This window comes from Erinaceus europaeus, chromosome 5 (genome assembly GCF_950295315.1).
Source record: "Erinaceus europaeus chromosome 5, mEriEur2.1, whole genome shotgun sequence".
In the NCBI taxonomy this organism is placed as follows: domain Eukaryota; kingdom Metazoa; phylum Chordata; class Mammalia; order Eulipotyphla; family Erinaceidae; genus Erinaceus; species Erinaceus europaeus.
Genome location: NC_080166.1, coordinates 10567436 through 10639524, shown reverse-complemented (window position 1 = coordinate 10639524; position 72089 = coordinate 10567436). Strand labels below are relative to the sequence as shown.

General features: G+C 43.4%; 2 protein-coding genes across 4 annotated transcripts in view; one reads left to right on the top strand and one right to left on the bottom strand.

Moving 5' to 3' along the window:
* IL6ST (interleukin 6 cytokine family signal transducer) overlaps positions 1 to 7844 on the top strand; it is a 49959-nt gene extending 42115 nt beyond the window's left edge. For all 3 annotated transcript variants that reach the window (XM_060191057.1, XM_060191056.1, XM_060191058.1), the window contains 3 exons: positions 223 to 319; positions 1269 to 1350; positions 3027 to 7844. In XM_060191057.1, coding sequence (XP_060047040.1) covers positions 223 to 319; positions 1269 to 1350; positions 3027 to 3770 — 923 coding nt within the window. In that variant the 3' untranslated portion in view covers positions 3771 to 7844. The remainder of the gene's footprint in view (positions 1 to 222; positions 320 to 1268; positions 1351 to 3026) is intronic.
* Positions 7845 to 28150: 20306 nt separating this feature from the next.
* Positions 28151 to 70888, bottom strand: IL31RA (interleukin 31 receptor A). Its single transcript, XM_007518909.2, has 16 exons — positions 70665 to 70888; positions 68312 to 68464; positions 65332 to 65410; positions 62339 to 62456; positions 61016 to 61191; positions 60220 to 60368; positions 56455 to 56623; positions 47796 to 47875; positions 46014 to 46227; positions 44326 to 44508; positions 42470 to 42571; positions 40695 to 40841; positions 38586 to 38726; positions 35502 to 35595; positions 32169 to 32250; positions 28151 to 30022 (listed from the first exon to the last, which is right to left on the bottom strand). Exons 2-16 carry the CDS (start codon positions 68330 to 68332, stop codon positions 29558 to 29560), a joined length of 2220 nt encoding a protein of 739 aa, XP_007518971.2. The 5' UTR covers positions 68333 to 68464; positions 70665 to 70888; the 3' UTR covers positions 28151 to 29557.
* Positions 70889 to 72089: the final 1201 nt, after the last annotated feature.

The following is a 72089-nucleotide window of genomic DNA, read 5'->3' as shown; positions in this document are numbered from 1 at the left end:
AGTTTGTTACTCCGACCAGCATGTATTCTGTGCTTGTGTGGGGGTGGGCATAGGTGGGGTGCAACTTAACTACAATAAGAGGGAGGCAGAAACACCTTTCAGTGTGAAAAGGCAGTAAAAAGTTAGGGTTCCTGTCCAGCAATAAAGTGCTTGGGAAATTGCATTGTTTCTCTTTAGTGTACATATTAGCAACTGCTTTCTCTTTACGCTTTCACTTTACAGCTCAAGGAGAAATTGAAGCCATAGTCGTGCCTGTTTGCTTAGCATTCTTACTCATAACACTCTTGGGAGTGCTGTTCTGCTTTAATAAGCGAGACCTGTAAGTACCTTGATATTTTTGCACTTTCTCCTAGCTTTCTCAGGCTATTTAAAGGGTTTATTTATTTATTTTTTTATTGGGGGATTAATAGTTTACAGTAAATGCAATTGTTGGTGCATGAGTAAAATTTGTTTTCTGCAAAACACCCCCAGCCTAGGTCCTCCTCCACCGTCAGGCACCAGGATCTAAAAGCCCCCCTCCCCCAAGGCTTTTTTTAAGTGGCTATACCATCACACTGCCCTTCCAGCAATGTGAGAATTCTAGCTGCTCCCTGTCAGCAAAACTTGGTTGTGGGTGTGGGTGGGGGCGAGGATGGCAATTCTACTCCTTTCTCCTGCGTCTGTAATGGTCTCTCATTGTGGTTTGAATTTCTGTATCCCAGATACCTTGGGGGTCTTATAAGTGTGCCATTTATTATCTCCGTGATGTATGTATTGAAACATAATCAATTGGGTTCTTGATCATAAGGCTATCCTGAATGGATTGCATTTTTAATTGTAATTGTTAAACTTCCTTTATTAAAAAAGCCAGAAATGTGTATTTGGCAACAATGTGAAAATTATTGGGTTGTCAAAAAAAAAAGTCATGATATATTTTTATGGAGAATTGCTTCATGGCTTTGTTAAAAACCCAATAGTTACCTGGATGGTTTTATTATGGAAGGGATGTGGCCAAAATTTATGTGACTTATTGCAGGATTTGCTGGCAGAGGTTTTGTTAATTTAGTAGTAGTTATGACTAGATCAAAAACGCTCACACGACTTGACTTTTTTGTGCTGATTGCAAGAGAACATTTCAAAATAAAAAAATATATATAACATTTCATTTCCTTTGAAGTACAGCCATCTTTGATTGGTCAGAGTCTTAAGATAATTGAATGGCAGTATTTAGAAAAAGACCATTCATGTGTTTCTATTGATACATATGCTAAGATTTTCTTTTTCTCCAGAATTAAAAAGCACATCTGGCCGAACGTTCCAGATCCTTCAAAGAGTCACATTGCCCAGTGGTCACCACACACCCCCCCAAGGGTAAGATGCAATGCTTGTGCTCTTATCATACACAGACATGCCAGTATGCCCTTATAGAGTTCAGCCAACATGAGTATTCAAGTTGAAATTAATTAAGAGTACAAAAGAAATTGATAATCATAATTTTAAATACCTATTCTAGGACTTTATTATCCTGGGATATCTGTCTTAAACCCTGCTAATATTTCTTAGTCAGTAAACATTTCAGCTACTTTTATTAAACTCTAGACTTGGTCTTTCTGTGAAGCGAGCATTTAGGACTGAATATTTAATCAGCTTCAGTTGTCAGCCTTTAATTTCTTTTTAAAATTTATTTGGATACATAAATCAGCAGGGGAGATAGAGAGACACCTGGCAGTTCTGTTTCATGGCGTGTGAGGCTCCCCTACAGGTGGGGGTTGAAGGTTTGAACCCAGATCCTCATGTACTGTGATGTGTATACTCAACCAGGTGCACCACTGTGCAGCCCGTTACTATTTTTACATTGATAAGCTGATTTCTAGAAACCTAAATTCTTTGAGTTTCCCCAAAGGGGACATTATTAGTATTTTTAATTCTCTAATCCTTGAATTTCAAATTAAATTAAAGTTAACAAATTAAAGTGGGTTGTGTATTTTATTGTATGAAGCCTCAATCATCTTGAGTCTATTTTTCTTAATGTCTTAGTTTTTTTTAAGTCTTTTTATTTTTATTTATTTATTTATTTATTTATTAGAGACAGAGAAAAATTACGAGGGGGAGAGGAGACCAAGGGAGAGAGACACCGCAACGTTTCTTCACCACTTGTGAAGGTTTCCCTTTGCAGTTGGGGCTCAGAGGCTTGGCCTGGGTCTTTACAGACTGTAATGGGAACACTTAACCAGGCGCACCACAGCCTGGCTTCCAGTGTCGTAGTCGCTGTGCCGAAACACTCCTAGGCGGCTACTCCGGGCATGCAATAAGAAAAGCTATTTGCTAAGCCCCCAGCCCTCACCTGCAGGGGGAGGGGTCATGATTCATGACGCATGGGCAGGTGTTTCTTTTCCCCTTTCCCTCTCAATTTCTCTATTGCTTAAAAAAAAAAAAAAAAAAAAAGCCGGGCTGGGGTAGATAGCATAATGGTCATGCAAAGAAACTCTCATGCCTGAAGCTTCAGAGTCCCAGGATCAATCCCCTGCACCACCATAAGCCAGAGCTGAGCAGTGCTCTGGTGTTTATCACTGTGTCTTTCTCTCTCTGCATCTCTCTCAAAAATATAAATTAATTAATTAAATTTAAAAAATAATAAGAGCCACTGGGAGCAGTAGATCCCTCCTCAGGCACAGAACCCCAGAAATAACCCTGATGGCAATTAGAAAAAAAAAAAAAAAAAAAGGAAGGGAGTCGGGCGGTAGTGCAGCGGGTTAGGCTCACATGGCGCAAAGCTCAAGGACTGGCAGAAGGATATCGGTTCGAGCCCCTGGCTCCCCACCTGCAGGTGAAACAAGCATTGAAACAGGTCTGCAGGTGTCTGTCTTTCTCTCCTCCTCTCTGTCTTCCCCTCCTCTCTCCATTTCTCTCTGTCCTATCCAACAACAATAAAATAATAAGGGCAACAAAAGGGGATAAATAAATAAATATAAATATAATTTTAAAAAAGGGAAAAAGAGAGAGATGAAAACATGCCATATGTAATAATCCATTTCCCTCTTTCTTAGCATAATTTTAATCCAAAAGAGCAGATGTACCCAGATGGCAATTTCACTGATGTAAGTGTTGTGGAAATAGAGCCAAATGACAAGAAACCTTTTCCAGAAGATCTAAAATCACTGGACCTGTTCAAGAAGGAAAAAATAAGTACCGAAGGCCACAGCAGTGGCATCGGAGGGTCTTCCTGCATGTCCTCTTCCAGGCCAAGCATTTCTAGCAGTGATGAAAATGAATCGGCACAAAACACTGCCAGCACCGTCCAGTACTCCACGGTGGTACACAGTGGCTACAGACACCAGGTCCCATCTGTCCAAGTCTTCTCAAGATCTGAGTCCACCCAGCCCTTGCTAGATTCTGAGGAACGGCCAGAAGATCTGCAATTAGTAGATAATGTTGATGGCAGTGACAGCGTTTTGCCTAGGCAACAGTATTTCAAACAAAACTGCAATCAACTTGAAACCAGTCCAGACATGTCGCAGTTTGAAAGGTCAAAGCAAGTTTCATCCGTCAGTGAGGAAGATTTTGTTAGACTTCAGCAACAGCAGATTTCAGATCCTATTCCACAGTCCTGTGGATCTGGGCAAATGAAAATGTTTCCAGAAGTTTCTTCAGCAGATGCTTTTACTGGTCCAGTTACTGAGGGACAAGTAGAGAATTTTGAAGCAGTTGGCATAGAAGCTATGGTTGACGAAGGAATGCCTAAAAGCTACTTACCACAGACTGTGAGACGAGGTGGTTACATACCTCAGTAAGATTAGTTCCTGTCACAACTTCAGCAGTGTTTTATCTAATTTCAGATAAAAGCAGTCTTCACTAACTGAAGATGGTCATTTGCCCTGAAGGACAAAATTGTACTCAACTCTCACATGGGCTGTTTCCAGATGCTCTGGAATCTTCTCTTAAGCACTACATAAACTGATATCATCCTCTGAATATTTTGTGCTGATTCAGGATGTTTGCACTGAAGAAAAGAAAGAAAAAAAGCTTGCCTGAAATTTATAATGTAAATTTTTTTATTCTGCCACCTATAAAAATAGGATTTAAAAAAAAATGTGCTAAATTTGGTGAGCACAGCTCACCAGTTTTCATGAGAATGGTCATCCAGGTGGCTTAGTTGAGTTAATAGAAAATGTGAGGAAGCACTGTCTAGACCTTCTGAGTAGAGGTCCCAATGGCACAGTTATATGAGTCCAGCTCTTACTATCGGACAAAAATATAAAATGGGGCTCATTTGTAATCATATCAACCTATAAAATATTACTTCTGTTCCCATGATAATGATGCTACCAGTTACTGGAGCAAAGGGATTAAAGCTATTCACTTTTTTTCCCCCATACTATATAATTATCAGTAATCTCACTAAATGTTTGAAAACTTGCTTTTTATCTTTATTGACGACCTTTTTGAAAACCCAGTTCAAAAACTCAGCAGAGTTCCCAGTTAAGAGCCAGGAGAATGTTAAACTACAAACATTTAAAAAAATGTTTTCCACATATAAAGACTTAAATTGTTAATTTATATACTGTAAGCACATATTTAAGCTCATTGACCCTTCCTGGTAAGACTTCAGAGTATTTCTTTGGTAAAGCACTTTATACAATATGCCTTTAGCTTCAAATGGTTTAATTGCATGCTTTGTTTTTTTTCTTCAGGCAGCCCAAGATTGGACTTTGCCTTCTCCTGTTAGGTGTTTGAAGTAAATTAAGAGAACTTGGGAGTATTCACCAAAATACTCCACAGTACGATCCCAGAAATATATGTGTTGACCATGGCATATATCACAGTTAGCAAACATTCTTATTACGGAGGCACTTAATGGAGGAGAGTTATTTTCATGTCTGCCATTTTCGACCGCAGGTGGAACTTAGTTTTACATTGTGATGTAGTAATACTTTAAACCTCCCCTTATTGCCCTGTCCTTTAGGGGAGAAGTGAGCCAAGCTCCCAGAGTTGACTGCTAAACCCGTCTTTGCGTCCTTGCTATCTTAGGTACCGGTGCTCAAAATAGACGCTGATTATGTAAGAAGAATCGCCATAACTCTTAGTAGTTACTGCTGCTGTCTAATGAGTTGGAGTAAAATAGGTTCTGTTGGGCCTAAAGTGCATGAGACTTGCATGCCCGAGGCACTAGCCATCCGAGTCCATCCCCAGAAGCCAGAACTGCGCATGCTCCGGCGAAAGGGAAGAAGGGTGGGGTTGCTTTTCCATCATGTTGCAGTTACAGAAACCTAGTCAAATTCACATAGTTCGTAGAAGTTCCTAGAGAATCAAAGGCCACAGATAAATGATATACATTTGTAGGTGAAATATAATTTAACTTTTTTACTCTTCGAATACTATCCACAGTATACTTCCTGTTACGCTTTATCCTTAGTGAGTGTGGTTGCGTTTATGTAATGGCGTGTATTTCTTAGGGTTCTTTCACATATATAGTCTTCTGCTTGAGACAAAGCAAATGCTTTATTCTGGTATTACTAGCTATACTTTATGTAGAACAAACATAAGATTGATAAGCAGAATTAGATGAGAAAAACTAGAGAAGGCAAGTAGAGACAGACAGACCACACTACAAGGTAATAACTGTCGCCACTGTCAACTTGGTTATCAAAGACTGGTCTAAGACAGGACAAGATTTTTCCGACTAAACGCCTGTCAAAAAAATTTTTTTTTTAATTTGGTTATGTTTTTCATGTCCTCAGAATAGTCATGTTACTACTCGTGTCTAGCTTTAATCTCACTGAAGCAAATAACAGTGTTGTAAAAAAGATTCTAGTATGGAGTTTGCACAGGTCAGAGGAGCAGTTATATAAAATGTGAAGTCATGAGCTAAGAGAAAGAGGATGAGGCCATTTGTAGAGGACAGTATGCGCCTAGACGACTTGTGTGTGAGACTGATAGGCCTTGGTGTAGTATGTGAATGTCCTCAGACACAAGAGCACATATTAAGTGGGATACGGATACGGATACTGTGTAAAACTCCATTTGGAATCTGTAATGTACATCTCTACCCCAAAGAGAAAAGCAACCACAAAACTTCAAAGTTCCAAGTGCATGTAAATTGCTTAGTAATAGAGAAGCACATCTAATTATTTGTGTGAAAAATAGTCTGTATAAATCAGAAGACTTACTTTCATTGAGTCTTTCATATGCAAAGAATTAAGTTAAAGCATATCAATAAAACACCCTCTATGTGGACAAAATTCACTATATTTGAAAGCTACCTCCTTAGATAGGATTTGAGAAAAGTCAAACATATCTCATATATTGACCACTTTATGTATTTTAATAGGTACTGGTAGTTTTGATGGCTTATCCTCCTAAAGGCGTAATGCTGAATAACGGTAAATCTATCAAACTTCAAACCATTCAAGTAAAAATGAAATCTCTGCTTTCCGTGTGGACCAGTCAGCACTTGAGTCAAGCAGGGGAGAGCAAAGTCATTCACATCTGTCCTCTGTCTCACCTGCTCATTTTATTTACACCCTTAGTCATCCAGTGATCCTATCTTACTATATAGAAAGTTAAAGGTTAATAAAATTAAGGTGCAATTTTAAAACAATAAAGCTCATACTTAAGGCAGTATTTTGAAAGTAACCTTAGAGGCAGAAATCAGAATGTGCAGATGTCTTTCTAACCCCAAAGCTAGAATCATTATATAAACATAGAAGCAGAACACTTGTAGAGTTCTCCAGAATACTTGCTTCCTGGCTTGTGTTGACAAAGTGAGTCAAGCAGGCAAGCTCACCCTCTATTCTGTTCCATGCCACAGCATGGTCTGCTGACTGGGTTTAAGAAAAGCTCAACTACATAGTTCTGCTTCAGTAATATTTGTTGAAGTGGGTAGACAAAATAAGCTATCTGAAACATTTTTGATACTGCGATAGCTTTATAATGCAGACACATTAGATTCCGCCCTCACAATGAGATCACTTTAAAATTGGACTTTCCTGTAAATTGAGAGGCTGAAGCTATAAATTAGCAGGACGCCTAGGTTTAGTCAAAAGTCGGGGCATTACCGTAGATCTTGGAGAAGAACTAACCTCTCCTGAATTCCTCGGGCTGTTCCTACTAGCAGTTCCTGTTCAGATCATTTATAAGCAGAAGTCAGAGATAGGGCAGATCAGGCCTCCAGAGCCCGTTTCCTATCTCCGGGATTGATCTGGTTCTCTCCATTGTTTGTGTTGTGAGTGTCCGGTAGTAGCGCGATACTTTCATCCGTACTGCATTAAGAATAAGTCAGCTCTTCCGTTCTCAACATGTCTAAAGTTGTAAGGGCTTTCTGTAGTCGGTTCCTCCGGACTCCACTGTGCAGTTCTTTGATGGGCCCCGATGAAGAATGTATTTAAGGCCAGTCGTGGTAGATGTTTCAGACCTCTGGATCCTTCAAACATAAGTTTTTTCCTGAATGCTAAGTACATTTCAGATGCTGTTACATTAATAGCAAAATGTGATGTGTGTTGGAGGCGTTTTAAAGGTGGATATCAGAAAACTTATTTACTATCCTTATATGTGTATTTTGAATAATATACTCTAAGAATAAGTGTGCAATTTGCTAGTGCAAGACAGTGATTAGCATTAGGTATGTTCCTTGTTTATTAAGTACGTCCCATTTACTTGTATGTGCAATCCTTTCATGTTTCTCTTGCCTTTTTAATCCCACCAGCCTACTTTACAGAGGGCTTGTCTAAAGTAAAGTATTTTTACCTTTGCAGTGAATTGCATGTGCTATTTGTAACCACAGCTGCTGTTCTTTATGTTGACAAAACTAAATGTTCTCATATATCAACTCAGTCCTTTAAATTTAATAAAGCCTTGTTCAAATGTTGTGTGTCGTCACTACTCACTGATATCATCAGTTTCGAGGGGGCCATGTTCATCTTTACTGATGTTGGGTCTTAGTAAACGAGATGCCTAATGAGCGTTTGGTGACTCATAAGAGGTTCGTTACAGCACCATGAAATCGAGCCCAGGAGGCATTAGAAGGGGGAGAGCTTGAGGCTGCTCATGCTGAACCTTCTCAGGTCCTTGTCTTCTCCCAGGAATCCATGCTGTGGACACCGAATGCTAAAGAATGGACTTGCAGGGGGTTGGGCGGTAGTGCAGCGGGTTAAGCGCAGGTGGCACAAAGCCCAAGGACTGAGATAAGGATCCTGGTTCCAGCCCCTGGCTCCCCACCTGCAAGGGGGGTCACTTCACAGGCGGTGAAGCAGGTCTGCAGGTGTCTATCTTTCTCTCCCCTTCTCTGTCGTCCCCTCCTCTCTCCATTTGTCTCTTTCCTACCCAACAACGAACGACATCAACAACAATAATAACCACAACAAGGGCAACAAAAGGGGAAAAAATGGTCTCCAGGAGCAGTGGATTCATGGTGCAGGCACAGCCCCAGCAATAACCCTGGAGGCAAAAAAAAAAAAAAGAAGAATGGACTTGTGGCCCAAAGTCACTCATGGTGTGTTAGCAGCCTGGGTTCTTAAGCCTCTTCCCCTTCTCTCTGTGCTATTGTCATGGTTTTTAAGAACCTAATAAACCTGCCAATTTTCTAAAAAAAAAAAAAAAAAAAAAAAACCCTGAAAGGCTTTTAAAATGTTTTTCTTTATTTATTGGCTAGAGACCGTCAGAAAGGGAGAGGGGAGGGGGAAATAGGGAGAGAGAGATGACACCTGGACCACGGCTTCACCACTTGGGAAGCTTACCCACTGCACGCAGGGACCGGACCGGGAACTCGAACCGGGGTCCTTGTGCACACTGTACCAGCTGCACCACCACCGGGCCCCCTTAAATTTTCTACTAGATTGCTATACGCACAACCATGACCCCTGCCCCACGGTTACTAGTGTATGAAACTTAACAGGCAACAATTCTATCAGGAAGAAAATCGGAACGATTAGATTTGTATGTCTTCACATTGTAAGTTTTCCTAAAATATACAATGGGGAACAGGAACTATCCACAAGCCAAACAAACTTCTTATATATGTAGGTTTTTTTTTAAATATTTTATGTACTTATTCATGAAGAAGATAGGAGGAGAGCAAAAAAAGAACCAGACATCACTCTAGTTCATCTGCTTTTGGGAATGAACTCAGGACCTCATGCTTGTGAGTCCAGTGCTTTATCCGCTGCGCCACCTCCTGGACCACGCCAGACAAGAAACTAAACTTCACTGCTCCATAGATTATAGAAATCATCAATTTGGGATCATGTGATTCTTTGTTTAAAATTTTATATTTGGCTATAGTTTTGCCAGGCTCAACCTGATTTTTTTTTCCTTTTTTTTAATTGGTAGGTTAGAGAGCAACTGAGGGGAGGAGGACAGAGAAGAGAGAGCAACTGAGGGAGGAGGATAGAGAAGAGAGCAACTGAGGGAGGAGGATAGAGGAGAGCAACTTCTTCTAGCGTTTGCCCTTCTTCCGTAGCCAGTCAACAGCGTCAGGTTGAGCCTGATGTAAAGTTTCGAGACCTCCTTTGAATCTGGAGAGGTGGCAGTCGTTGACTGTGTGGGTCATAGTCTGTCTGGAGCCGCAGGGGCAGTTCGGGTCGTCTCTGGCTCCCCAGCGATGGAACATAGCGGTGCACCGGCCATGGCCTGTTCGATAGCGATTGAGGTGGGCCCAATCATAACGTGCTAGGTCAAAGCCGGGTGGACACTTGCAGGGGTCTGTGATGAGGTGTTTGTTCTTGACCTCAGCTGACTGCCAGCTCTGTTTCCAAGAGACTGGAACAGAGAAGTTCAGTGTAGGCATAGGGGACCAGATTGGGTGACGAGACGTCAAGCGTTGGACAAGATGGGCGAAGATATCCGCGTAGATTGGCAGGTCCGGTCGAGCGTAGACGTGGGAAATGAATTTAGATGATGCCGCATCCCGACGAATATCTGGTGGGGCGATGTTGCTGAGAACTGGCAGCCATGGAACCGGGGTGGAACGGATGGTTCCAGAAATGATCCTCATGGAGGAATATAATTTGGAATCGACCAAGTGGACATGGGGGCTACGGAACCATCCTGGGGCACAGTATTCTGCAGTGGAATAGCATAATGCCAGAGATGATCATCATAGTGTGGAAGCGCTCGCGCCCCATGAGGAGCTGGCCAGTCTTGCAATGATGTGATTCCTCGCGCCCACCTTTGCTGCAGTTTTTATGAGATGTTCGTGAAATGACAGGGTGCGATCGAAAGTAACGCCAAGATAGACTGGCTGGGCTTCATGCCGGATTCTCGCATCGTCAAGCTGCACATTAAGCTCATGCGAGGCCGAGGCATAGTGTAGATGGAAAACAGAGGATACCGTTTTTGCAGTGCTAGGGATTAGTCGCCATTTTTTACAGTAATCAGATATCAGAGACATGTCTTTCGTGAGTGTTTCCTCGAGGATGTCAAACTTGGATGCCTGAGTTGCACAGCAGATGTCATTGGTGTAGATGAACTTCCTTGAAGAAGTTTCTGGAAGGTCACTGATGTAAATATTAAATAGCGTAGGAGCCAGAACAGAGTCCTGGGGGAGGCCACTTGAGACAAGTCTCCATCTGCTAGACTTGTCACCCAGATGCACCCGGAATCTTCTGTTTTGGAGAAGAAACGATATAGTGTTGGCCACCCATGGAGGCAGGCATCTTGAGATCTTGACTAGGAGACCACGGTGCCAGACCGTGTCATAGGCTGCTATGAGATCAACAAAGACAGCACCCGTCTTTAAATTCTTCTGGAATCCATTTTCAATGTAAGTTGAGAGGGCCAGGACTTGTTCGCAGGTAGATCTTCCTGGGCGGAAACCAGCGTGGGCGGGTGATAGGAATTTCTCTGTAAGATGAGAAATATGTGACAGAAGCAGCCTCTCAAGGAGTTTGTAACACACGGAGAGCAGAGAAATTGGTCTATAGCTGGTGGCCAGTGTTGGGTCTTTCTTTGGTTTCAAAACTGCTATTATCTTCGCACAACACCAAACTTTGGGCATAGACTCAGATTCCAAGATGTGGGACAGGAATGTAGTGAGCCACTTCTTTGCCGCGGGGCCCAAGTTAAGAATGAGTTCTGGGGTGATATTATCATAGCCAGCAGCTGTTCCCAGTTTAACCCTCTTCAGAGCATCTTCCAGTTCAGACAGTGTAAAGGGAGAGAGTTTTGGAGATGGACAAGATAAACGGAAGTGGGATGACCATTCATGGGAAATTTCTCTTTTCCAGACTGGGTCAATCTTAGCACGTCCAACTTGAGCTTGGTGACTGGCCACTGAGTTTGCAGATACGGGAGGATGGGAGACGGGAAGGGGTTGGCTACCAGCACCCAGTCTGTGAAGAAGCTTCCAGGCCTTCCTACTTGAGTGGGTGAAGTTCAGACTTTCCATGAGTTGTTGCCAGTGGGCTTGGCGTGCTGCATCCAGGGAGGCAATGAGATGGTCAGCCACATCTGGGTCGCCCGACTCATCATGCTGCTTTAGTAGTTGCTCGCATTCAGCATCAAGACAAGGCGTATAGTTAGCACATCTCCCATGAGGAATAGCGTGGAAGCTGCTTTGAAGATGGCTTGGCGGAAGCACCTGAAGGAATCTTCAGAGAGGATAGAGTTAATTGGAATTGCAGGAATAGATTTGTTGGTAAGATCACTGAACAGACGCCAGTTTGCTTTCTGAAAGTTCCATCTTAGTTTCTCCGAGCACAGAATCAGTGGGAGCTGGAGACCAATGTGGATGATAGCTGGGCGGTGATGACTGTGCGGGAAGATCTTGAGAACTTGTCTCGTAGCGGGAAAGGCTTGGCCGTTGACTGTTCTACTCCAGCACAGGTCGGGTGACGAGTCTTTATTCCATCTAGCACTGTGAAAAGAGCCTGGCTGTTTGGGATCGTATAATAGGGAGAGGTCATTCACTGAAGCCCAGTCGGCTAAGATAGAGCCGTCAGCACGAGTGGAGGAATATTCCCAGTCTTGGTGATGACTATTAAAGAGAGCAACTGAGGGAGGGGGACAGAGAAGAGAGAGCAACTGAGGGAGGAGGACAGAGAAGAGAGAGCAACCGAGGGAGGACAGAGAAGAGAGAGCAACCGAGGGAGGAGGACAGAGAAGAGAGAGCAACTGAGGGAGGAGGACAGAGAAGAGAGAGCAACCGAGGGAGGACAGAGAAGAGAGAGCAACCGAGGGAGGAGGACAGAGAAGAGAGAGCAACTGAGGGAGGAGGACAGAGAAGAGAGAGCAACTGAGGGAGGAGGACAGAGAAGAGAGAGCAACTGAGGGAGGAGGACAGAGAAGAGAGAGCAACTGAGGGAGGAGGATAGAGAAGAGAGAGAACCCGCAGCAGTGCCTCACCTCTTATGAAGCTTTCCTCCTGCAGGTAGGGGATCGGGGCTTGAACCTAGAACCTTGTGCTTGATAACGTGCACTTAACTGGGTGCACCACCACCCAGCTCCCTCCCTCAACCTGCCTTCTCCTGTCGTCATGTTCTACCCACTTTATACTAGGGATTCAGTGCATCCTGTCCAAAAACATTGTCAAATTCCCCTCAAAGTATTGTTTCTCAGTCCTGATAGCCCAGAGACAGAGAACTGATTTTAAATTTTGACTTAAGCATTTTTCTTTATGAAAATATAAAATATTCCTTCTGCACTTTAGAGATTTAAAAAAGAAAAATCCTTAGTACCACACAATCTCTGTTAAGGGAGAGCATTCTGTCAAAATTAAGGGAGTCGGGCGCTAGTGCAGCAGGTGAAACGCACATAGTACCAAGCACAAGGACTGACGTAAGGATCCCAGTTTGAGCCCCTGGCTCCCCACCTGCAGGGCAGTCACTTCACAAGTGGTGAAGCAGATCTGCAGGTGTCTCTTTTTCTCCCCGTCTGTCTTCCCCTCCTCTCTCCATTTCTCTCTGTCCTATCTAACAATGATGACATCAATAACAATAACTACAACAACAATAATAACTACAACAATAAAAACAACCAGGGCAACAAAAGGGAAAATAAATAAATACAAAATTCAAACAACCAACATTCATTTTTAAATTATAGCTGTTTCCCTGTTTGCTAAGTACTCTGCAGATATTCAAAGGAGTTTCACTCCTTGTAACTAGAGTTGTTTTTATGTCAGGAAAGTAGAATTTGCCATTTGCTGCTCTTGAAACCTGTAGTGAGTTCAGCCTACTTAAATGGCTGTATTTGTATATACACATAGGTGCACAAAATGGAAATTTTACTCAGACCTACAGGGATGCAGAGGTCACATAGTCTCCTAAGCTGAATATGGATCCCAGATCAGATCCATGGGCTTTACAGTCAACAATATTTATACACCTTTTCCACATTTGGGAGCTACTCTCTTCCCTGATCCAGCTTTCTGGCCCTTTTTCCAGCCATAACATCTTCCCAGACAGTAACTTGGGTCCACCTGCATATCAGATGTCAGGCTCAGGGAAAAACTAATATAGTCATGGCCCTTTGGAATATAACTAAAATAGGCCTACTAACTATCTACAAAACAGAGACCCCACATATCTTCATCTGCCCTATTCCAGCCTTTAGGTACATGATTAGTCAACAATTTGTTTGGCTCTATATGTCAACTCTTTTTTCAGCCACCAGTTTCCAGATGTTACCAAGATGCCAACTGGACTTCACTGGACAGACAACCCCACCAGTGTGTCCTGGAGCTCCACTTTCCCAGAGCCCTGCCCCGCCAGGGAAAGAGAGAGGCAGGCTGGGAGTATAGATTGACCTGCCAACGCCCATGTTCAGCGGGGAAGCAGTTACAGAAGCCAGACCTTCCACCTTCTGCATCCCATCATGACCCTGGGTCCATACTCCCAGAGGGATAGAGACTAGGAAAGCTGTCAGGGGAGGGGTGGGATATGGAGGTCTGGGGGTGGGGACTGTGCAAAATTCTGCCCCTCTTATCCTATGGTTTTCGTCAGTGTTTCCTTTTTATAAATAAAAATTTATAAAAAAAAGTTTCTAGTAAAAGCATACTTTTTAAAAGTTGATTCTGATCAGACAAAATATATCAGCTGGATAGTCAGCCTTTTTTTACCCCGTGTACACCCCAGGCCTCACTGCACTGGATGAAGTTTCGTTGTTCTAGCACTTGCCCCCTCTCCCTCTGTCTCTATCTGGAAAAGTTGAAAATTGAGGTAGTAAAGCCCCTGGAACATCAACAACAAAAACCTAAAGTTACAATCTCTTGAGTTCTAGTGACATTGTGTTAACTTCATTGAGTGCAGCTGCACGTTGTCTGGCTGGGGGTCTCCTGCGTGACCTTGTCCCTTCACGCTGCCCTGCTTGCCAGGCTACCTTCCTGGCCTCTCAGACCATTGGTATCACCGACTCCTTGTTCCCACCTGAACATCTCTGGTCATTGTTGATGCAAATCATCTGATCAGTTAAACAGAACGTGGCACCTACCCTGTTCTGTCTCTAATGTTTTTTAAAGATTGACTCAGGGGGCTGGGTGGCAGTGCACTCGATTAAGTGCAGCTAGTACAATGTGCAAGAACCTATGTTCAAGCCCTGGCTCCCCACCTGCAGTGGGAATGCTTTGCTAGCAGTGAAGCAAGTCTGCAGGTGTCTTCCCCCAACCCCTGCCCAATTTCTCTCTGTCTTATCTGGCACTGAGCCCCATCGACTGGAGGCAAAAAAAAAAAAAAAAAAAAAAAAAAAAACCTTAAAAATTATACTTACTGAATGAGAGACCAAATCCAGATCTTATATACAAGTTGATGGATCTAACTCATCTTACATCAGTGACTTTTTGTAAGTGGGTTGTTTCCACAATCATGCTTTTATTTAATACTCATGCACGTTGCTGAGCCTTGCTCAGACATGATCTCTCTGCTCCTCGCTAACTTCAGAGACACCACAGCACTGAGTATGCTGTCAGTCTTCCCACTGTGGTGCTGGGAGCTCGAACCTATGTTACAGGCATGCATGGCATTGCAGGCACCCTACTGGGCGAGCTGTCTCCATGGTCCCAGGATCTTCTTAAATGAGTGAAATGAAAGAACATATTTAAGGGGGCCGAGCAGTAGCGCAGTGGGTTAAGCACACACAGCACCAAATGCAAGGGCCGTAAGGAGAGTCGCTTCACAAGCGGTAAAGCAGGTCTACAGGTGTCTATCTTTCTCTCCCCCTCTCTATCTTCCTTCCCTTCTCAACTTCTCTCTGGCCTATCAAAAAACAAACAAACAAACAAACAAAAATGGCCTCCAGGAGCAGTCAATTCATAGTGCAGGCACTGAGCCCCAGCGATAACCTTGGAGGCAAAAAAAAGAAAATATTTAACTCAAGGGCATTGGAACACTGACAACAGGAAACAATTCTGCTTAAACATTCAAAGAATGATAAAGAGCCACTGTTCACCAAAGACAACTCTTTTTTTTTTTTTGCCTCCAGGGTTATTGCTGGGGCTCGATGTCTGCACCAGAATCCACTGCTCCTGGAGGCCACTTCCCCCCCTTTTGTTGCCCTTGTTGTTTCATCGTTGCTGTGGTTACCATTGTCGTTATTGATGCCATCGTTGTTAGATAGGACAGAGAGAAATGGAGAGAGGAGGGGGAGACAGAGAGGGGGAGAGAAAGACAGACACCTGCAGACCTGCTTCACCGCCTGTGAAGCGACGCCCCTGCAGGTGGGGAGCCCTACTCCAGTCTTTGTGCTTCGCACCATGCTTAAGCCACTGTGCTATCGCTCGGCCCTCACACTAAAGACAGTTCTACCAATCACATCTGAACTACTGCACCAGCATTGGTGCCTCAGGAAGGACCACCAAGAAGATATAAGTTCCATGTTAAAAGTGTGACAAGAGGCGTCCGGGAGGTGGTGCACCCAGTTAAGTGCACACGTTACCACGCACAATGACCTGGGTTCAATCCCCCACTCTCCCTCTGCAGGGGGGATGCTTCACCACTGGTTTACAAATGTCTGTCTCTCTCCCTCTCTATCTGCTCTCCCCTCTCAATTTCTTTATGCTCTTGATGGATTTTTTTCTGCTTTTGTTGAATAGAACGGAGAGAAATTGAGAGGGGAGGAAGAGATGAGGAGGGAGAAAAAGACATCTGTAGACCTGCTTCATCGCTTGTGAAGTGCCCCCAGCCCTACCCCCTACCCCCCACCCCCGAGCGCAAGTGGGGAGCCCGGGAGCTCAAACCCGGATCTTCGTGTGGGTCCTTGCACTTAGTACTACTATATTCACTTAACCAAGTGTGCCCCCTAATTTCTCTCTCCTATCCAATAAGATAGACAGGAAAAAAAATTAAAAAGGGAAAAACGTCTGCTGGGAGTGGTGGCTTTGTAATGTGGGCACTGAGGCCCACTGATAACCCTGATAGCAAAAATAAATAATAATAATAATAGAAAGTAAAAATAAAAAATCAAACCCCAATATATGACTAGAATAACGGACTACTCGTGTTACTGGTGCAATATGCAGCTATGTCCTGCATGACCTTCCCTAGGTGATGTTTCTGGTCCTGCTGTGGGGACCCAGGGCTGGCACAGGATGAACAGCGAGCAGCACAAACACAGCACACATGGAGCGCTTACCCCGGAAACTCTCATGGGACCGTTATCAGAAACACCTTCAGACTCACAGGCTGACAGGTAGAAGGACTCACTCAGTGCTGTCTGACTCCAGTGCTGACTTCAAAGCCCACGGCCATTGTTGTGGGTACCAACTGCTCCCAGGTCGCAGCAAAAACCCTAATGATAAGCCGGTCCCAGGCCCGCTCACACAGCACCACACTTGGCTCTTCTCTCTGAGTGTCTTTCTCCCCTCTCCCCGCTTGGTTCCCTATTGTCATCTGATGCCCTCAAGCTTTGCCCAGCTGTCCACGTCAAGGCACCCCAGGTGAGCCCTGACCCCAGAGCAGTGCTTAATAATCGGCATCCTGGGAGTCGGGCGGTAGCGCAGCAGGTTAAGCTCAAGGACCAGAGGAAGGATGTCGGTTCGAGCCCCCGGCTCCCCACCTGCCTGGCCTGGCTCTGAAGGCTGCTCCTGCCCCACCCAGCACGTGCACCTGTACCGACCACAGACAAGCAAACACTCATTCCTGAGGAAGATGCATCTGAACACAATCTGCAGTCTCGTTAGTTCAGCGAAGGTCCCAACAGTGAAATCCGTTGTAACCAGTGGCAAAAGTACCTTGAGGCAGGGCACCTTTCTCTCAGCGCTCAGATCCCAGGTGGTCCTGCCAGGCTCCACCTCAGGCTTCTCCCTCCTGCGACTTCTGGCAGGTCCAGTCATCTCCGATGAAACCACTAGGGGGCAGCATTGGCAGCGCGAAGGGCCGGCCGCAGCCCGGCTGCTTTGTCATTTGCATTTCCACCTGTAGAGAGAGACTAAAGTCTCCCTCTGACAGTGTTGTAAACCAGTGGTGAATTGACAAAGAAAAAAAAAAAAACGCTCTCTTCTGAATCTAAAGTGAAAGCATCTTCTGATTCCTGGCCAGCCCACCTCCTCCAAAGAAAAAGCTTGTATAAAGTAAAAATACACTCTGAGAGAAAAAGAAAACACACACACACACACACACACACACACACACACCTCGTCCCAGAGCAAAAGTGAAGTTTGCCTGAATTAAAGGTCTCAACATTTCTCACAAGGAGCTAAAGCCATGAACCTCCTAAAATAAATTTACATAAACTGCTGATCCAAAAATAGTGAGAGGTCCTTCATACTTTAAGGGCACAACCTTCTCAGTCAGCTCTGGGTTCCATAGAAACCTTTGTCCCATCACTTTCAAGTGTTAAGTCTTTGGATGATACTATTTGCTTGTTTGTTTTATTCATTTAGAGCACTGCTTAGCTGTGTCTTGTGGTGGGACCAAGAATTGGACCTGTGATCTTATAGCCTCAGGCATAAAAGGTGTTTGCAAAACTATTATGCTAACTCCCAGGCCCAATCCTATTTTTTTTATTATTATTTTTTTAAACCTTTTTTTTTAAATATTTATTTTATTTATTTATTCCCTTTTGTTGCCCTTGTTGTTTTATTGTTGTAGTTATTATTGTTGTTGTCGTTGTTGGATAGGACAGAGAGAAATGGAGAGAGGAGGGGAAGACAGAGAGGAGGAGAGAAAGATAGACACTTGCAGACCTGCTTCACTTCCTGTGAAGTGACTCCCCTGCAGGTGGGGAGCCGGGGTTCGAACCGGGATCCTTATGCTGGTCCTTGTGCTTTGCGCCACCTGCGCTTAACCCGCTGCACTACAGCCCGACTCCCCTAATCCTAATTTTTTATATTTATTTATTTTCCTTTTTGTTGTCCTTGTTGGTTTTTGTTGTTGTTGTTATTGTTGTCGTTGTTGGATAGGACAGAGAGAAATGGAGAGAGGAAGGGAGACAGAGAGGGGAAGAGACAGACAGACACCTGCAGACCTGCTTCACCGCCTGTGAAGCGACTCCCCTGCAGGTGGGGAGCCGGGGGCTCAAACTGGGATCCTTACGCTGGAGCCTCACTGATTTTATTCTCTCTCCCCTCTAGTGTCTTCTGGAGTTCATCTGTTTTGTTACCCTGTTCTGATACTGTTTTAGCTTGTTCAGCTAGTTGTGTTCTTAGCTCAGCTATTTCAGCTTTCAGCTCTCTAATAACCTTGAGATAATTAGATAATTAGTGTTCTCTTCCAGAGTCTCATTTGCTGTTTCTGCATTTCTGATGACAATTCTTTCAAACTCTTTACTCACTCCTGTGACTATTTCCTTAACTAGGAGACTGGAACTAAGATCAAAGCAAAGCTGAAGCAGGGATTCCAGAAGAAGTTCCAGAGGATGGGAAACTGGAAAAGGTAGGCAAACAAAATCTTGCCCTAGAGTCTCCAGGGGAGCACAGTCCCATGGACGAATTCACTTCTTTACACCCTGTGTGGCCCGGGGGATATCTAACCCACAACACTGTAATCTAGTCTCTGTTCTGGGGAGCCAGCCATGAGAAGTCTGGAATTAGCATAAGATAGGAGACTATCCATCTGTCAGGAAATTAATATCCTGCAAATTCATCTTTTTTTTTTCCCCTGGAACTGTTCTTTTTTCTTTTCCTGGAAACAAGACTGGATGATACAACTTGTCTTGGGAGGGGTCAGACTTGCACGCGCGCACGTGCACACACACACACAGTCTACACACACTCCTGGAGAAAAATGTTCAGCTTAGTTTCTTTTTTTTTAAATAAATCATAATTTTTAAATTATCTTTATTTATTTATTGGATAGAAAGAGCCAGAAATCAAGAGGGAAAGGGGAGGTAGAGAGGAAGGGAGACACAAAGACACACGCAGCCCTGTCTCACCACTCACAAATCTTTCCCCCTGCAGGTGGGGACCGGGGCATCGAACCCAGGTCCCTGAGCATCATAATATGTGCGCTCATCCAGGTGTGCCAACATCTGGCCCCTTCAGCTTTGTTTCTAAGGAAGTAATTCTTATGTATTTGGAAAGGCAAGTGGAAGTTCTCCCCATCGTGTGGGTTGCTGCTTGTGCAGGAATAGCTGTGAACAGCCAGTTCTGGCTTGGGGCGCGCCAGCACTGAGGATTTTCCACTTTGAGGATACTGAACCCTGCACCCGAGAGAGAGAGAGAGAGAGAGAGAGAGAGAGAGCTCCAGAGAAAGGGAGTGAGGGAGGGAGAGAATCCAGTATTTGGAAGACAAGAACAGAATCCATGTCCCTGAGACTCTCATGGAAGACTAACTTGAAGAGGTAGCGAGGTCATTTGGCAGCTCATCCTCCATGGAGTGGGAGCCATGCTATCTGTCGAGAGGAGGTGAGACTTCCAGAAGAAGCTTGAGGAGCAGAAGAGAGTCTGAGGAAGAAAGCGGAAGGCTGTGAGAATGGGGTGTGAGGTCTGCCTGATTCTACCCTTGCTGGGGGTGAGGGTAGGAATGAGTCCTTGTAGCGCTTTTGTTCATCATGACCATCAGGCTCCCCCCACAGCTCTGACAGAGTTAAGTATTTGCATTTTGAGGACGTTTTAAGTATCTGAATAGGTAAGATTTTAAAACATAAGTGTAACGTTACATTAAAACAGCATTATGACTTTATTTTTTGAAAGGTTAGCATGCAGAAGCATTTGTAATCAAACATCTTTAAAGCCTCTCCCCATTCAATAGCCACTGTTCTTCTTCTAGCGTTTGTCCTTCTTCCGTAGCCAGTCAACAGCGTCAGGTTGAGCCTGATGTAAAGTTTCGAGACCTCCTTTGAATCTGGAGAGGTGGCAGTCGGTGACTATGTGGGTCATAGTCTGTCTGGAGCCGCAGGGGCAGTTCGGGTCGTCTCTGGCTCCCCAGCGATGGAACATAGCGGCGCACCGGCCATGGCCTGTTCGATAGCGATTGAGGAGGGCCCAATCATAACGTGCTAGGTCAAAGCCGGGTGGACGCTTGCAGGGGTCTGTGATGAGGTGTTTGTTCTTTACCTCAGCTGACTGCCAACTCTGTTTCCAAGAGTCTGGAACAGAGAAGTTCAGTGTAAGCGTAGGGGACCAGATTGGGTGACGAGACGTCAAGCGTTGAACAGGGTGGGCGAAGATATCCGTGTATATTGGCAGGTCCGGTCGAGCGTAGAAACGTCCGCAAGACACGATTTGGCGTAGATGGCTCGGCCGTGTTTAGGATGGAGATTATAGCATATTAAATCGAATCCACTGATGGTGAATCGAGCAGCTTCATCGACTGCTATATGTGTTTCTTGTAGGCAGATAACATCTGGTGATGCCCAAGAGCACAGGCCCTCCACGCACGTGCGTCGCGGGGCTCGTTGTGTACACAGTGTACATTCAAAGACACAAGTCGCTCCCTTTGGGCGCAAAGGCTCCCCGCCTTGGGCTGGGTGCATTTGGAATATCCTGCACACCCACTCAGGTCTGAGCATCTTGACTTCTGCTTCAAAGCGTAAGCCTCAGAATGCCTTCCTGTCATTCTACCCACCCACCCCCCACACACAGATAGTGAAGTTGGACAGAACAGGGGATTCCATTCCTGAAAATTAGCTTAGTGCGGTATACGGGAGTCCCTTGAGCTCTGAGCGTTCCTGCCCTGTGGCTTCATGCTCTTATGAACTCTCCCCTCCCCCTTCCCATGCTCGGTCTCACCAGCACAGGACAGCCACCTCATACTAGATGACCCAGCACAGGAGGGAGCTCAGTACTAAAGGCAAGGGAACCTTCAGTCTTTGCAAGCAAAGGCTGGGCCCCTTTGTGCTTCTGAGAAGACTCTCTCCCTGCTGATTCTGGTGCAGGAAAAGCTGCAGGGGGAATCTGAACTGCAGAAGGGCTGCATCCTGCTCTGCTCTCTCCAGGCCCTTGTGAGAAGAGTGCAGTGTAAGACACGGGTCATGCCAAGCGCTCTGATTACAAAGAGAGCTTCTTAATAATTGGTGTTTACATAGAACAGTCAACGAAAATCCTTCAGGGTCAAATTTCTCCCTGAAAACGTACAACAGAGATCAGGAACCAGCTCAGTGGTAGAGAGACAAGCCTCCCCACCCCACCCCCCGCCCCTTGCCTGAGATTCTGGGAGCAGCCAAGAGCAATTCATGGATGGTGGAGTGGTACTTTGTTCTGTCTCCCTCTCTCTGGCCTCTCTCTCTCTCTTTCTCTCTCCCTCTCCCTCTCCCCCCTCCCTCTCTCTCTCTCTCTCTTTCTTTCCCTCATCCCTCTCCCTCTCTCTCTCACTCTAAAAAAGTAAAAACTAGAGGGGCAGAGCCAAGATGGCTACTTGGAGGCAGCTGCTGGCATGAGCTCCCATAACAGCGCTAAGATAGGCCACCAGGTTCCAGATGCTAGCAGGATATGACCAGACTTCCCTGGACAGACAACCCCACCTATGTGCCTTGGAGCTCCACTTCCCCAGAGCCCTTGCCCACTAGGGAAAGAGAGAGACAGGCTGGGAGTATGGATCAACCTGTCAACGCCCATGTTCAGCGGGGAAGCAATGACAGAAGCCAGACCTTCCACTTTCTGCACCCCACAATGACCCTGGGTCCATACTCCCAGAGGGATAAAGAATAGGAAAGCCATAAGGGGAGAGGATGGGATACAGAGTTCTGGTGGTGGGAATTGTGCGAAGTTGTACCCCTCTTATCCTATGATTTTGTCAATGTTTCCTTCTTATAAAAAATTTTTTTAAGAAGTAAAAACTAGGGGCTGGGCAGTGGTGCACAGTTAAGCACACATATCATCATGCACAAGTTAAGTGGTGCATATAGTTAAGCACATGTATCATAATGCACAAGGACCTTGGTTTGAGGCCCCACTCCCCACCCACAGGGGGTCTGCTTCACAAGCAGTGCAGCAGGTCTACAGGTGTCTGTCTTTCTCTTTCCCTCTCTATCTATCCTCCCTTCTTCATTTTATCTCTCTCTCTGTCCTGTCAAATAAATAGAAAAAAAATGTTGGGGCAAAGAGGTGGCTTAGTCCAACTGTGTATATGAGGTCTTGGGTGGTAGCTCAAACACCACATTATTTTGTTTTGTTTGTTTTTCTGAGGAGGAGGATTAAGACTCAAACTATCTAAGGATATGTATTTAAAAATACATATATCTCTTTGGGTAACTGGGGAAATGACTCAGAAGATAAAGTACGGGACATACATGTATAAAGCCCTTGTGATGGTCTCCAGTAACACACTGTTTCTTTACTAAATAAATAAATAAATAAAGTGGTCCGGGAGGTGGAATGGTGGATAAAGCAATGCACTCTCAAGCATGAGGTCTCAAGTTCAATTCCCAGCAGTACATGTACCAGAGTGATAACTTTTTTTTTTTCTTTTCCTTCTCTCCAGACACCACATCTTAAAATGAAATTAAAACCAGCTACAAAGCCACATCCTTTCAGTGGTCAGTCAAATGGCCAGATTCACCCATTGTGAATCTGCCTGCAGCAGAATGGCTCCGATTCCCAGCCACTGAGCTGGGCTCTCAGTGCCCTCAGGGAGCTTGGGTGTGGAAGCTCCTATAAAGTTAGCAGTCATGCAGACAACAAAGGACAGCTGGCAAAAGCTCAGCCTCACAATGGTTTAAGCCATACAACTCACAAGGACCTCACCTGTACCTGACAATCTCACAAAAGCCCGGTGCGCAGCAGTCACCAGTCACCAGTCCAGTGCAGGGATCACAGGCACCTCAGGCATCTCAGAAGATGGAGCCTCTTTGTAGGTGTGGCAACGTGTGGCAAGGACCGTAAGACCCTGGCCCATTAATTCCACCACTAGGAACAGCTCTCCGGATATAGGACAAAGGTGGAAGAAGTTCTTCTCTCCACGGGAGAGACCAGTTTAAACAGTCCTATCATCTGGGGGGGGGGGGAGGGTCAGCAAACGAGCAAACACTGGAACCTTTGAATGCTATCTCCACTGGCCAGAGCCATGCACTAACTCTCAGGCTTGAAGCAGTAATTGAAAATAAAAGGAAAATACAACGGAACCAATGTCTACCATGCAGTTAGTTTGTGTCCCAGTACACACAGACCAAATCACAGTAGATTGAGAATGATATAAATAATTGATACTTGGAGATTTTTTCTTGCTACTGTTGTTGTGCACTCCAAAATGAAATGTAAATTTAAAAGGGGGCGACCTCCTGGAGGCCACACTCACCAGGGTAAAGAGCCGAGGTCACCAGTAGCACTACTGATATCGGAATCCAGATAATTCTTCATTGCAGGGGGCATGCACAGCAAGGATCTGGGTTCAAACCCTGAGTCCCCACCTACAGAGGTTGGGGTGGGGGTGATCTCCACAAGCGGTGAAGCAGAGCTGCAAGTGTCTGTCTCTCTTTCTCTCCTCTTCTCCCCTCTCCATTTCTATCTGTCTTTTCAAGTAAAAACAAAAGAAGAAGGAGGAAGAGGAGGAGGAGAAGGAAAAAGAGAAGAAGAAGAGGAAGAAGAAGAGGAAGAAGAAAGGAAGAAATGGACACCAAGAGTGGTGGATTCCTGATGCAGGTACTGAACTCCAGTGATTTCCCTGGCGGCAGTGAAAATAAATAAATAAAAATAAACTTTGACTTTGTCCCTCTGGGGTGGAACAATCTAGCTTTTCTTTCTTTTTTCTAATTAGAAATATATTTTTTACTTTTTTAAAGTATCTACTTATTGGATAGAGACAGCCAGAAATTGAGAGGGAAGGGAGTGGTAGAGAGGGAGAGAGACAGAGACACCCGCAGCCCTGCTTCACCACTTGTGAAGCTTTGCCTCTGCAGGTGGGGACCAGGGGCTTGAACCCGGGTCCTTGCACATTGTAACGTGTGCTCAACCAGGTGCGCCACCACCCCGGCCCAAAGTTTAGGTTTTCTACCTGAATATGTATTTTCCTGAACTGTAATTGTTCCACTGCAATAAACATGCATGACTTTCACAAAGCAACCCAAAATGATATGATTTTATTTTAATTAGAAGCTAACTCAAAAAACATTTTATGGAGGCTGGGCGGGTTAAGCTTAGGTGGTGCAAAGCGCAAGGACCGGCATAAGGATCCCGGTTCCAGTCCCCGGATCCCCACCTGCAGGGGGAAAGCTTCACTTCGCAAGCAGTGAAGCAGGTGTCTATCTTTCTTTCCCCCTCTCTGTCTTCCCCTCCTCTCTCGATTTCTCTCTGTCCTCTCCAACAACAATGACAGCAATAACAGCAATAATAATAACAACAACAATAAGGGCAATAAAAGAAAAATATAGCCTCCAGGAGCAGTGGATTCATAGTGCAGACACTGAGCCCCAACAATAACTCTGGAGGCAAAAATAAATAAATAAATAAAGATGCAATATAGTTAAAAAAAATAAAACACATTTATGGGTCAACATACTGCAGTGAGATCCTCGTGTCTGTAGGGGGCAGAAGACATTTCCTAAGGCACAGATGCACTAAGCCTGCAGGGCTTTGGCGCCTTTGAAGGGGGTAGTAAGTGGTAGGTGTGACTCTGTTCCAATGAAGTTCTTTTATGGGAACTGGAATTTGAATTTCATAGCACTTTCAGATGTCAAAACTTTCTTCTTTAGACTTTATTTTCTAAAAATATTTTTTACTTTATTTTTTAAATTATCTTTATTTATTGGATAGAGATAGCCATAAATGGAGAGGGAAGGGGGAGATAACGAGGGAGAGAGACAGAGAGACCCCTGCAGCCCTGCTTCACCACTCGTGAAGCTTTCCCCCTGCAGGTGGGGACCGGGGACTTGAACCCGGGTCCTTGTGCGTTGTAACATGTGCGCTCAGTCAGGTATGCCACCAACCGGCCCCTTTCAAGTTTTTTTTTTTTTTTTTAGACTTATTTATTTTAATGAGAGAGAAGGGAAAAAGAGCACTTCTTGGATCTGTTTAATGATGGCACTGGGGACTGAACCTGGGACCTTGGACCTGAGGCATCTAGCATTGAGGCCTAACTAGCTGAACCATCTTTCCTTCAGCTCATCGGTTTAGATGGAAACCTGTGGACCAGCTGACTGAGTCCAGGGCTGGAGGACACTTGCAGAAGCAGCAGAGGGGTAGTGGCATGCCTCTCCCACAAAGGAAGGGCAGCATGATGTGTGGGGACACTGCGGACTACCCAGACACAAGGCTTCTCTACTATTTTTAACTTTTTTCCTCCAGAGCACTGCTCAGCTCTGACTTACAGGTGCCAGGGATTGAACCTGGAACCTCTGATCCTCAGGCACAAAAGTCTGTTGTTCAAACCATCATGATATCTCCCTGAACTTGCACTAGTCTTTAATCTCCTTCTTCCTTCCTTCCTTCCTTCCTTCCTTCCTTCCTTCCTTCCTTCCTTCCTTCCTTCCTTCCTTCCTTTATCTTTTCTGTCTTCTATCTTTCTTTCTTTCTTTCTTTCTTTCTTTCTCCCTTCCTTCCTTCTTTCTTTGTTTGTTATTATTATAAAAGAAGAGCCATTAATAAAGCACACACCTAGCTGTTTGCCTTGTTCTCAGAACCCCCAGAAAGTTATTCTGGGAAATTTATCAGTTTTTGATGACCTCACTGAAACACAAGTTTTCCTGTTTGTGTCCTCTCAACATCATTTGGACAACAGAGAAAATGCAGATGGCCTCCTCTGGCCACAGAGTCAACCCAGGACACTGGACGAGGGGACAGCTTGTGGGAGGAGGAGAAGGTCACCAGTGGTTGGATGCACAGGGCTCTGTCCTGCGAGTCTGCTCTCCAGAGCAGTGGGAGGCCTGCTGACTGGGTTTCTGGACTTCCTGTTCCTCACCCTGACAGGAAATGCTGACTCCCGTGAAACTGCCTCAGGGCTGCTGAGGACACAACAGTGCCTCCACTTTTCCTGGTCCTCAAAGAAAACAACATTTAATATGGAAAATGATAAAAAAAAAAAAGGGGTGGGAAGAGGGGATGAAAAGGAAAAGTTAGAAAAGAAGATGAGGAACTATTGTATGTAGTGGAGAGAAAGCATAGGAGTTAGAAGGCAGAAAGCAAAGTGAGAAAAGAAAAGTGAATTAGAGGAAGGGTCAAGGGTTGGCATGTGCTAACCGTCAACAGAAGACACTCGAGGCTTTGATGCAAGTGTAGAGAAAGGGAAAGGCAGCAGTCGCCTCTTCATCTTCAAAGCGCATTCACAGGGGCCAGCAGGCACCTACTGTCTCCCTCAGCCGCCAGATTAATGAATTTTAGCTGCAAAGAGCCTCATTCAGGAACGGCGAGCTAGCTCTCAGGGTAGGGTGCATGCCTTGTCTTGTGTGATGTCCACATTCAAACCCCAGCACCAGAAGGAGGTGCTAAGGTACCGGGGGAGGGAGGAGGAGGAGGAGGGACTCCAATTTTGTGAAGTCTCTCCCTCTTTTTATTAGAATGCAAAAGCCACCTGGAGCACTGACATTGGGCATGTGCAAGGTCCTGACTCTGGAGAAAAAACAAAAACAAACAAACAAACAAATAGAGTGAGAGAGGAGGGCTAGCAAGGCAGGCTCATCTACATAGTGTATTTGTTTTGTCATGCATACAAATAGGAGCTGGTTTCCCCACCTCACTGAATGGAATTTAGATGTTGTGATGTGTTTCCTTCTCTGTCTCTGTCTTTCTGAAAAAGTCAGCCTAGAGCAGTGAAGTCCCACTGATGATGAAAGCAAAAGAGGGAGATAGATAGGTGACAGATAGGTGATGATAGATAGATAGATACAGAGAGAGGAGGAGGGAGGAAGGAAATAAAAGAGGAAGGAGGGAAGGAAGGGATGGAGGAAGGAAGAAGGGAAGGAAGGAAGGGAGAGAGGAAGGAAGGAGGGAAGGAAGGAAGGAGGGAAGGAAGGAAGGAGGGAAGGAAGGAAGGAGGGAAGGAAGGAAGGAGGGAAAGGAGAGAGTGAGGATGGAAAGAAGTGATGGGAGAAACCTCATTCATGTATGGGATAAAATTAAGAAGACTTCATCCAGGTGCCCCCTTCCCCACCGACTTAATACAGAATTCAAAACAGTCCCTAAGTTAGAGGTGGACAGGATAAAAAAAAACAAAAACAGATGTGGGAGCAAGTCTAGAACCTACTGTAAGTTCACAAGTCCAAAAGCAGGTGGAAAAGGCACCTTCTAGGGGCCAGAGAACTCACTAAAGTGTCCAAGTCACAATAGACAGTGAAGAAATTATGGGGACAGAGAACCAGACCGCAGCCGTAGAAACCCAGTGGACAAAAGGACAATTTCCCCCACGCTCTACCCTGGGTTCCCACATTCTTTTGATTCCCAGTGGTCTCTGCACTGTAAACTGGGAATGAAGCCTTGGGGAAGAGGGCTCACTGCACACACCTGACATTTAATGACAACAGAGCTTTGGAAGAGCTGTAGTCACCTGTAGTCACCTGTAGTCACAGGGAGAGGAGGGGCCTTCTGAGGAGCACTGTGGGTGCTTACAGAGCAGGCAGGCCACAGTTACAGTCCCACCCAGTGTGCACAGACAAAGGAAAGACGGACTAGGCTGCCCAGCTGGACATCCAGTGCTCACAATCAATCCAAAAAGGACAGGGAGGTCAAATGCCAAATGTGATCGAGTCTCAAACCAAGAGAGACTCCGAAGTCACTAGATTAGCCTTGCAGGGACTTCAAATGGTTTCGAATGAGGTTTCTGCAAACCCAGATGAGTCAACCGTGAAGTTCCTGCCTGCCACACAAGTTACTGACTCTTCAAACGCTTCTTTAAAAGAAATCCCGGCATCCTCCCTGGCTGGCTTGCAGATGTCCAGACCCTCTGCAGCTTGGCCACTTACTCCTCGACTGGTTTTTCTCATCTCCCCAGGCTCTCAGTGGCCTCCTCCAATGGCCAGATGAGCCACAGCCACATGTCAGGAAGTCCTGTGAGGTCTAGTGTCAGTGCTGTCTTGCCCTCAGCACTCGGGATAAAGACTCCACTAATCATCACAAGCCCTGAGCTCAGCTGGGCCAAAGGCAGAAGAGTCAAGGTACTGGAATAGCAAAGGCACTGAATTTCCCCAGGTCCTGCTAGGCTGCTAGTGGGAAGAAGCCCTTGAACTGTGTGTTCTGTAAACATGCCTGGGCTCCCAGTCAGTGAGCTGACATGAGGGGCTGAGTCCCTATACTTAAGCCAATGCAGTCCTTGATAGCATTCTGTTCTACTCTCTCTGGCTTTGGTGTGCGACAGAGAAGCAGCAAGGGTCTCTGGGAATTATCAATGGCCTGGAGAACTGGGGTGGACCCACAACCCAGCCTAGAGTCTATCACCCAGTCACAGTGCTTTACTAAGTCTTCCCTCATTCCTGATTCACCAGCAGTCACCGTAAAGTTGACTAGGGACTACAGTTGTGGTCGTGGGGGTGGTGAGGGTATTGTTACAGACATTTGATATCACACTTCTTGCCCACTTTCACCTTTTCACTTACCCCTGTCTACTCTTGGAATTTATTTATTTTTACCAGAGTACTGCACAACTCTGGATTATGGTGATACAGGGGGGATTGAACCCAGGACTTCAGAGCTTCAGGCATGCAAGTCTTCTGCATAACCATTACGCTGCATCCCTTTGTCATACCCTTGGGATTTAATGAGTAGTAAGGGGCTCAAGAACATCAGCAGCAAAGTCACTCCACTTCCTCTACTTCCTGCCCTTGCGGTGAGGGAGAAAGGTCATCCCAAGTGTGAGATGTCAGGGTTACCTCAGAGGCAGAATGTGGAGCCCAGGGGAGCCCCAGGTAAAGGGAGAGAGACAGCCTCTCCCACCAAATAATAGCAACTGAACCACTGTCTTCCAGCAACAGGGAAAGTCTCTCCCAGAACACTGAGGAGTAGTCCCAGCAAAAACCTTGACCGTGACCCAATTCCTAGGCAAGGCCTAACAACATCCACCTCAGGGACCCACTGATGTCAGTCTGTCCAAGACCTCAGTGAGAGCTTGTTATCCTGAACAAAGCAAAACAAATGGTTTTTCTTCTGCAAAGTGCTCAAGCTTATCATCCTCCCTTTTTCTTCTCGAGCATTTAAGTATCTGTGGCAACTGGACTAGTCGCCTAAGGGCATGTAAGACTCTAGCAAGCTGGTTGGGGAGGCAGCCAGGGAAGGTCTTCTGTGCCAAGACTTGACCTCTTTTCTCTGTGAGAGCCACCCACGGCGAGGGCTGGAGAGATTCAAGACACACTGGCATTAGTCTCTCTTGCTTTGGTCTGGAGAGTTTTCAGACATGAGAAATTCTCTGGTTGTCACTGAGTTTTTCAAATACGGATTTGGCACATCTTCCTCACAGAAATAATCTTGATTTAAACTTGGAGCAGAAGACAGAAACTGCTCCTCAGATTCTAAGTAGGACTCCTCTGACATTACAGAACACAGAGAGGATTTTCCAGGGGGCCTGTCAGTGGAAACAGGGACCTCCTCAAAAGTCTTTTCCAGCTGGCAAGTGGGCCCACTGGGGAAGGTCACATATTTATTCTCTTCCCCTCCCAAAACAACTTCCTGGCCCTTTCTAGATTCCTCTATGGAAACCTCTTCCAGAAAATTCTCATAGTTCACTACCAACTTGTCAATAAGGTCACTGGCAGCAGATGATTTTAGAGTCTTGTCGTCCTCTGTGCTCATAGAGTCACCAAACTCCTTCAGGTTTAGCTTATTCTGGGGAGAGAAAGAAACAGCTCCAGTGATCATTTGGGAGCAACATATGATGTTGCCAAAAGTGCAGTAGACTTGGGAACCCCTTCACCACAGTGCCCCACCTTTTGACCCCCCACCCCCATTTCCTTAGATACCAGAAATAGTGGCCATGGGACTTGGCAAAAATGGCTCATTTCATAAGAAAGAGCACACTGTGTTCAATTCAATTATTCTTCTAGAGTTTAGGATTATTTCCTACACAACTATGCACTCACAAAACCTTTTTAGGCATTGAGATTAGGACTATTATAGAGGGGAAAATTATCATAAAAAAAGACAAATGAGGGGTCTGGGTTGTCACTCAGTGGTAAGATTCATGCTTCACATGTATGAAGCCCTGGCTTCAGTCCCTAATACCAGGAGGATAAAAAGACAAATGGCTTGACCACTGTCACCAGAAAATCATGGTGGCCTCAGGACAGAGATGGTGTCACCGTTGCCATCACTGTAACATCAGTGTCTGGTGCGCTGTTAATGATTAACAAGTGCCTGCTGCAGAGGCCAGATTTATGGACAATTAAAAAAGAACTTCAGGAGTAGGGCACCAAAGTAAAAGCCTCTGAGCAGAGGGTGAGGGTGGATGTTTGGCTTCATTGGGGTGGGGGAGGGATGGGATGGGACACAGTCTTTTGGTGGTGGGAATAGTACATGTACACTCCTATTAACTTGTAGTAATATAAATCACCATTTAATTAATATGAGAGGGGGAAAATTGACTGAATATCTCAAACTTTTTAATGCATAGACCATAGGCTGAGTCTTTGAAATACCAATTGTCAAAATAATTGCCAAATAATTTGATTATAGCAATAACTATCTATTGCCTTCTTAAACCCTAAGACAGCAAGAACCTCCCACTTCCTCTATAGAGCCTATATTCCCCCAGTCCTGGAACCTATAGGGTGGGGCGACTCACTTTCCTGCATGCTTCTCTCAGCTCTTACCAAATGAGATTATATCTGCCGATCCCAGCCTAATCAGTGCAACGAGTACCATCTCAGCATGTTTCACTTCAGACTGTGTCCAGAGATGTCAGGCGTGTGGATTGCCAACCCTTCAGCCTCACTACTCAGGTGAGACCTTTCCTTTCATAAAATTCTCTAATTCCATTTCAGGTGGTTTACTTCCTAACAAAGTCCCCAAACCTAGATATAGACCAGGTCCCATGAGATAGGGCATATGTTCACATGTATCCATAAACTAGGGCAAAATGTGTACTTGAAAGCAAAAGTGCACAATAGTCTGCAGTGAGTCAATACATGCAGTAAGCAAGTAGAAAGACCTAAAAAGACACAGTAAAGTTGCTAATAAAATAGTGTCTACTTAGACTTAGATACCCTCTTCACCTACTTCCTATTACACTTCCTTCAGTCACTCCACAGCTAACCTTATCAAAGTAAGGTTTGCTGTGGAATGATAGATAAGGACTGCAAAAGCTGAATAAGGGAAAGAGACTGGCATATATTTTTTTAAATTTATTTTCCCTTTTGTTGCCCTTATTGTTTTTCATTGTTGTAGTTATTATTGTTGTTGTTATTGATGTTGTCATTGTTGGATAGAACAGAGAGAAATGGAGAGAGGAGGAGAAGACAGAGAGGGGGAGAGAAAGACACCTGCAGAACTGCTTCACTGCCCGTGAAGCGATTCCCCCACAGGTGGGGAGCCGGGGGGCTCGAACTGGGATCTTTACACCTTGCTCTTCACCCCACGTGAGCTTAACCCGCTGCGCTACCGCTCCGGGCCCCAGTAGTATCAAATCTTATAGTAAGGCTTTCTCTCACTCTTTAATCAGACAGTCAGAGTCTATAGTGTAGGGTCAGATCCTTTACCCAGTCAATTCCATACCCAGTCCAGCAAAACCCTTTCTTCTTGTCCAAAGAATGACATCAGACTTGTTCCATGGCAACTCATCCCACTTGCCCTGGAAACCATTCCCTGGGACGTATTAACTTCCTGTGTTTTTTGGCTTTTGTTTGTTTGCTCGTTTGTTTTTAATGTGATCCTTGTACAAATCCCCATCCAGGATTCTGCCCCGCCTCCATCACCCTGGCCCACCTCACCCAACCAGTCTGCTCAGGGATTTCTTAAACACAGCCTGGAGTATTACCTTGGAATCATTGCTTGGCCATATGGCTACACTGCTTTTAGCAGGGTTGGGGATGCTGGGCCAACACAGGAGCTTCAGTTTGCTACAAGAGAAGATTTAAAAATAGATAGTGAATCCAAGAAGTATTTTCTAGGTATTTTATGACCATGCCAGAAGATATGGGACTTTGAAAAGACAACTGTGTGACTCCCTAAATTAAGACATTATTGCAGCCTTCTGACAGGAACTGGGGAAGCCAAGCAAGTTGGGGGATGACATTGCAAGCCATCTATCAAAGAACGTTGAACGTTTTGGGAGAGTCCCACTCTCCATACGAAGTTATTACTGCCCTTCCTCTCTCTCCCACCCTGACAACTCCACACCTGGCCCTGATGTGAGACTGTACACCATCACAGACACTTGCTTTTTTTTTGTTTGTTTATTAGTGATTTAATCATAGTTTATAAGATTTAAAGATTACAAGTTCCACTACACACCCATCAGCAAAGATAGCCACTTCTTTAAGAGTTACTTCCCAAATATATAAACAAATATATAAACTGTGGGTATGGATCATCCTGCCAATGCCCATGTCCAGCAAATAATCCAGAACTCCCACTTTCTGCACCCCAAAAAGAATTTTGGCCCATACTCCCAGAGGGGAAGAAATGGTAGGGGAAGATGACCAGAGGGCTCTGAACCCCAATTCTATCAGGACCTGGAGAGAGAAGGAGCAGGGGGGAGAAAGACACTCAGAAGTAGTAGGTGTGACTTAGAAAGGAAGAGAAGGCAGGACCATAAAAAAGAGGGGCAAACATATATATATAAATATATAGACAGATAGTTATAGAAACAATAGTCAACCCTTATCTGTGATCTTGGGAGAACTACTGCAGTTTCCAGTGGAGGGAATGGGGACACAGAACTCTGGTGGTGGCAAAGGTATGAAATTATACACCCATTATCTTATTCTGTAAATCAATAATAAATAACTAATAAAAATTTATTTTAAAAAAGGAGTTATTGCCCGGACTGGGTGACACTTTAAGCCCTATAAGACACTGACACATTATATTATATATAATCTCATAAAGATATGGAACATTATTGAATCACTAACATATATATATGTACATATATATACATATAATTTTCTTCTTTCATTTATTTTTTAACTTATTGGATAGAGACAGAGAGAAATTGAGTGGGTAAGGGGTAGAGGGAAAGAGAGAGAGATACCTGCGGCCCTACTTCACCTCTTGTGAAGCTTTCCCCCTGCAGGTGGGGACCAGGGGTCTGAACCTTGGTCCTTGTGCATTATAATTTGTACACTTAACCAGGTGTGCTACCACCTGGCATGTATATATGTGTGTGTGTATGTATATATGTACCTATGTACATATGTATACATATTATTTTTAATTAATTATTATTATTATTATTTTTTACCAGAGCTTTGCTTGACTCTAGTTTATGGGGATTGAAACTGGAACCTTTGGTGCATCAGGCAAGAAAGTCTTTTTGCATAACTATTACACTATCTTCCCAGCTTTACTAGTTTTTTTTTTTTTAAAGCTATCCCACACTTTATAACAGTGATTGTCAAAGTGTGGTCCCAACCAGCATTAGCCTTACCTGGGAATTTGTTAGCAAAGCAAAATGTACAATAATTTGTGTTGGCCAGAACTTTAGTGGTGAGTGCATTGTGGAGCTACACCCTGTAATCTTGTAAGCCACTATTAATCACAAATACAAGGGTAGTCAGGCAGTGGTGCACTTGGTTAAGCACACACATTACAAAGTGCAAGGACCCCAGTTCAAGTGCCACTCCTTACAGGCAGGGAGGGATGTTTCACAAGCAGAGAAGCACGTGTGAGAGTGTCTTTTCCTCCCTCTCTATATCTCCTTCCCCTCCCTCTCAATTTCTCTCTGTCCTACCAATTAATGTAAAAAGAAAAAACAAATAAATAAAAGGGAAAAGGTGGCCACTAGGGGCAGTGGATTGCAGGCACAGAGCCCCAGCAAACCCTGATGGCAACAAAGAAAAAAAAATAATACTAATGACTCAGGTCCAGCCTTTTGCTGGGAACTGTGGTTGACTTTAGCTTACTATTAACTAAACACAGCTGCTTAGCAGAGCAAGCCTATCACAATCTGACTTTAGAGAGAAGGGTCTAGGCAAGAGGAAGTCTGTGACCATTACGGTGGCATGAGGATCACTGAGGAGAGCGAGTACAAGAGCCTGGGAAGCCTTTCCCACAGTAATCAGGTCTAGAGGGACAAATGCCTCTGAGACCAGTCCTGTCGCATAGCACTGCAAGCAAAGAACAAATCGCACCCCACAGGTTAGAGCTCCCTGCTCTGCCTGAGAGAGAATCTAGTGCCTTGAGGCCTCTTGCTACTGTCAGAAGTTCCCTGTAGACACTGAGAGAAAGGACTGGGTCCCTGACTCTAGCCTTAGATGGCAGCTGCAGCACAGAAAGCCTGAGCATCCGCTGACTCTCCACCGGCCTTCAGAAGCATTAGGTGTGGCAGCGGAAGTTCCTGGGCATGGTCAGAAAAGCCACGAGGTGTGGCACATAAACAATCTAATTGAAATATACTCAATTAATAAATGAATGAACACACCTTGAGTGGTAGTGTCCTTTCCCACTCATGAGGCTTCCTACCTTTTTTTAAAAATTTTTTATTATCTTTATTTGTTTATTGAATAAAGACAGCCAGGAATTGAGAGGGAGGGGGAGACAGAGAGGGAGAGAGACAGAGAGACACCTTCAGCCCTGCTTCACCACTTGTGAAGCTTTCCCCCCTGCAGGTGGGGACCAGGGGCTCGAACCTGGGTCCTTGCACAACCTGGCCCCACTTCCTATCTTTTCTATTGCAGATTCTGAGGACAAACTGTTGCCTAAAAACTCTCTTAGATTTTTGGATAGTTCCACTCATATGTGGAATATAAACAGCCAAAGTAAACAAACAAACAAAACACACAAAAAATTATTTTTAGATTCTGTGAAAAAAAAAAAAAGAAAAAGGTGACCGTGCACTTATTCTGTCACATACACGCAGCTTCAAGCAGGTTCCCGCCACGCTGAAGGAAGTTACTGTGCTGTGGTAACCTTTCCGTCTCTGTCTCTCAATCTGAAAAAGTTGAACTGAAGTGAGAGATACTACCTGAGGGAAAGGAGAAGCAGGATGGGAGGGATGAGTGAAGGGGTTTATTTTGATAGTGTGACAACACTGACAGTTTGTACTGAGACAAACTCACATATGAGAAGTCTGAAGCTGTACTCCAAAAATTCTGTAGTATTGGAAACTCATGTTAAGCCACTAGGAATTGATTAAAGGGAAACTCACTTGGGTTTTCTCAGACCATATGCCACCACCAGGATAATGAGAATAAGAAGACCTCCTCCAACCAGAAAAGATATAAGGATGATTTCATGGATACCTTCGGGAAAGGAGAACAGAAGTCAGTAAACAGTAAACAGAGTCCCTCACTTTCTTTTCTTTTTACTTTTTTATATTTATTTATTTATTTTCCCTTAGTTTTCTTTTTAATTTTTTAAAATATGTATTTATTTAGTCACTTTTTGCTGCTTTTGGTGTTTTATTGTTGTAGTTACTATTGTTGTTGTTATTGATGTCATCGTTGTTGGATAGGACAGAGAGACATGGAGAGAGGAGGGGAAGACAGAGAGGGGGAGAGAAAGACAGACACCTGCAGACCTGCTTCACTACCTGTGAAGCGGCTCCCTTGCAGGTGAGGAGCCGCGGTCTCCATCTGGGATTCTTATGCTGGTTCTTGCACTTTGCACTACCTGCGTTTAACCCACTGCGCTACCGCCCGACTCCCGTCCTTTTTTTTTTTTTATTGTTGTTGTAGTTATTATTGTTGTTGTTATTGATGTCGTCTTTGTTAAACAGGACGGAGAGAAATAAGAGGGGAGTGGAAGGCAGGGGGGGGAAAGAAAGACAGACACCTGCAGATCTGCTTCACTGCCTGTGAAGTGACTCCCCTGCAGTTGGGGAGCCGGGGGCTCGAACCGGGATCTTTACGTCTGTCCTTGCGCTTTGTGCCACGTGCGCTTAACCTGCTGCGCAATCGCCCGACTCCTGAAGTTCCTGACTTTCATGGCAAAATTGACTTTGTCTTGCAGGGTCTCTAACATCTTGTTCCTTACTCACTTTCTTTCAGTTCAATTCCACTTCATTCATTTTCTTTGAGCTCCATATTCTGACTTCTAACCTAGCGAGTTCTCTTCTACCTGAGTAACAGTCACAGAATTCTCAGTGGTCACCAGATTCATCCTCCAATTTTATTCATTCAGTAACTATTCTGGATTGACACTTGGGATTGTCAAACACAAGACCGAGTAGTGAAACCAAAAGCCATAAGCAAAAATTATAAAATTTCCAGGTCTCCTGAGGACAAACTGTTGTCTATAAACTCGCTTTGAGTCTTAGATAGTTTCATTCATATGTGGAATGATATAAGGCTATTTCAGATAAAAACAAATCAGTAAGATAATAACATGCAATATAGTAATAGTATGGATAGGGTGGAAGAAACCTACCAACTTTAATTGGGGTAGGAAAAGAAAATTACTTTGAGAAAATAAAGCAGAGCTAATATTAATCAGGAACAGACCAAACAACAATATAAAGAAAATATTCCTGGAAGCTTTGAGAAAGAATTTGGATTTTACTTGGAATACAGCAGAAATCACTGGTGTATTTTAAACAAGAACCAAAGGCCTTTAAATTTAGCTGTTGTGTAAAGAATAGATAGCATAGGATGACACTGGGGACATTTATAATCTGCAGAACACAGCTAAGAAACCTCTAGACAACAAGGTAGGTTATTGACTTTAGTTTAACCCTTAGAGAAAATTCTTTTTTAAAAAATATTTATTTATTTATGTATTTATTCCCTTTTGTTGCCCTTGTTTTATTGTCTTATTATTATTGTTGTTGTTATTGATGTCCTCATTGGATAGGACAGAGAGAAATGGAGAGAGGAGAGGAAGACAGAGAGAGGGAGAGAAAGACACCTGCAGACCTGCTTCACCGCCTGTGAAGAGACTCCCCTGCAGGAGGGGAGCCAGGGGCTTGACCCGGGATCCTTAAACTGGTCCTTGCTTGGCGTCGCATGCGCTTAATCTGCTGCACCACCGCCCAACTCCCGAAAATTCTTTTTTTTTAAGAATTTATTTATTCATGAGAAAGACAGGAGGAGAGAGAGAGAGAGAGAACCTGACATCACTCTGGTACATGTGCTGCTGGGGACTGAACTCAGGACCTCATGGTTGAAAATCCAATACTTCATCGATTGCAGCACCTCTAAGACGACAGAGAAAATTCTAACAAGTGGTACAATCTAGACTTGGTTTTAAAAAACAAACAAACATGATTTTAGAAGATTTAAAGAGTACTATCCAAAAAGAAAATGCCAAAGACAGCAATATTAGTCCATAAAACAGAATGTTTTCTATGTAAAAACAAATTCTATATCACATTTTCTGTAATCATAAAGAGTTATTTAATTTTGAAAATGTGATCAAAGAGAAGTTTTCAAAAATATCCTACAGAAATTATTTCCCAGCTTTTATCACAAACATTGGCACACTACTGTTTCATCTTTCGTATGAAGTGTTTTTCATTCCTTCTAACAGTTTTAGTATGATCTTAAATTCCTATCTGTCACTCATGGACTCAGAAAAAAATAACTATTCTTTCTGTTTCAATCATTCTCCTTTCTTCTTCACCTCTCTCCCCATTCAATCTTCCTCCCCTCCAAATTATTTTCCCATAGCTTTCATACAAAGTAACATTAGTGGTCTGGAAGGTGGCACAATGAATAAAGCACTGGACTCCCAAGCATGAGGTCCCAAGTTCAATCCCTGGCAGGACATGTATCAAAGTGATGTCTGGTTCTTTCTCTCTCTGCCTATCTTCTTCATGAATAAATAAATAAAATTTTAAAAATAGACCAACATTATACATTAAAGTTCTGTTATATTGATTAAACTTTTCTTGCCCCATTTTACAAAAAATATGATAAGTAAAATGTTATATACTTCTTCACTGGAAAAAAAAAAAAAGCACAAATGATGATACTGACAAACAGAACCAGTAACTTTGAACTCCCCTTTGAAGCAAGATCTGGTTTGGGGCTAATAGTGAAGTTGACTTGACCCCTCATCTCTACCCATGAGGAAAGAACAAAATGACCAGTCTCTCCAAATTCTACTTTCACCCTGTTGACTTTCCCTGTCCTCACACGTCTTCCAGGAAGACCAGTGAACCAGCAAGCAGGATGGTTCTTCTCAGTTAGCCATTACCCTCCGATGGTCTCCCCTCCCTTTGGCAAATGCCATCACTGACTGATATGAGGGAGATGTCAAGAAAAGGTGCCCAGGGCTTGAAGAGAATACTTACTAATTGATAATGTTTTGAAGTTTATGCTGGTGCTATTGATACCCCCAACACTGGTGCTGGCCATGATCCAAACAGTGTAGGAGGTCTTTCGTGTTAGCGATTCCAGGTCATACTGCAGGATGGTGGAGTTCACTGTTTTGGCTAAAGGAAAGATAGGGAAGTCAAACAGGAGAGCCAAGTCCAACTGAAATGGCTTTAGTAGTGCTGGAGTCTGTACTTCCAAGCTTGGCCAGCTGATATTTCGATTGATAAGTCTGCTTAACATTAACCTATCAAGATATATCGAAAACCTAAATATAATGGCTAAAAATTATAAAACTCTTAGAAGACAATAGAGTAATTTTAAGGTTTTGAGTTGGACAGTGTTCTCTTATTTTTTTTTTCTTGCCTCCAGGGTTATCGCTGGGGCTTGGTGCTGGCATCATCCATTGCTCCCAGTGGCCATTTTCTCCATTTTTATTGAATAGGACAGAGATAAATTGAGAGGGGAGAAGGAGACAGGGAGAGAGAAGGACAGACACCTGTAGACCTGCCTCACTGCTTGTGAAGCAATCCCCCTGCAGGTGAGGAGCTGGGAGTTCAAAATGGGATCCTTGCGTGAGTTCCTGTGCTTTATACTATGAGTGCTTAACTTGGTGGTGCACCACCACCTGACTGCCCCCTTCCCTGCCCCGTGTTCTCTTAAATTCAATCCCAAATATGCAAGCAACAAAAGAAAATAGATCGATCTGGATTTCATCAAAATTAAATTTTGTGCATCAAAAAGCATGACTAAGGGAGAGGGAAGACAATCCACAAACCAAGAAATTATTTGCAAATAATATATTTTATTGTCTTAATTTTTCACCATCTTTATTTATTGGATAGAGACAGTCAAAAATCAAGAGGGAAGGGGGAGATAGAGAGAGACAGAGAGATACCTGCAGCCTTGCTTCACCACCAACAAAGCTTTCTGCCTGCGGGTGGGGACTGAGGGCTTGAACCTGGGTTCTTGTGCATTGTAACATATGCGCTCAGCCAGATGCACCATCACCAGGTCCCAATAAATCATACATTTTATAAGAGACCTGTATCGAGGAAATCTAGGCTGCCAGAAAAGTCATGGCACATGTTTGCTTAGAAACACAGAAGAAAATATGTCATGACTTTTCTGACAACCCAGAATATAAACTCTTAAAACTCAACAACCTAAAGACAGTCTGATTTTAAATGGTCAAAGATACTGAAAATTGTTTTTCTCTGAGGGATGAGTGGTGGTCAGCATGGTAGAGCAAAAACGTTACTATGCCTGAGGGCCAGAGTTCAAGTCCCCAGACCATAGCCTGCAGGGTAGGAAGCTTTGGGTGTGGTGGAGCTGTTGTTCCCCTCATCTCTCTCTCCCCCCTGTGTGTGTGTGTGTGTGTGTGTGTGTGTGTGTGTGTTAGAAAGAAAGATAAAGGGGAACAAATGGCTACTGGGAGCATGCTGTCAATCGTGCAGGCAGGCACCCAGCCCTAGGAAAAAAAAAAAAAAAAACTTTCTCCAGAGAAGATACAGAAATGATCCATACCTACTGAAAAGATACTCAGCATAGTTAAGGAGATGCAAAAGTGCATTGAGGGGTCTGCTGGGAACTTGCCTAGCAGAGTACAAGCTCTACCGTGTCCTTAGACTCAAGTCGGAGTCCCTGGAAGCACAGGGAAGCACCATGCAGGGCACCAGAGCAAGCTTCATAAACAGTAGAACAGTGTTGCAGGCGTCTCTGCCTCTCCCTCTCTCCCCTCTCCCTCTCTATCTCTTTCTCTCACCATCTATCAAAGAAAAGGTAAAATAAAAAAATGAATGAAAAGAGAAAGGAAGGGAGGAAGGAAAGAAAGAAGGGATAAAAGAAGGAAGGAAGGAAGGAAGGAAGGAAGGAAGGAAGGAAGGCAGGCAGGCAGGCAGGCAGGCAGGCAGGCAGGCTACAGAGAGCCTTGTAGGCAGCAAGGCCCAGCCATATCTCTGACCGCAGGAGAAGGAGAAGAAGCTAAGTGATCTGTGCAAGTTCTGTCATTACCGCATAACATAGCCTCTGCATCTCTTTGATGTTTGGGCTTTTTTCTCTTTCAACTGGACTGTAAGCACACTCACAGAACTCCTTTCCATCTTCAGCTTGGTAAAATATGGTGTAGTTTCTGATGAAACCTCTTCTCTGACTCTTGGGGATCTCTTTCCATGTGATAGTGGCTGTCTTCACACCAACGTTCTCAGCCTTGGTCGCAGGACTCGCTGATGGAGCTGTACAAACAAGGACTAAAGAATAAATACTGACACCACCTCCACCCCCCCACCCCCCACCACAACACAAGAGAGGTTCTGCCTACACTGAGTCTGAGATCAGGGCTATGTGTAAAAGATGGGGGTACGAATGGGCTGGTTTGGGAAAAGTATTTTCTGGAGTCATCCATCTTAAACACAAAGAGAACCAGTATGAAAGTCCAGAGAAAAAAGTACTTTTTCTAAACAGACCTTTCATTTCAAATTGACACCAGCCTTCTCATTCATATCTGAGAAGTATAGCTGTTATTAACTAGTTAAAGGGTAAGTCTCTATGGGCCATCTTTGATTCACAGAACCTACTTTTTTTTTTTGCCTCCAGGGTTATTGCTAGGGCTCGGTGCCTGCGCCGTGAATCCACTGCTCTTGGAAGCCATTGTTTCCCCTTTTGTTGCCTTTGTTGTTTTATCATTGTGGTTATTATTATTGTTGTTGTTATTGATGTCATTGTGTTGGATAGGACAGAGAGAAATGGAGAGAGGAAGGGAAGACAGAGAGGGGGAGAGGAGATAAGATGCCTGCAGACCTGCTTCACTGCTTGTGAAGCGACCCTCCTGTAGGTGGGGAGCCGGGGCTGGACCTTATGCCGACCTTGCACTTTGCGCCATGTGCATTAGTTAACCAGCGGTGCTACTACTCAACCCCCTATTTTTTTCTTTTAAATGATTATTTTACCTTTATTTTAATTTTTTGCTAGTGATAATGCTAATTCTAGAAGATGGTAAGTGCCCAGAAGATAAAGATAAACATGGATAAACATGGATAAAGATAAACTGCTAAAACATTTGCTCATTGCCGTATGGTTTTAAATGGTATCTTAGCACCAGGAAGGTGGCTCAGCAGATCAGACCCTGGGTTCCAGCCCTGACACCACATAGAAACACCCATGTACAGCACCAGAGGACTTTCTTTTTATTGAGGGGCATTTCTTTTATTGTAAAGCATTTATTAGTGCCTTACAGCACAATCATTGACATATGCATACAATTTCACTATATAATGGGCCCCCAGAGAGTTCTTCCCATTCTCCATCTCCCTCTCTTCCAAGAATTCTTTGCTTTGGTGCACCACACCAAGGGAACTTTATGGATGGTAGAGTAGGGTTTTGGTGTCTCTCCTTCTCTCATTCTTTCCCTCTAAGTACAAAATAAAAAGTGTTCCAGGAGGTTGTTCATTCATGTCACACATGTACAAGACCCTAATTTTGTTTCCTGGCAACACATTCAGAAATTAATATTTTATCACCTTCAACCTTTGGTTTACTCTGTAAAGAGCCCAGGTTTGTAATAACTGCCTCTTGGCTTGCAGTTCTATTTGTACCAAGTGGCTTCATGACTTCAGGCAGGCTACTTCAACTCTCTGAGTCTCTGTTTTCCATTTGTGTGGTGAGGGATTTGGGCCTTATCTCTAAGGTCTACCTTAGAATTGAGATTCAGTGAATCTATAACTTGACTGCAACTGTGTCAAGCCTACAGGATTTATTAGTTTTAAAGCAACTGGGAGTGTGTTACAAGCATCCACAGTCTTGTCAGGATGCTGGACAAGCCCCTATTGCTTCCTTTCTGCTCTGGGCCCTCACCCATACATACCACCTTCTTTGACATAAGCCTGGATGGAATAGGGCTCGCCCACTAGGTGTTGCAACACTGGGTACACAGTGATGTTATAACACCAGAAAGATTCTAACTGATCTGTAAAAGAAAAAAGAGAAGAAAATTTTTGAATCATAAATCCAATGTGATAGAAACAAAACACAGTGCTAGACATTCTAGACAATGAGTCATGACCTAAAATTTATGGAAGAAAATCTGTTTATATAATTTCCCATGGCTACCATGTAACTGTATCTTGTATTTATTAAATTTTTCTTGCCACCAATTTTTTTGTAAAAACTGGTAGCAGAACATATTGTGCACTTGTTTTGCCACGTGGAAAATAAGAAAGTTAGGTTGGATGGTCTCTAACGTCTTTTTTTTTTTTTTAACCAGAGCACTGCTCAGCTCTGGATTATAGTGGTGCTGGGGATTGAACCTGGGACCTTGGAGCCTCAGTCATGAGAGTTTTCGTAACCATTATACTATCTCCCCCTGCCTTCTAATGTCTATTCTAGTCTTAACATTTTCTAATTAATTCTTAGATCTAAATTCTTCGCCACTCTAACAAAATGTCAGTCATCCAGGAAAAAAGAACTAAGAGATCCCATCTCACTTCCATTACTGATTTCATTACAGAGTTTGGGGGCACTAAAAAATAAACTTAGTCCTCCTGTTCAACTGCATGTTACCCTTAAGAATGTACAGATTCCATTTCCTCAGCTTGCATCCCAGTATCTCCCACAAATGCTACTATTCAGAAGTGGTGGGATTGATGGAACGATGGGTTGGGAGGGTAATGACTGACTAATGAGTTCTAGGTAGAGGAGGGAGTTTCTTGAAAAGAGAACTATTCCTTGTATCAATATATGCCCACAGGATGACAGAGACATTTGGGAAGCGTTCTCTGATGGTGTTTCTCATTTGGAAAACAGGCCAGATACAGGCTGAACACCATGACTTCCTGTCCCAGCCATGTTGAGAAATGCCAAGCACATAGCTCGTGCCAGCTTGCCAAATGTGTTTAAGCATGTGTACAGTTTTGAAGCCAAAGCTAGAGATTTTAAAACAGACAAAACCGCTTGCAGGTTACACAGGCTCCTGTCATGAATATGAACAGACCTGGGCCCCAGATCAGATCGATTGGGTTTACAGTTAACGGTATTTATATACTTTTCCCATACCTGGGAGCTACTCTCTGCCTTGATCCAGCTTTCTAGTCCTATGTCTAATTCTGACACCATCTCCTCAGGCAATGCCTTTAGCCTACCTGCTCTCAGCTGTTGAGCTCAGGCAAAATTCAGAAAAGTCATGGGCCTCTAGAAATATACCTAAAATAGACTTCCTAGTTTCTTCTAAATAGAGACCCCCAAATATCATTTGCTATATTCTTACCATTAGGTTCCTGTTGTGAAACCATTTATTCTGCTTTATATCTTAATGCTTTTCAGCCACCAAGTTGCAGATGCTACCATGATGCCAACATGAATTTCCTGGGCAGATGATCTCACCAATTTGTCCTGGAACCCCATCTCTGCAAAACCCTACCCCCCTAGGGAAAGATAGAAACAGGCTGGGGGTGTGGATCTACCTGTCAATGCCCATGTTCAGTGGGGAAGCAATTACAAAAGCCAGACCTTCCACCTTTTGCACCCCATGATGATCCTGGGCCCATCCTCCTAGAGGGATAAAGAATAGGAAAACTTCCAGTGGAGGAGATACGGAACTCTGGTGGTCGGAATTGTGTGGAATTGTACCCTTCTTATCCTACAATCTGTCAATCATTATTAAATTTAAAAAAAAGACAGTAAAGGGAAAAAAAAACACCTGCGTGCAGGATCTGTGCTAGCTACCTTGCTCAATTGTCCAGTTCCAGGTGTGAGATACAGACTCCCAGGACAAAGTGGGGGGTTCTGAGTCCACATCCTTAAACCATTCAAGCACCCACATGTTCACCTCCGGCTTGGAGCTCTGCCATTCCACCACCAGTTGACCCTGAGTAAGGCGGGCCTGCACGAACTTAATGCACTGGAAAGCTGAAAAGAAAAAAAAAAGCATCGCTTCACACCTGCCAGTTCTTCCTCCAGATGCATCAACTAACCACAATGGCCTCCATTCATTGCCCACACCATCACGGTCAAAGTTCAGGATCTCCATGGCAGCCTCCTCTCATGACAGGGCTATCACTCTACTCTGGGTAACTTTTCTCTAAGCTTCACTTTGCCACGTAGATAGATACCTCCTTAATCATTTTTTTAATATTTATTTATTTATTTATTTATTTTCCCTTTTGTTGCCCTTGGTATTTTTATTGTTATAGTTATTATGATGTCATCATTGTTAGATAGGACAGAGACAAATGGAGAGAGGAGGGGAAGGCAGAGAGGGGGAGAGAAAGACAGACACCTGCAGACCTGCTTCACTGCCAGTGAAGCGACCTCCCTGCAGGTGGGGAGCCGGGGGCTCGAACTGGGATCCTTATGCCGGTCCTTGCACTTCACGCCACTTAATCATTTTTTCTTAAATCCCTCCCCTCTTTCATATGTCTCTAGAAAAAGATCTTGCCAGGATGCTGGTTCAGACAAGGGGTTCAGTGGTATCATGCACATTCAAGGTTGTAGGTTCAAATCTCGGGCACTACAGTAGAAAGAAAGAAGGCTTGGGAGATAGCTCACCAGGTAGGGGGCCCAGCTTCAAGCTGAGGAACCATATGGAGTTAACTTGGGCCATGTGTATGGATTAACCTGCCAACGCCCATGTTCAGCAGGGAAGCAATTACAGAAGCCAGACCTTCCACCTTCTGCATCCCATAATGACCTGGGTCCATACTCCCAGAGGGATTAAGAATAGGGAAGCTATCAGGGGAGGGGATGGGATATGGAGTTCTGGTGGTGGGAAGAGTACCCCAGTTATCCTATGGTCTTGTCAGTATTCCCATTTTATAAATAAATAAATAATTTTTTAAATCTTAAAATATAAAAAACTAAGGGAGGCCAGGTGGTGGCGCACCTGGCTGAGTGCACCTTACAGTGCGCAAGGATCCAGGTTTGACCCCCTGGTCCCCACCTGCAGGGAGAAAGCTTCACAAGTGGTGAAGCAGGGCTGCAGATGTCTCTCTGTCCTCTCCCTCTTTACCTCCCACGTCCCTCTCAATTTCTCTATCCAAGAATATTTAAATAAAAAGATATAAAAATATTTTTAAAAAAGAAAGAGGTTTCGTTTCATGGAGACAAATTTGACAGTTTTATTGGCTCAGCCCAGCTTACATTCACCCAAACAAATACCAGCTGCACATAGAACTCATAAATCATAGGACTTATGAAGTCTGCTTTTCAGCCCAGGCTTGGTTCCATAGGAACTTTCTTTCAAGAGACTCATCAGTTACCAGAAGATTTTATTCTTCCCACCATAACCTAAGAAGTCTCCACTTTATATTTTTCATTTTGACTCAGGGGAAACAGCAGCCCCTGAAAGGAGCAGGACTATTTTTTGGCCAGATAAATAGAACCAACTCTAAGCAATACGTTTACATTCTACATACCCTTTTCTTCAACAGCTGGAATCCTCAGCTTGGCTACTGGAGACTTCCCAAGGGTATTATAAGCAACCACACACACCCAGTAGGCCTTGCCTTCTAGAGTCAGTTTATACTGCTGTTCAGTGGTGTTCTGAGTTCTTCTGAGGGTAGTGTTTTCTGGAAAGTACCATAAGGTATAGCCAAAGTTTTTCTCCAGGACTGGGGCTCCTTTTGCCTTCTGAACTCAGAGAAAAGCTTATAGTTAAGAAGAGAAAAGGAAGACATAGAGCATAGCGAAGGGGTAGGGGTGGGTGGTAGGTAACATTAACTAGCAGGTGCTGAACTACAGAGAGAAAATTACTTTTCAGAGATGAATAAAACCATTAACCCCCAGAAAAGGGGATTGATCACATCAATCCTAAACATAGAACTAGTTCTATGAGGTTGAATTAAGAGAATGTTCAAACCAGTATAAGCCCCCCACCCTCCCACCCTCTTCCCCCCACACACCTTGGCTGTATCTTTCTCTCCATCCCACACAGCTAAACTTAGGAGACATTGCCTCCATGTCCCTTCCAAGTCTGTTGTGGTTTGGGCTCTTACCTGGAAGCTTCCAAGAGTGGCAGACTATTTGTCCCCTTATCTTTTATCTCTCTAGCTTCTCCTCTGAGGGTCACTAACTCAGAGGGAAATTAATAGGACATGGGGAGATAGAGATGGAGAGAGAAAGATACCTGCAGACCTGTTTCACCACTCCTGAAATGTGCCACCCTGCAGGTGAGGAGCCAGGGACTCAAACCCAGGCCCTTCCACGTGGTAATGTGTGTGCTTAACAGGGTGTGCCACCGCCTGACCACCAATCTAATTATTTTTTCATATATATACACCACTGTTAAAATTCAATCAGGTCACCAATTTGAAACCTTAAGTGCTTAAAGGAATATATACTCAGAACTAGGGTCTATGCATCAAAAAATTCAAGACATTCAATCTATTTTCCCCTCTCATATAGATTAAATGGTGATTTATAAGACTATAAATTAAATTACTATAAAATAAATGACCACCACCAAAGGTCTATGTTCCTACCCCTTCCCTCTATACTAGACCTGAAAATCTACCCTCACCCTTCACCCAGTTTATTTTTTACTTTGGTGCAATACTCCAAACTCAGTCAAATTCTACTTTGTGTTTCGCAATTCTAACTCTTTAGAAAAGTCTGGTTGAGGGAGTCTGGCGGTAGCACAGTGGGTTAAGCGCCCGTGACACAAAGCACAAGAACTGGCTTAAGGATCCCGGTTCGAGCCCCCGGCTCCCCACCTGCAGGGGGAGTCACTTCACAGGCGGTGAAGCAGGTCTGCAGGTGTCTGTCTTTCTCTCCCCCTCTCTGTCTTCCCTTCCTCTCTCCATTTCTCTCTGTCCTATCCAACAATGATAACATCAATAACAACAACAATAATCACTACAACAATAAAACAACAAGGGCAACAAAAGGGAATAAACAAATACATATTTAAAAAGATTTAAAAAAAAAGAAAAGTCTGGTTGAGCATACATGTTATAATACGCAAGGACTTGGGTTCAAGCCCCTGCTCCCCACCTGCAAGGGGGAAAGCTCTGTGAGTGGTGAGGCAAAGTTGAAGGTGTCTCTCTCTCTCATGAAGAAAATACTGCACTCAGCATCCAGAGAACCGGCACAAGCTTTCTGTCCCAGTGCTTCTTTCCTTTAGTTCTTTTCTCTATCATGGTTATCGCTGGGCAGGGGGGGGGGGGGATATACAAAAAAACAGTTGAGAGGATAACCACCTTCCACAACACTTGAACTGTTCTTATTCCATCTGCCTCGGCTGGTCCCAGGACTCTCCACACATCCAGGCCATAAGGAGCTGTAAAGAACAAGAGCGAAACTCAGCTCAGACTAAGGGAGATGGTGAAGTTCAACTGGGCTGCCTGACTAGACTATGTTTCTGGAAAAGAAGAAAGAAGAGGAAGAGGAGGAAGAGGAGGAGGAGGAGGAGAGACTAGAGAAGGAGAAGCCACCACCAACCTGCCACAAAACCTTCATAAAAACCATGGTGGTTATGGAGGGGTGGGGCATAGAACTGTGGTGGTGGGAGTGGTGTGAAGCCATAACCCTTTAATCTTATAGTCTTATAAACTGCTTTGAAATCATAAATTAAAAAAGCTTAATGATAGTAATATGAAAACAAAAGACGAAATATGTTTCTGGGAAGTATCTGCTTGAGAGACAGCAGGAGTAAGATGCTGCTTCATATAGTGGCAAAGGATTTGGAATTGACAAAAGGTAAAAGCAAATTCAGAACTTCTCTTAACTTTGGACACTGCATGTTTGGTAAAAGAAAAGTACACTTGCCAAAGACATGGCTCAGAGGCAGCACACCAGACTTGAGAGTGTGAGGGTCTGTGTTTGATCCCCGGCAGTGTATGTACCAGAGTGATGTTCTAGCTCTCTCTCTCTCATTCTCTCTTTAACAGATAAATAAATATTGTTAAAGAAGGAAATAAAAATATGATGTGTCTCAGCATGATATACTGCATTACTCATATCTAGATTAAAATATATCATTTTATCTCCTCTAAGATTTGGGATCTGTGTACATTAGAGTTGCAGATGGCGAGTGACACAGGTAAGTGACGTATGATTATACTATATCCACTTTCTCAAACAATGAGACTGAGACCGCATTCTTCCAATGTCATCTAATATAAGAAGTTATTAGAAAGGAAGGAGTATAGGGGAGCATGGGGAGACAGCATAATGGTTCTTCAAAAGACTGTCCTGCCTGAGACTCCAAGGTCCCAGGTTCAATCGTCAGCACCACCATCAGCCAGAGTTGAGCAGTGCTCTAACCTTCCTCTCAGTATCTTTCTCTCTATCTCTCTCTCCTGAAGTAAAATAAAATAAATAAAATATTTTTAAGAAAAGAATATAGAAATAGTCTCCATAAGGCCTGTCTATGAATTTAGTGCTGAACATTGATACATTTTATAAGGATGATCCTCATGCCTCCATGCACTGGAACTGGAGGTGATTCTGCTTAGCAAAATAAAAAGATGAAAGACATCTAGAGGTTTACATAAAACTGCTAAAAAAAAAATCCAAACAAAACAGAAGCAACCAAACTGCTGTGTAATACTTATAAGAACTATGGTGATTCCATAAAGTGCCCAATGAAATAGTTTCTACTAAACTTCGATACCCTCCTCACCTACTTCCTATTACACTTCTCTCACTCACTCCACAGCTAACCTTATCAAAGTAAGGACTGCAAAAGTTGAATAAGGGCAAGAGACTGGCATACTTTAACGATGACTCTTTAGTCACTATCAGACCACCCCACCAACTGGAGCCCTAGTCGGGGAGTCCTGAGATTCCCAAACAGACATGACGGGCCTAGACCTCGAATAGATTCCTCTCTCCATTGTTACTGGTCATCTCTATGAGGAACTGTTGGAGCTCAAGTGGGTGGTTCTCAGCTAGAAAGGTAAACTACCGAATTTCCATCACCAGTTCAAGAGACTGCACAAAAAGAAAGAAACTCGGGGAGGATTCTGGTACAAACACACTCATTTATTGGGGGGTGGGTTTGGGTTAATATAAAAGGCTAGACAAAGAACAGTTTTCACATACGTCAGAATTCACAGGTTTCTTAAAGGTCAGCATGCCCCTATGGCAGGGGCTGGTATGACAAGAGTTGATACCTAAAGATCAAAACAATTAGTCTCCTGACACAGGCATTTAATTATCCAAAGGCATTTGAGAGAAGAATAGGGGTTGAACCAGTAAGGTGAGATAGAGAAGGAAGAACAAGGCTTTAAAGACATCAAAAGGGCTACAGGAAATAAGGTCTTGGGGGGCTTTTCACTTGTCTGGTGTTAGGAGTGTGTGACAGGATGAGTGTGTCACAGCTCTTCCTTTGTGATCAAAAGGTGAAGTGGAATGTGTGAACTTTGAGTGAGTGTAACCATTTGGCTGTATGTGAACATATGGCATTTGTCCTAATCTGCAGAGGACGAGAGGGGGATGTAGGCTCTTTGTGAAGCAGGAGTCTTACAGAGGAAAGCTGAGTCTGATAAGACTTTTGTCTTTTTGCTCATCTCTATGGAGAGAGACTAACAAGAGAGGTGTCTTTTCAGACCTCCATCCGTGAAGATGAGGGGAGCTTCCCTAAGTTCTACCAAACTTCCACATAGTCCCACAAGGAACAACACAACAGACCTCTTTGTGGGCCCTTATAGGACCTTTCCCTCAATGTGGATCAACAACGGTAGAGAATGTTCCATCCTCCAAAGGGAGGCTGGACAACATACTCTATCTACTACGTGAGGAAGATGGGTCCTGAAATTGGGGCAGCTTGAACGTTCCTACTCATGACCACAGAATGTGAGCTCAGATCTACAGGGATGCAGAGGTCACATAGGCTCCGCTAAGCTGAATATGGGCCCCAGAGCAAATTGTTGGGGCTTACAGTCAACAATATTTTTACACCTTCCCCATATTTGGGAGCAATTCTCTTCCCTGGTCCTGCTTCCTGACCCCTTTTCCAGCCATGACATCATCTCCCCAGACAATAACTTAGATCCAACTGCATATCAGATGTCAGGCTCAGAAAAACAAAACAAAACAAAACAAACAAACAAAAAACTAACATAGTCATGGGCCTTTTGGAATATAACTAAAATAGGCCTACTAACTATCTACAAAACGGAGACTCCCAACTCTTCACCTGCAATATTCCAACCTTTAGTTTCATGATTAGTCAGCAATTTGTTTGGGTTTATATATTAACTCTTTTTTTCAGCCACCAGGTTCCAGATGCTACCATGATGCCAACCAGACTTCCCTGGGCAGATGACCCCACCAATATATCCTGCTTCCCCAGAACCCCACCCCAACAGGAAAAGAGAGAGACAGGCTGGGAGTATGGATCGACCTGCCAGCGCCCATGTTCAGTGGGGAAGCAATTACAGAAGCCAGACCTTCCACCTTCTGCATCCCACAATGACCCTGGGTCCATACTCCCAGAGGATAAAGAATAGGGAAGCTATCAGGGGAGGGGATGGGATATGGAGTTCTGGTGGTGGGAACTGTGTGGAGTTGTACCCCTCTTATCCTATGGTTTTTGTCAGTGCTTCCTTTTTATAAATAAATAATAATAAAAAAGAACTATGGTGGTTATCTTTGGGAGGTAGGAGGGCAGGAATACAGAAGTTTGGTGGTGGTGTGGAGCTACAAATTATAATCTGGTAACAAAATTATTAATAACAAATGAGGAAATGAAAATAAATAAAATAATGCATCCATGTGACCATTTAATGCTGAGCATAAAATTAATCTAAATTTAATACTGATCTTTCTGGAAGGAAAGATGAAAAAAAAAAAAGAATCCTGTTTAGTAATATATTTCTCATAGACTGATAAAAGCAAACAGAAATCCAGGTGTAGAGCCAAGATGGCAGCCAGAAGGCAGCAACCAGACATTCTCAAAAAACAAAACAAAATAAAACAAAGCAAGGCAAACAAACAAACAAAAAAATTGATTCAAACCCTGGGGATTCCAAGAGGGAACAGACTGTCCAGGCCTATAGGAGATAAACTATAGAGGAGGGGACAAAGAGGAACCATAGTGGAATATTATAACTTATCTATAAACCAGCAAAAAGGAGCTGAAAGGGACAAAGGAAAAGCAAACCAGCAAACCCCACCAAATTGCAGATGGACCATGATGCCATCGACTTTCTTGGGCAGACAACGCCACCAATGTGTCCTGGAACCCCACCTCCCCAGAGCCCTGCCCTACTAGGGAAACAGAGAGACAGGCTGGGAGTATGGATAGACCTGCCAACACCAATGTTCAGCTGTCAACACCAATGTTCAGCGGGGAAGCATTTACAGAAGCCAGACCTTCTACCTTCTGCACCCCACAATGACCCTGGGACCATGCTCCCAGAAGGATAAAGAATAGGAGAGCTCCAAACGTAGGGAATGGGATGAGGAGCTCTGGTGGTGAGAACTGTATGGTATTGTACCCCTCTTATCCTATGGTCTTGTCAGTCATTATTAAATCAATTTTATTAAAAAAGGAAACAGAAAATTTTCTGTCTCTGTCTATCTGAAAAAACTGACCTTGGGGTGGGAGTTGGCCTGGAGGGTGAGGCTCCAGCAATACCAGAAAAAAAAAATATATGACCAGAGTAGAATTTATTCTCCTATATTGTTTGTTAAAGGTGTAACAAAGGGAAAAGACAGTTTTCTCAGAGGCAGTGCATGCTTTTCACTCTAACTTTTAAAAAGAAGGACCCAACAGGCGACAGCAGATTACTGATAATTTCCCAACCGGTTATATTGCCTGTCAGCAATATTTTACTATGTAATGAGGGTGCTTTTGGTATTTGTTAAATTGTTTTACATTTGTATTCATTAGACACTTTCAGAGTATGTCTGTAGAGTATGACATATTCCCAAATACAATTAAACATTTAGAATAGGTTCATATCTTAACACAGTTTGTAATTTTTTTTAATCAGGGATGTTTTGTTTTTTTATTTTATATAGCCCAGGGGCTGGGCGATGACACAGTGCATATATTACCAAGTAAAAGGATCTGGGTTCCTGCCCCTGCTGCCCATCTGCAGGGTGTCTTCTTCACAAGCAGTGAAGCAGGTCTGCAGTTATCTATCTTTCTCTCTTTCTCTCTCTCTCCCCCTCACTCCCCATCCTCTCTCAGTTTCTCTCTATCCTATCTAATAAGGAAAAAGGAAAAAGCCACCAGGAGCAGTGGATTTGGAGCGCTGGCACCAAGGCCCAGCAATAACCCTGGTGGCAATAAAAGAAATAAAAAATAAATATAAATAAATAAGTTTATATAGCCTTTTTCATATACAAGCTACTGTTCTGATCACTTAACCACAAAATGATTTGGAATTTTTTAAAACTTTTTAAATTTTCTTTAATGGATATAGAAATTCAGAAGTTGAGAGGGAAGGGGTGAGAGAGAGAGAGAGAGAGAGAGAGAGACAACTGCAGCCCTACTTCACCACTTGCAAAGCTTTCCCCCTGCAGGTGGGGACCAGGGACTTGAACTTGGGTCCTTGGGCATGTGAGCTTAACCAGGTGCACAGCCACCTGGTCTTATGATTTGGGATTTCCTATGACCTTGTCCCATACGGTAGGATCTTGCCATAGAAGACTACATGCCTGAGTGTCACAAAGAAAAGAAATCTTAGGGTAAGAAGTGTTTCCTGAGGTTATGTAGTCCAATCCTCATGTGCTGCAGGAATCTCTATTTTGTAACCATCTCCACAAAGGGTATTCTTAACCAAGCACAGACACACCCTGTGGGAGCTACTAATTCACAGGACGCCAGACTGTTTCCAGATACTTGACTACATGGGTGAATGTACCAAACATCTGTAATCCCAACTTGGTCTTGTGGGAAAGTCAGCAGGAGCCAAATGAATAAATTGCTATCTTAAAGAGCACAGATGCTGACCTCAGAAGTTACCAGAGACCCGTGTGCAAGGGTCTCTGAGACTGAATTAAAAGGACTTGAAATCATGGTTAAAGACGGTGTGTGTGTGGGGGGAAATCATGGTTCAAAGCCCACTTATCTTACATAACAATAAGATTAAAACCTCAAAGAGGGAGTCAGGTGGGTTAAGCACAGGTGGTGCAAAGTGCAAAGACTGGCGGAAGGATCCCGGTTCGAGTCCCCGGCTCCCCACCTGCAGGGGAGTCACTTCACAGGTGGTGAAGCAGGTCTGCAGGTGTCTACCTTTCTCTCCCCCTCTCTGTCTTCCCCTCCTCTCTCCATTTCTCTCTGTCCTAGCCAACAATGACATCAATAACAACAACAATAATAACTACAATAATAAAACAACAAGGGCAACAAAAGGGAATAAGAAATATTTAAATAAATAAATAAATAAATTTTTTAAAACCTCAAAAAAAAAAGAGATGAGGAAGGCCAATGTTTTTGTGGGTTTCCCCCCATATTACAGAAGATGTGTGAACATCACGTAACCACTGAATCATCCCCCATATTACAGAAGATGTGTGAACATCACGTAACCACTGAATCATTCATCCCTTGAGTTAGATTGAAAAATTCCTCAAAGCCTAAATTTGAATCCTTGGAATTTTTAAGCATCACTTTATATGACAAAAGGACTTTACATATGTGATTAATGTAGGATCTTGGAAAGAGGAGATTATCCTGGATTATCTGATTGAACCTAACTGTAAATCACAGATGTCAGTATAAAAAACTGGAAGAGAGATTCGACACAGAGGAGGAGAAAAAGATAATGTGATGGTGGAAGCTGAGGAGTACAGATATCATAGTTTACAAATATCAAACAAGCACATAAATTGCACAGTAAAATATTGCCCAATGGTAATGACCTGTTAGAGTAGTCAATTATTCTTGTCCATTTATCAGCTCTCTTCTTTTTAAAATATTGGAGTGGGGGGGGGGGTCGGGCGGTATAAGGATCCCAGTTCAAGCCCCCGGCTCCCCACCTACAGGGGAGTCGCTTCACAGGCAGTGAAGCAGGTCTGCAGGTGTCTATCTTTCTCTCCCCCTCTCTGTCTTCCCCTCCTCTTTCCATTTCTCTCTGTCCTATCCAACAACAAACAACACCATCAACAACAATAATAGCCACAACAAGGCTACAACAACAAGGGCAACAAAAAGGGGGAAAAATGGACTCCAGTAGCAGTGGATTCATGGTGCAGGCACTGATCCCCAGCAATAACCTTGGAGGCAATATATATATATATATATATATATATATATATATATATATATATATATATATATATATATATATTGGAGTGAGGGACCAGATGACAACTCACTCAGGAGAGCTCACAGTTCACCATGTGCAAGAACACAGTTGAAGCACCTAACCACATGGGAGAGCCATGCACAAAGGAAGTTTCATAAGTGGTGTGGTGTGGTGCTGTGTTACCTCTCCTTTGTTCCTCTTTCACCCTCTGTCTGAAAAAAAGAAAGAAATGCACTGAGAGTGGTGACATTGTATAAGCAAGAAACGCAGGTGAAATCTCGGAGCAGAAAAAAAGAATAAATGAAGAAGAAAAGGAAAGGAAAGGAAAGGAAAGGAAAGGAAAGGAAAGGAAAGGAAAGGAAAGGAAAGGAAAGGAAAGGAAAGGAAAGGATGCAATAGTTTATTAAAATGGACTGTGGATTTGTGACTCAGAAATATAAAGGAAAATAAATGTATGTTGCTTTAAGTAACTGAACTTGTACTAGTGTTCTAGCGGTCACAAGAAACTAATGCATTCAGCAAATATTTTTTCTGACCATCTAATGGGGTTCAGGTACAGGGGAAGTTTCTTAATCTCCCGAGCACAGTAACAGGTTGAATGAATCAGAGCAAGTGACTAACTTCCCTGGAACTCAGCCCCTTAACCTCCAAATGGAAGTGAGTCTATTGAGTCTGTGAGGCTGCTGGGAGGGTGAGCAGCAAAAAAAGGAAATCTGGCCTTTATTTAGTTCATTAGTTCACAATGGGATAAGCTTACGATCTCAAAGCAACTCTAAAATGTACTTCTGTTGACTTTATAAATTCTATTGCATCACAGAAAAATGAGACTTACATGTAAGGGAACTGAGGCTTTGGGTTTTGGTGTCTTGCTCATGGTCAGTTCAGCATCAAGCTGGGAATGAAGTCACATCCACAGGATTGTTGTCCTTACTTACCAAACCTCACTCTTGGAAATGCCTCCATCAATGTTCCATCCCTTTTATTTTTTTTCTTTCTCTCTCATTGACATTAGAGATGTGACTTTTTTTCTTTATTAATGACACCTGTATTTATTTTTTAGTCATGACTCTAGGGTTTACAATATATGACTTTAACTTACATAGGATATATTTATTTTTGCTACCAGAGTTTTCTTCCTCATCTGTTTGGGCTTTGTGCTTGTCAGTTCTATGGCTTGCAGTGGACTCTTGTTTGTTTGTCATTGTTGTTTTTAAGGTAGAAAGAGAAAGACAGAGAGGACAGACACCACAGCACTCTCCACTGCTTGTGAAGCTCCCACCCTGCATGACACCCCCTGTGTGTGTGGCCTAGGGACTGAATCTGCATCCTTACACTTGGAGAAGTTTGTGCTCTACTGGTTGAGCCACCTCTAGTCTCCTGAACACTACTATATTCCATATAGGGTATAAGAGCTTTATAAAACCATTAAAGATATAATATGGGGCAAAAAGCTGCTACATTAACCAAGCCAACAGAGGAGGAGGGGCACCTTGACCTGTGGACTCGGAGGGATACACTGTGTCTGGAGGGAAAGAGAATGCATGGACTTTGCAGGATTCAAGTATGTCACCGACAAAACTCACAGAGCCTATGCACGGGCCACCCTACACCAGAGCAGGCAGGAGAGGAAGTCAGGGGAGTCAAGTCAACTTGCCTTCTTCCTCAGTCGTTCCAGTTTTTTCTTGGCTCCAGTCACTCCAGAACCTTGACTCCTCTACCTTGCATCGCAGACTCACAACATATTTTGTAAAAGCCTGCAGCTCTGTGAGGTTGTATGTCTCGATGGCTTCAGTCAATACTTGTCTTCGAAAATTGACATACATCTAAAAGACAGAGGCAGCCTGAGCTCAGAGGGAGGAGACGGTGTATTATCTTTCCCATTTCCCCCTCTTCGTTCCCCAGTCTTCTTCTATGTTTTCAGAACTAGAAGCAGTCTATCTCAAATGTTTAAGTGTATACTTTTCTCTCTTTCTTTCTTTCTTTCTTTTTTTGAGGGGGGATATGTTGCCAAGATAATATTTTATTTTTCAAATCATGTTATTGCTGGGATAATGGTTTACAGTACAGTCACTGACCCATGGATATAGTTTCTCATTTATTCTGTTAAATCTCTCTTGTTTTAAACTTTATTTATTTATTTGATAGGACCGAGAGAAATTTAGAGGGGAGTGGGAGAGAGAGGGAGAGTGACAGAGAGACACCTGCAGGACTGCTTCACTATTCATGAAGCTTTCCCCCTGCAGGTGGAGGCTGGGGGCTTGAACCCGGTTCCTCATGCATTGTAATGTGTGTGATTAACCAGGTGCACCACCACCTGACCCAGTTTCTCATCTTACCCACCACCATGCACCACAACCTCAAACGTCCTCTCCATCCTTCTTATACCCTCCTCCAGAGTTCTTTGCTTTAGTGCAATACATCACACCTGTCCAAGTTTCACCTAGCCGTCTCCCTTTCTCTCCTTGTTTCTTATGTTCTACCTCTAAGTGAGATCATCTAGCATTCTTCACTCTCTTTTTAGCTTATCTCACTTAACATGATTCCGTTAAGAGTCATTCAAGACGAGGCAAAGGAGATATGACTGAGACCAATTTACCCCAAAATAGAAGGGAGTTACTCCATTAATGACTTACCACCTCCGTCCCTGTCTCCAGTCTCAAAGCTTGTGGGACAGAGATCTCTGCCTCTGGGCTGCATGTGTGTGAACAGAATCTCGCTGTTCTGGAAAATGCAAAGGGGAACATTGGAGACTAGGGAATCTAGGCCTCAGTTTTTACTCTGGAGGTGACTCCAGCACCCAGACATGGCCTCAAAGAACAGTAGGTAAGAGAGGCCTTAGCATCAAGTTCAGCCTCCTGTCAGGGGCAAGACCTAGAAAGATCAAGTGACCGTGGGACAACTTCAGTATTTGTTTGTTGTGAGTAGAGCTAGGCTCAGAACACAGATGTCCTCACTCCTGAGGACACTCCGCTTTGCTCAGCTCTTATGTTTCAAAATCATTGATTTTGGTGTGAACAGTCAAGGTGGTAAAGATCTATGCAGCCTGAACATTTGCCTTTATTCTGACACTCTCTTGGGGTGGGCACATGGCAGGAAGCAATAAACAAATCACGTCTGTTTATACCACAGTTTCCTTGTTAGTGAAGATGACACTTAGGATGATCTCTAAGGTAACTTCTGAACCCAGCCACCAAAGAGAAGCTCCAAATCTAGCTATTTGGTTTTAACTATGATCACCATTGCTGCTTTGTGACTTTTTTCTTTGCCAACAGGGTGATCACTGGGATTCAGCACCTGCACAACTCCATGGTTCTCATAGCCTTTCCTGTTTCTCTTTCTTTTTTCTTTTCTATTTTTATTTATTTATTATTGATTAAATAATGATCAACAAGACTGTAGTCTCTCTTTTTTTCTTTTATTTCTTTTGTTGTCTTTCTTTTTTAACTTCCTTTCTCTGTCTCTCTCTTTGGCAGAGGGTGAAAGGCAGAGAAGGAGAAGAGAGAGAGAGAGAGAAAGAAAGACATCTGCAGAACTACTCTACTGCTTGTGAAGCTTCTTCCTTCAGGTATCAAAGATGGAGGGCTTAAGACAGGTCTCCACACAGTAACATGTGTGCTGTACTGGGTGAGTCACCATCTGGCCCCAGCAATGGTCATTTTTAGCTGTTGGTTTATATAAACTCATTTACAAAGCTGCCACCTCTGAATTTCCTGACATTTATTGATATCACCACATGTAGCTTAAAGAAAAACGAGCTTCTGTTGTGCAGGAATTACCCTGTCAGGGGTCCCCATCTGGGTTCCAGAAATGACAATTCAGTGACATTGGTATTAAATGCAGGCATGTACTAGAAGAAAGGTTCCAGAGCTGACTTAGAAAAGAAGCCGGGGTGGGATGGAGGGTGTGCACCCGATTAAGCACACCTAGCACTGAGTGCAAGGACCTGCACAAGGACGAGGGCTCAACCCCCCTCACCCCAGCTGCAGTAGTTCATGAGCGGTGAAGCAGGGCTGCGGGTGTCTATCTTTCTGTCTTCCTCTCTATCTCCCCCTCCCCTCCCAATTTCTCCCTATCTTGTCAAATAAAATAGAGAAAAGAAAAAAATGCGGGTGGGTGGGAAATGGCTGCCAGGATTCGCAGTGCCGGCACCAAGCCCCAGCAATAACCCTGGAGGCAAGAGGTGGGGAGAGGAGAGAGAGAAAAGAAGAAAAAGAAGGGGAGGAAGAGGAGGAGGAGGACAAGGAGGGGAAGGGAGGAGAGAGGATAGGATAGGATAGGATGGGATGGGATGGGATGGGATGGGATGGGATGGGATGGGATGGGATGGGATGGGATGGGATGGGATGGGATAGGATAGGATAGGATAGGATAGGATAGGATAGGATAGGATAGGATAGGATAGGATAGGGGAGGAGAGGAGCTAGGAGGAGGAGCAGTCATTTTCATTGTTCTTGTCTGGAACATATAAGGTTCTTCTTTTCTGAAAGAGTTCAAAGTCAGGAGAGAAGGCTATATACAGTGTTTATGGGTGTAGGGATAGGAAAGTCTAGTAACCTCAGGGACAAAGTGGGGAAAATTGCCTGAGTGAATGTGTGAGGAGAGGGTTGTCGTCAGGAAAAAATAAAGACAGGGGCTCTGGAACGTTTGGGTTTTTTTTCTCAGTGACTGGAGAGAAACTGAGAGGTGATGGAGAGACAAAGAGGAAAAGAGAAAGAAAGACACCTGCAGACCTGCTTCACCGCTCATGATGTCATGATGTGTCCCCCCCTGAAGTGGAAAGCAGGGGCCTGAACCTGGGTCCTTGCACATGGTAACCTGTGCACTCAACTGGCACCACTGCCTGGTTCCTAGTAACAATTTACTAAATGTAAATTTTATGCTTCCATTCCATTTTCTAAATATGTCTTATACATCATAATCTTATAAAAAATTAAAAGGATCTGGACAAATCATAGAGTTACTGACAGCATAGCTAGCCATAAACCAGCAGCTCAAATACAAAAGTAAATTTCTCACTCCTTACTATATCCTTTATATTGCTCTGGAATAAAGTGCCTGTAGTAAACTATATCTTCTCTTTTAAAGAGAGAAATTGAGAAAGGAAGATATCCAATAAAAAGAAGAAGAAGAAAAAGAAGGAGGAGGAGAAGAAACAGGAGAAAGAGAAGGAGAAGGAGAAGAATTGGCTGCCAGGAGTTGTGGATTCATAGTGCCAGCACTGAGCCCCAGTGATGGGAAGCAAAAAAAAAAAAAAAAAACCTTTTGGGGAAACTAGAAGAGAAAGTGCTGTGCTATTTTTTTCTTTTTTCTGTCTCCTATCTTCAGTGTGAAAATAGGAAAAGTTGTTCCAACTCAATACAGATTGTCAATTATTCTCTTCTTTGGACTTTAATAAAAATAGAATAGTGGCATAACTAACCCAGTGACGAGAATCTACAGTTCTGAGCCGCAGTGTGTATGTTAGAATATAATATCTAGGTGCCGGAGGACTTTTCCATTTTACTTGAACCATTCTTCGGACACCCAAAATTGGTTTCACACTCAAAATCTCAGGTGCTTCTGTTTTTACTGAAAAAAAAAAAAGTCATAGAGTTATATTTGTTTTCCTAAAGGTGCTAATGACATCTGCCTCAAAATGGGAAAAGATACCTAGGTAGACAATTCTAGTGCATATTTTATAATCTGTTCTGTATAAATGACATTAGGAAAACAGTGCAAAGGGGCCATGTGGTGGCACACTTGGTTGAGTGCATGTATTACAGTGCGCAAGTAACCAGGTTCAAGCCCCCAGTCCCCACCTGCAGGAGGGAAGCTTTGCGAGTGGTGAAGCAGGGCTGCAGGTGTCTCAATGTCTCTCTCCTTCTGTATCACCTCCTTCCCTCTTGATTTCTGGCTGTCTCTATCCAATAAATAAAGATAATTAAAAATAATTTTTTTAAAGAAAACAGTGCAAAAAGAATGTCGCCCAAACCCTCACCTTGCACCCCAAGAAATGTCCACTGAGGAGAGGATGCATTCCCTTCATTTCTCTGAAAATTGGTCTTTTACTTATTGGGCCAGATGTTTTTCTGAGCAGGAGAGGTCAAGGAAGATGGGTTTATATAAACAGGAAATGGGTTCTCCTTATCTACTCTCGCCTGCCCTCCGTCTCTTTCTCTTTGGCCAGATTTCTTTGAATAAAAGAGTATATCAGAATACTTATATCAGACACTTACTTATAGTTTCTAATTCCTCATGGAATAGATCCGACTGAATTATACCATCTGCATTTCTAGCTTCCACTTGGAGGGTGTACGGAAGCGGTGGTGTTATGCCTGAATAATAAGAACATGATGCACGATGCTCACTGTTAGAATTACTTCCACACATGTCGCTGTTGTTTCCATCATAGCTTTGAAGGAAAGAGTGATTTAACGTGAGCTTCATACACTGATTTCAACCACAGCCATACTTACAGTATTAAACATGCACCTGCATTCTGGGCTTCTCATCAGAAACGCAGTTTAGGATTCGAGTTTCATTCTGGGCTTCTCATCAGAAACGTATAGTTTGGGATTTGGTGTCCTTCTGTTCAAATTTGTTCTTTACCTCTAAGGCAAGGTACATAGCACTGGTAAAATTCTGCTCTGTCTGCCTATGGCATTATGAACCAAGGAAACCTCCCTGGAACTGTGTAAAAAAAAAAAAAATTCAATGCTGCACTTGCTGAAGACTGTGAAACTGTTGTCCAGATAAGTGCCTGCTTTGCCATGTCTATGACCCAGGTTCTAGTCCTTGACACAACATATAAAGTATGATGGCACTCCCCACATGGGAGCTTTGACGCTGGAGTGTCTCTCTCTTTTCTCTCTCCAATTCTCTCCCCCACTTTCTCTCTCTGAAAAATTTGACCCAGTGTGGTAAAGCCCATGCAAAAACAAAACAAACAAAAAACCAAATAAATAAAAGCTACAGTCACAATGCATTTCATAATGCATTTTCTACTGGTAAATAATGAGAGCTCTACATTATGACCTTGAAAACTTGTTCTCTTTCTTCCTCTCTTTCTTTCTTCCTCTCTTTCTTTCTTCCTTTCTTTCTTCCTTCCTCCCTCCCTCCCTTCCTTCCTTCCTTCCTTCTTTCCCCATAAGGATTATCACTTGGGTTCAAATCCAGGAGCTGTAGATTTGTCATACAGCTATCATGCCCTAGAGATAATCCTAGTGGCAATAACAAAAAGGGGGGGTAAAGAATTTTATAACTGTGTATTATAGAAAAAGAAGGAATCTAGTTGAAGATTTTTTTTTCATGGTGCTTCTAACAAGGGACTTCACTCAGTCAATATGCCAGCTGTCAGAGGAGGGCGGACTTCTCTTTCCTTGCAAGTAGAGATCTTTTCACATGACCTAAGTAGCAAAGATGGCAACCCAGTCAGTGGTTGCATAGAGTGGTTACCCAGAAGCTATAACTGAAAAGGTATTTTATTTCACAAGTGACTTGAATCATGGATGAACCAAAAACCTCTGCCGTCTGTCTACAGCACGATAACATATACTTACTAAGTTCTGTTAACGCGGTACTCTGTATACTTGGCTCTGCTGTCTGCACTCCAACTACAAGTTAAGTTTTTCCTATAATAAAGGATGCATGAAATATTCTCAGGCTTAGCTGGGAGATCTGGAAAAACAAAAGAACACCACAGTCTCAGCACATGATCAACGTTACCAGCAGTGAACATCTTTAATCAATCATGCCAATCAAAAGGTAGATTTGCTCAGTAGGTGCTAGGAGGAGGTGGAGAAGGAGAAGGAGGTAGGCAAGGAGGAGGAGGAGGAAAAAGAAGAAGGAGAAGGAGGAGAAGGAACAGATGTTAGTGTAAGTCTCCTGAACCCAGGCAAACCCACAGGGTTCTGTTCCAAAGCAGAAGGCAGAGAAGAGTCAGATGATAGTATTCACTGGAGGGAGGGCGCCACAAGGACTCATTCACATGTATTTAGAAGCCCTCACCCAGTACTTCCTAGTCGCATAAACCCTACTCATCTGCCTGGGGAAGGAGAACTCTGGAGCAGTGGGAAATTACCTGAGGTGTACTGAAACTGAGACAAGGTCAACAAATGTGTGTGCTACCCAGGCCTTCTCTTCCTCGGTGCTGGTGCTGGCTGACTTTCTATGGAGAGGGGACTTTTGAAAGCAAATTAGTCTGATGGTAGGTAAATAAGGATATTATGTCTCCTCTGTGCATGTGCATAATGCCACCTATCTTTCAACTCTGTAGAGACACCACCTTGGAATCAGAAAGCAGTAATAAAGGGTTCTAGACTGGGTGGCATTCATTGTCTTTTCTTACATCTGGACTTGAAGGTTTATACACAACTTTAAGTAACTAGCCTAAGAAATGAATATTTTTCACAAGTGTGAAGGAACTTCTGGGAATAACAAATAAGCATTACTGAGAGGGTGAGAGTAGATAGTATAATGGTTATGAAAAGTGACTCCCAAGTCCCAGGTTCAATCTCCCGTACCACCATCAGCCAAAGCTGAAGATGCTCTGGTTAAATTAAAAAAAAAAAGTGACTGAGAGCTCGATGCCGCAGGTCACATGTAACAACATTTCCAATCCCTCCTTAGAGGCTAGCATTCTGAGTCCTGACCAGCCCTTGGTCCTCACCTGCCGAGGACAAGCTTCAAGAATGGTGAAGCCCTGGTACAGGTAGCTCTCTCTTTCTCTTTCTCCCCCTTCTCTCAATTTTTCTGTGTCTCTACCCAGAATAAATAAAAGTATTTTTAAAAAATTAAAAAATGAAGCCAGACCAGTAACAAATTCCTCAAAGATCCCACACAGCTTGAAACTCTCACTCTGGATTTCTGGGGTCAGCACGCAGACCATTAAAAACCTGCACATGACCAGAGCTATGAAGAACATGTAAAACCTACAAGGGGGTGAGCCAAGGATGAGTCAACAATGCCCTCAGAGGAATAACTTTCATATTGACTGGCTCACACACACTTTGTTTCTGTGTGTGTACAAATAGGTTTGGCTTTAGCCCTTTGGCTAAGTTTCTTCCAAATATTCATCAAATGTCAGCCTTCCTACCAACCAGCTCACTCAAACATTTCACAATATCTCTGAGCAAGATTTCACAGTTGGTTGAAGAATAAAGGAAACAGAATATTGTGGCCCCACAGAATATTCTCTGGATTTATACTATTCTCATGATACCCCTTTACAGTCATATTTCCTATTCTGCTTACCCGATTCTGCTCTATATGTTGACTCCAAAGTCAATGATCAAAACAAGAGTAGAAGTCAGGTGGTGGCCCATCTGGTTGAGCATACATGATACAATGCACCAGGACCCAGATTCAAGGCCCCAGTTCCCATCTGCAGGGAGAAAGCTTTGCAAGTGGTGAAGCAGTGTGGCAGGTGTCTCTTTTTCTCTTTCCTTCTCTATCTCCCCCTTCCCTCTCAATTTCTGGATGTCTCTATCCAATAAATAAAGATAATAATAAAAAAATTAAGAGATAAAACAAGAGTAGATTAGAGAGATACATTTTGTTGCCTTTGTGGTTGTTGTTATTGTTTCCATTGCTGTTATTGTTGGATAGAAAAGAGAAAAATCGAGAGAGGAGGAGAAGACAGAGGGGAAGAGAGAAAGATAGACACCTGCAGACCTGCTTCACCGCTTGTGAAGCGACACCCCTGCAGGTGAGAAGCTGGGGACTCGAATCGGGGTCCTTACGCTGGTCCTTGAGCTTCCTGCCATGTGTGTGTAACCTACTACACTGCCACTCACCCCCTCCCCCATTTTTAACACTTTTTTCTTTCTTGGGGGATTAATGTTTTACAGTCGCCAGTAAATACAATAGTTTGTACATACATAACATCTCTCAGTTTTCCACATAACAATACAACCCCCACTAGGTCCTCTGTCATCCTTTCCCAGTATCTGAACTCCCCACCACCACCTCCCCAGAGTCTTTTACTTTGATGCAGTACACCAACTCCAGAGCACTGTTCAGCTCTGGTTCATGATGGTGCATGGGATTGAGGCTGGGACTTTGGAGCCTCAGTCATGACAGTCTCTTTGCCAGAAGGGAAGTCGCCACAGAACAGAAACTTCCCCCAGTTTTTTTTGTTTTTATTGGAACCTGACTCACGAGCATAACAAAGCAGGTGCACTGTCAAGTAAGTTACCTTGCCAGTCCCTTACTGTGTGTGTTTTATATGAAAATAATAAACTTAACATAAAATTATTACACAGTCATTTACAATTACTTTAAAAGACTATAACTTTAGCTTTTGTAGGGAGGGAGGCCATGTAGTTATTTGAAAATATGATTGGTCATCTCACCGAAGCTTCACATGCAGATAAACATATCAACACACACCTACACACATACATTCACACAAATTCAGGGGTTTCACAAAGCCTCTGTTGCCTATCTGTGTGTGACCATGGTTCAGGTATTCCTTTACTCTGAAGTCAGTAATTCTTGTCCAAAGAAGGCAATCAGAATCACAGGATCCATGGAAAGACTCAGGTTGACCTACCTGCCAGGATGAACTTGCTGAGTAGGGGGAGCATCCACACCGTCCAGGTCCACATAACTCTTGAGTTAATGTCTGCAGGCTGATAACATCATCAGTCAAGAATTAGTCACCTTGTTCAGTTTCAGACTATACTGAAAAGTGACAGCAACTAAGACAGTGCACTGGAACAAAAGCAGGTACTCAGGCCAATGCAGCTGAACAGAATCTAGAAATTAAGCCACATTTATATGGATTTTTTTTTTTACCAGTGCACTGCTCACCTCTGGCTCACGATGGTGCTGGGAACTGAACCTGGGACCTCAGTTGCTTCAGACATGAAAGTATGCTGAGTAAACCATTATGCTATTTCCCTAGCCCTGGACATCTTACTATATGATAAAAGAGTCAAAATAAGTCAATGTAGGACAAGAATGTAGGAAAACAAATGGTGTTGGAAAAATTGTACTGCTGCATGTCGAACAGTGAAACTAGACCATCACTTAGCACCATACACCAAAATTAACTCAAAATGGATCAAAGATGTGAAAATATAAAATGCATAGAATAAAATAAATACTTCAGGATCTTAACATTAAAAACATATTTGGAAACTCAACCTATTGGTAAAATAAGAATAAGCAAGTGGGACTGCATCAGATAAAATAAAAGTATATATCAAAAGAAATGTCTGCATGGATAAAAAGACAATCTATCAATTGGGAGAAGATATTTGCACATAACACACCTGATAAGGGAAATATATTGAAAGCATAAAACTATAAACACACACACACACACATCCCAATAAAAAAGCAGGCAAAAGGTCTGAGTAGACAGTTCTCTAAAGAAGACATACAGATTATCCACAGACATATGACAAAAAATGTTATATATCGGGGGCCAGGCAGTGGTGCACTCAGTTAAGCACATATAGTACAAAGTGAAAGAACCCTCGCAAGGATCAGGGTTCGAGCCCCCAGCTCACTATCTGCAGGGGAGTCGCTTCACAAATGGCGAAGGAGGTCTGCAGGTATCTATCTTTTTCTCTCCCTCTCTATCTCCCCTCTCTATTTTTCTCTGTACAACCCAATAACCTGGAAAAATGGCAATATAAATATATTGTATATATAACAGTAAAGAAATATATAGATTTATATATCAGTATAGAAATGCAAATTAAAACCATAATTAAATATTACCTCATAGAGAGAAGGAAAAGGAGAGAGACATATGGAGGTAGCTAAGATGCTATGAGTGGCTTGGAGGGAAAGAGAGGATTGAATCAGAAAAAGAAGGGGCAACTATGTATAAATGTAAACAGATAATTGTAGAGAAGATGGTTGGCCCATGTCTACAACCTTAGGGGAACTTAGGAGAGTGAAGATCCAGAACTCTGGTGGTGGGAATGGTGTGGATTCACACTCCTGTCGTCATGTAATTCTGTAATGTAAAAATAAATAAAAAAGAAAGAAAAAATATCACTTCATGCCTGCCTCATACCTGTGAAACAGGAAATGACAAGTGTTGCTGAGGACATAGAGAAAAAGCAGCTCTGGTCCACTGCTGTTAGGAATGCAAACTACCTTATGATCCAGAAATTCATATATTCAGTGGACATGAAAATACTAATTCAGAAAAACATATACACCTCTGTGTTATAACAGCACTACTCATAGTAATCAGTATATGGAGTCCAACTAAATGCCTATCCAAAGATGACTGAGTAAGGAAGTTAAGGGACAGACAGAGTAAGAGAACAGGTAGAAACCAGGCAGACACCAGGAAGAGACTATTGGACCCAAGAATGTCATAACCATGTGGAGACCAGCCAGACTTACCGAGGAGATTATTATGGATGAGTCAAAAAAGATGCTTCCCATGGAAAATCAGGCTGTGGGGGGTCGTGGAGATGACCCCAGTGTGGGCCAGAAGCCTGGATGGACCATTCTACTCGACCATGGGTCCCAGGCTTCCCTGATCCATGAACCCCAGGAGATGGGTCCCCAAGCTCCCCCAGAGCAGCAGAAACTCAAGGAAGACAAGGGACATGGCAATAAAGCAGGAACAGGAAGTTATCCTGACAGGGAACAGGAAGTTATCCTGACAGGGAACAGGAAGTTATCCTGACAGGGATCCTTTCAGAAAACAAGAACTGGGGGGGGAGGGGGGCAGGCAGTGGTGCACCTGGTTAAGCGCACACATTAAATTGCACAAGGACCCGGGTTCAAGCCCCTGGTCCCCACCTGCAGAGAGAAAGCTTTACGAGTAGTGATGCAGGGCTGCAGGTGTCTTTTTCTTTCACTCTCTCCTCTTATCTCCTCTTCTCTCAATTTCTGTCCAATAATAAATAGAATATTTTTAAAAATTAAAAAAAAAGTAAGAAAACAAAAACTGGAGAACCTCCCAGAAGCTGGAGCCTGAGCTGAGTGATCACAGACAAGAGTCAGTAGGGGAGGCAGCTCTGAAGCCTCAGCCGCCCCCCGCCCTCCAACGATGCTGTGATGACGATGAACAGGAATCTGTCTCATCTGAGCAGGAGCCGACAGAAGGCAGGGAACCCACACACCCGTCCCCCCCACCCCGGGGAGCAGAGAGAGCCTTCTCTGCTCTGAATAGGGGTCTGCAGGGGTTTGGGGCAGCTGCAGTGTGCCCAGCGCAGGCAGGGGTGGACTCCTGCCCTGGGCAGCTCTGCAGGTGTGAATGCCAGTGAACTGCGAGGTCCCCCAGGCCCCCTAATTGTAAGATCCCCACCCCACCACACACACACACACACACACACACACACACACACCCTGCAGCCCCCAAGAGCGTCTTTACCCAGGCTCAGCGCACCTCGTGGAAGGCTCGGCCCTTCCAGTGCCCCAACTGCAACTGGTCCTTAGAATACATATATATGGGGCCTGGACCACCACCTGCACAGGTCTACAGTCTGAGAAATAGCTCCTAGATGCTGCCACACTCCCGGACTCCTGAGCCCACAGATGCTGAGTGCGGGTCAGACCTTGAAGCAGGTGGCTTTCATCAAGTTGCCTTCAGAAGATCTAGCAGGGCTTGGGGACACAGCATGTCGGTCTCTGCAAAGAGACTCTACAAAGCTACCAGGTTCATCACCTTCATCATCATAAGCCAGACACGAGCAGAGCCCTGGTAATACCTACAGAGAAGCAAATATGCAAACTTATACTAGCCATTTTTCCCCCAATCACTTATTTATTACTGAGAAAAAGAGGAACTCAGGACCTCTAGCTGCTCCAAGATTTGGTTTGTGTGTGTAGAATTTTTTAAAAAGATTTTCTTTCTTCTTTTTTTTTCTTTTTTAATATTTTATTTGTTACTGAGGCAGATGAGAGGAGAAAGAACAGGAGCATCACTGGGGACTGAATTTGGGACTTTAAGTTTGAGAATCCAAAGCTCCTATCTACTGAGTCAGCTTCCAGGGAGCTGTGTGTATATTTTCTGTTTGGTCCTTGGATGAAGTGATAACAAAGAAAAAGCAAAAATTAAAAATTAAGGTTTGTGGCAAGAGCAGAATGAATGGTGAAGTGAAAGAACTTTCATTTATTTTCAGTCCTCAATTTCACCGTAGTCAGAGTTTTATAAATATTAATAATAAACTATTTAAACCTATGTTAAAGATTTTAAAACAATAAGCAGAAAGTTTTTATTCTAAAAAAAAAGTTATGGGACAAATTTTCAAAGGAATACTACTGTCAAACTAAAAAGAAGAAAAAAGACAAGATAGTATTATTCAGGACAAAATGGATGGAATTGGAGGTGATTGTGCTTAGTGAAATAAGAAATAAACAACTGCCGATCACAACCTAACCAACGCAACGATTGCCACCTCAACATGCCTCACCTCAGACTGTGTCCAGAGACTTCACGTGTGGAATGACAACCCTTCAGCTACATTACTCGGGTGAGACCTTTCCTTTTATAGTACACTCTAATTTCATCTCAGGTAGTTCACTTTCTAACAAAGTCCCATAACCTAGATATACACCAGTTTCTGTGAGAGAGAGCTTATGTGCACACGTATCCATAAACTACTGCAAAATATATACCTGAAAGCAGAAGTACACTAGAGTTTGCAGTGAGTACCTCCCTAACACTTCCTCTCCACTATTCCAAGCTTGGGATCCATGATTGCTCAACAAATTGTTTGGCTTCGTATATTAACTCTCTTTTCAGTCACCAGGTTCCAGATGCCACCAGGATGCTGGCCAGGCTTCCCTGGATTGAAGACCCCACCAATGTGTCCTGGAGCTCAGCTTCCCCAGAGACACACCCTACTAGGGAAAGAGAGAGGCAGACTGGGAGTATGGACCGACCAGTCAACGCCCATGTTCAGCGGGGAAGCAATTACAGAAGCCAGACCTTCTACCTTCTGCAACCCACAATGACCCTGGGTCCATGCTCCCAGAGGGCTAGAGAATGGGAAAGCTATCATGGGAGGGGGTGGGTTGTGGAGATTGGGTGGTGGGAATTGTGTGGAGTTGTACCCCTCCTACCTTATGTTTTTGTTCATTAATCCTTTCTTAAATAAAAAATTAAAAAAAAAGAAAACTACAGGAAGGTTTTGCTCATATGTGGAATATAGATCACTAATACAAATGAACTTGCAAAAATAAAACCATTAGCCAGTCTGTCTCTTTGACTGTTTGAGAACAATGGTGGTTATCAAAGGCCCTTGGGATACAGAAGGCTTAGTGGTGGCTGTGATCAGTTTTTCATATATATATATATGACTATACCCCTGGCATGTTATCATTTTGTAAACCATTGTTAAATAGCTAATAAAATATTTTTAAACAATTTTTATAAAGTTAGTTTGTTTTGTCTTTTTTCAACAATTCTATTTTCAGCGACAGATTCTAGAGATGTTGAGGAAAAGTCCTTTTTAAAATTAATTAATTTTATTTACTTACCACCACATCAAAATTACTTTATCACCCACAGTCAACATTTTATTTCTTCAATTAATTCAATATAAATGCCAACCAACCACTGAGAATATGATCTAGAAAAAGTGTAGCTTTACAGATTTGAGACCATCCTTTGTCCTTGGCCTCAGTTCCTGAGTCCTCCAGCCAAGTGGAACAATTCATAATTTGCCAAGAAGAACATGTTTTGTCCATGCAGTTTCTTCTACCTATGATGCTCTCTCACCCTTATTCCTAGCAAATTAGTCTATCCTTCCAGAGTGACAGCAAAGCTCACCTCCTTTAAAGGCCTCTCTCTCCTGGACTTCCAGATGGACCTGACCAGACCATGTCCACCCTCCCTCCTCCCACACATAGACATACCATCTGTACTCTAGTACAAGCCACAGAGAAAGGTGTTTAGCAGTTTACCTTTTGGTGTCTCTATAAACCAGCGGCTTCTGAAGTGTGGATCTTTTTTTTTCTTTTTCTTTGAAAGCTTAGTATTTCTGGAAGGTGTGTGTCAGGGATCCAACATAGGACTCATACACAGGGAGCTCTACCACAAAGCTCCACTCCTAGACCCAAAGTCTAGTATTTAAAAAAAGACCTGGAGAGTGGTTGGTATTCAATTGTTGAATTATCAAATTAATTAGAATGAAAGCTCTTCTGACTTCTCATCCAATCTCAGAGGATCTGAAGGAATAGTCTAGAAATAAGACAAATGTGAAAGTAATATTTCATTTCAGGAAGAAATGAACAGTGTGGCATATTCATCTGATGAATCATTAAAAGGGAACAAATACAAGCATCTTTAACAAAATCAACCATCTTAGAAAAAAACCACAATACAAGCATTTCTAGAGGAAACCACAGGATAGTATTTTTTCATTTATAAGGCAATTAAAAATATCAAAATAATTTAAAATGCCTGAGGAAATAAAGTGGAATGCAACTTGGATCAATAATCATTAAAATACCATCACATTGGGAGTCGGGTGGTGGTGCAGCGGCGCAAAGCACAAAGGGCCAACGTAAGGATCCTGGTTCCAGCCCCCAGCTCCCCACCTGCAGGGGAGTCGTTTCACAGGCAGTGAAGCAGATCTGCAAGTGTCTATCTTTCTCTCCCCCTCTCTGTCTTCCCCTCTTCTCTCCATTTCTCTTTGTCCTATCCACCAACAATGACATCAACAACCACAACAATGTTAAACAACAAGGGCAACAAAAGGGAAAATAAATAAATATAAATTTTTTTAAATACCATTACATAACTATAAGTACTGATTACATAACACCTCTATTCAGCAGCTACAACTATATCTCAGGAAACAATCATTTTTTTATGTGATGAGCACAAAATTCAAAGAGAAAGATTTTCTTTATTATCTTGAGAGGGAAGAGGGAGCTAGAGAAGGAGAGAGACAGACACCTGCAAATCTGCTTCACCACTCATGCACTGTATCATGTATGCTCAACCAGATATGCCACCGGCCCCTGAGAAAGTCTTTATTTTTTAGCACTCTATTTTTTTATTTTTCATAAATGTTCTTAACAATTTAATAGTGATTTACCAGATTACAAGATAATAAGAATAAGTTCCATACCACCCCACCAACGAAGTTGCATTCCCTCTCTTCCAGCAATAACCACCACAGTCCTCCCAAAGTCTTAGAGATTGACTGACTACTTCCCCCCCCCCCAAGTTCATGTGTTTCACTTTTCTGTATTTCACATAGAAAGACATCTTTCACTTCTATACTTACTTAAAGAGAACTGTTTTTGCCATGAAAAACAAATGAGGGGAATCAGTGACGCACTTGGTTACACACATGGCACCATACACAAGGATCTGGGTTC

Coding starts and splice junctions, on each gene's coding strand:
- IL31RA (XM_007518909.2), bottom strand. CDS start 68,332: ATGAAAGCCACCTGCTTCAAG. Junction 42,572..44,325: donor GAACTGGACAATTGAGCAAG/GTAGCTAGCACA, acceptor TTTCTTTTACAG/ATCAGTTAGAATCTTTCTGG. Junction 38,727..40,694: donor TGAAGATGGAAAGGAGTTCT/GTGAGTGTGCTT, acceptor TCTTTCCTTTAG/CCAAAACAGTGAACTCCACC.